Source organism: Oncorhynchus mykiss, chromosome 19 (genome assembly GCF_057628025.1).
Source record: "Oncorhynchus mykiss isolate SJ-2025 chromosome 19, ASM5762802v1, whole genome shotgun sequence".
NCBI lineage: Eukaryota > Metazoa > Chordata > Actinopteri > Salmoniformes > Salmonidae > Oncorhynchus > Oncorhynchus mykiss.
Window position 1 is genome coordinate 53,189,755 of NC_143040.1, and position 72,089 is coordinate 53,261,843.

At 41.8% G+C, this 72,089-nt stretch overlaps 3 protein-coding genes and 1 pseudogene across 6 annotated transcripts in view; 2 read left to right on the forward strand and 2 right to left on the reverse strand.

Moving 5' to 3' along the window:
* The window catches only part of acp7 (acid phosphatase 7, tartrate resistant (putative)), a 23,748-nt gene extending 16,808 nt beyond the window's left edge, over positions 1–6,940 (reverse strand). The window contains exons 1-6 of one of the 3 annotated variants that reach the window (XM_036954893.2): positions 6,809–6,940; positions 5,895–6,022; positions 4,064–4,267; positions 3,751–3,933; positions 3,540–3,565; positions 2,352–2,449 (exon numbers count right to left, since the gene is read on the reverse strand). In XM_036954893.2, coding sequence (XP_036810788.2) covers positions 2,352–2,449; positions 3,540–3,565; positions 3,751–3,933; positions 4,064–4,267; positions 5,895–6,022; positions 6,809–6,813 — 644 coding nt within the window. In that variant the 5' untranslated portion in view covers positions 6,814–6,940. Of the gene's footprint in view, positions 1–2,351; positions 2,450–3,539; positions 3,566–3,750; positions 3,934–4,063; positions 4,268–5,894; positions 6,379–6,808 lie in introns of those variants that run through there. The other 2 variants (XM_036954897.2, XM_090211361.1) reach the window with 2 other exon arrangements.
* Positions 6,941–8,184: 1,244 nt separating this feature from the next.
* LOC149975232 (KATNB1-like protein 1) lies at positions 8,185–9,607 on the forward strand (annotated as a pseudogene).
* Positions 9,608–11,446: 1,839 nt separating this feature from the next.
* zgc:194887 (fibrinogen-related domain-containing protein) lies at positions 11,447–14,838 on the forward strand. Of its 2 annotated transcripts, none has more exons than XM_021574439.3 (3): positions 11,447–11,654; positions 11,862–12,025; positions 12,689–14,838. In XM_021574439.3, exons 2-3 carry the CDS (start codon positions 11,878–11,880, stop codon positions 13,381–13,383), a joined length of 843 nt encoding a protein of 280 aa, XP_021430114.2. In that variant the 5' UTR covers positions 11,447–11,654; positions 11,862–11,877; the 3' UTR covers positions 13,384–14,838. The 2 variants fall into 2 exon arrangements, with proteins under 2 accessions (XP_021430114.2, XP_036810793.1); XM_036954898.2 differs by having other exon boundaries at positions 11,612–11,654; positions 11,875–12,025.
* Positions 12,965–33,934, reverse strand: LOC110497952 (muscarinic acetylcholine receptor M5-like). Its single transcript, XM_021574438.3, has 2 exons — positions 33,229–33,934; positions 12,965–16,653 (listed from the first exon to the last, which is right to left on the reverse strand). The coding sequence occupies exon 2, from the start codon at positions 16,561–16,563 to the stop codon at positions 14,977–14,979; it is 1,587 nt and encodes a 528-aa protein (XP_021430113.3). The 5' UTR covers positions 16,564–16,653; positions 33,229–33,934; the 3' UTR covers positions 12,965–14,976.
* Between the last annotated feature and the right edge of the window lie 38,155 nt (positions 33,935–72,089).

Consider the following 72,089-nt stretch of genomic DNA (forward strand, 5'->3'; position numbering starts at 1 on the left):
AACCATCTCAATTGGGTTGAGGTCGGGTGATTGTGGAGGCCAGGTCATCTGATGCAGCAGCTGATCCATCACTCTTATTCTTGGCCAAATAGCCCTTACAAAGCCTGGAGGTGTGTTGGGTCATTGTCCTGTTGAAAAACAAATGATAGTCCCACTAAGCGCAAACCAGATGGGATGGCGTATCGCTGCAGAATGCTGTGGTAGCCATGTTGGTTAATTGTGCCTATAATTCTAAATAAATTACAGTGTCACCAGAAAAGCACCCCCATACCATCACACCTCCTCCTCCATGCTTCATGGTTTGAACCACACATTCAGAGATCATCCGTTCACCTACTCGGCGTCTCACAAAAACACAGCAGTTGGAACCAAAAACCTAAAATTTGAACTCATCAGACCAAAGGACAGATATCCACTGGTCTAATGTCCATTACTTATGCTTCTTGGCCTAAGCAAGTCTCTTCTTATTATTGGTGTCCTTAAATAGTGGTTTCTTTGCAGCAATTCGACCCTGATTCACGCAGTCTCCTCTGAACAATTGATGTTGAGATGTGTCTGTTACATGAACTCTGTGAAGCATTTATTTGCACTGGTAACTCTAATGAACTTATCCTCTGCAGCAGAGGTAACTCTGGGTCTTCCTTTCCTGTGGCGGTCCTCATGAGAGCCAGTTTTATCATAGCGCTTGATGGTTCTTGCGACTGCACTTGAAGAAACTTTCAACTTTCCAAATTGACTGACCTTCATATCTTCAAGTAATGATGGACAGTAATTTATCTTTGCTTATTTTATCTGTTCTTGCACTAATATGAACTTGCTATTTTACTAAATAGGGCTATCTTCTGTATACCACCCCTATCTTGTCACAACACAACTGATTGACTCAAATTCTTTAAGGAAAGAAATTCCACTATTTAACAAGGCACACCTGTTAATTGAAATGCATTCCAGGTGACTACCTCATGAAGCTGGTTGAGACAATGCCAAGAGTGTGCAAAGCTCTCATCAAGGCAAAGGGTGGCTACATTGAAGAATCTCAAATATGACATATATTTAGATTTGTTTAACACTTTTGGTCACGACATGATTCAATGTGTTAATTCATAGTTTTGATGTCTTCACTATTATTCTACAATGAAGAAAAACCCTGTAATGAGTAGGTGTGTCCACACTTTTGACTGGTACTGTATTATCTTTATCTCTGCATTGTTGGGAAGGGCCTGTAAGTAAGCATTTCACAGTTAGTCTACACCTGTTGTTTACGAAGCACGTGACAACTACAATTGTATTTGAAACAGACACGCACACACGGTACAGGATATGACACTAAATGGCTGAGCCTGTAAATCCCTGGCCTTTTAGTGCAGCCCTCTCACTGAGCTGATAGCCTAGACCAAGATCCCCAGGACTAAAGCTCTGGTATTCACCCCAATAACCAGGGGGCAACAAGGTTGTCCATCAAGGACAGGGTTGTACTGAGCATGATGAGAGTGGAGTATTTAAACTAAACTTGGTCAATAATATACAGTAGCCTGTTTTTTCTGAGCTGCACAGAAATAACATTACAGACCAGTAGACTTTGTCTGAGAGTCATTGTGTAGTAAATAAACAAAAACAACATTTCAGTGAGTTTCTGTCAGTAGTTTCTGTTGGCCTAGATGCAAGATAGGAAACTGATGTCTCAGTCAGTGTTTATTTTGGACAAGGTTTACTTGTTTAGTTATCGGTGGTTCTTGAAACACCTCCAGACCTTAGAAGAAGAAATAGTTCCCATCTGTTCCAATGGCACAGCGGAGTTGACCAAAGTGTTTTCTATAGTGGAAAAGCTATGGTTGCTCCACTCTGACCAAAATGTTGTTTTTCGGAGCTTCTACCCTTGCCTCACAGTACAGTAGCACATTATGGATATCAAGTCTGGGGAGGTCTGGCAGTCTGTCTCACCAATATGAAATACAGCATGTACCGAGTATTTTTCCCAAACCCTTTAATAATAGCATTGATTAGATGTGACCTGTACAGAATGCACCAAAATATGTACCAGGAGCAGAAAACATTGGCTAATGGTGAGCAGAAAATAAGCCGACTGCTACCATGTTGACTCACTGTTTATGAAGATTAGAAACTGTTCATAACACTGTCAGTTTTAATCATCAGTTTAACACTAAATGACTGGTGCATGTGTGTGTGTGCATGTGCGTGGGTGTGAAAGAGAGAGAGAAACAGAGAGAAGTAAATAATTAAAGGGGATCATAAGGTTCTACTCATGACAGACAAGCAGAGAGCAAGAGAGAGAGAGAGAGAGAGAGGACTAAGTAAATAAGTAAAGGGGGTCATGATAAGGTCCTACTCACTATTCAGCCTCGTGGTTCCCAGGACAGGTCATATAGGGCACGTAGGCAGCTATGGACTGGATCTGACGCATGAACTCATCTCCAATCCTGCCGTTGTCCTGAAACAATTAGATTCAGTCATTTACCACAGCATAACAAACCATTTCAGTGGTAATTAAACCTGATATAATAAGGCTGACAGGATACAAGTAAAAAGCACATTAAACGATCTAAAGCCAAAGTACTGTAAATCAATTTTCCAGACAGCTTCAGGAATGTTTCATTTGCATACCAAACAAAACCCCAATGAAACTAGAACCATTGATTTCACAACTATTCTAATGGTGGCAATTGAGCTTATGAACACACTGTGGTGGATGGCATGGTAATCTTCTGATTTTCAGTTGCCATTGCCCTTAATGAGCTTTCAGAAAGAATTTCTATTTATAATATCAAGGAAGCCGCGGAACAGAGTTCGACATTCCAGCTCAAACTCAGCATGAATTGCGGCGATTAATTTTTATGGTTGTCTGCTCATAATGTCCAGCATTTTTCTCCATATTTGAGAAAAGTATGAAAGGAACAACTTAACCAACATTGCTATTTAATTTTAGGGAAACAGCAGCAGCTGATGTATGCCATTGGTGATTAATAGATGTCATAGTATTTATGAAGGGCACTGTGAGACTGGCCAGTTAGGTTTGGGGAAAACATGGCCTCTTGTCTACATTAGCTAGTTGTCTCGGCTGAAAAGAGCCCTGCTGTTGTACTTCATTGGTTACTTCAGTGTTATGCACCTAATTCCAGTCTTTCAGCACAGGATTAAGGCATTTCACAGCTATGCAGGTCATTACAGCAGCGTGTCTTAACCATGGCCCAGGCATGATCTGCTGATGAATAGTAATGGGACGCTAGGGATAAGACTGAGCAGGGTTAGAGTAGCTCTATCTCATCTGTCATCATGGATCTAGCCAGACACCCAGATGGTCTTAAGAGGTCTAGCCTCATGCTGACATAATCCACTTTCATATCTTACCCTGAGGGTACCATAAACTTTGAGTGTGCCCCTTATGCCCATAGCTTAACTTCATGAAAATCTAATGAAAAAGTCCTTAACATAATTGGTATGTGTATCATTCTACCAGCTGATCAGTGATGGACGTTGTAACGTGTGTGTGTGCAGGAAACAAAAATATGTAGATATTTTACCTCATGCATGTCATATGCAAAGTCCCCTAGAAAACACAAAACCACATATTGGTCATGCATCACCTCTCCAAAGTGTGCTCCATGTTACACCCAAAGTAAAACACAATGTTATACCACTGTGATTCAAGTTATTATGTAGTTAGGATCAACAATTGTAAACATTGATAAGGTTATTCACTTAAGACAATCAGTTGGGAGTTTAACCACTTACCAACGTGTAGGATGACATCATACATCCCGACCTGGGTCTCCTTTTGTAGTCTGGCCAGAGACTGAGGGTTCTCATTGCCCATGTCCCCATAGACAGCAAACCTGGGACTCCAGCTAGTGCTCTCATTCAGAGCAGTAAAGGAGAATACATCACTCCAGCCAGCCTCACTGCCACAGTGGTACACTGCAGTCAACACAGGGAAGAAATCACTCCCCTATAAATACTATGATGATGACAGGCCACAGACTGAATGTGACAGGCAACAGACATATCCTAAATACATCATGCTAGTTCTATTAACATGGAAACCTACCATAAGCAGAGGCAGGTCTCAGATCAGTGAGAGTGACCCTGTGGATGTACATCTTCCTCCCCTCTGATCCTCCATCCACAAACAGAGTAGCTTTGCCCTTGGCTGTCAGCTCAAACAGCCGTCCGCCCCACAGGCCGTACTCCACGGTGCTCTCCTCCGTCTCATTGAATGTGGTCCAGGTGATCTCCATAGAGCCAGCGAACCCTAGGGAGAAAAGCCCCATAGTTATCCAGCCAGATCAGGCTGCTCACCTTGCCCACCTGGAAAGAGTTACAGCCCTGGATACTTACTGATCCACTTACGTAAGCTGGGAGAAACTAGCTCAAAAGGCTGATTGTTCAATAGCTCACAGAGCTTGACATTATATTTTGTTTACCACTTGGTCAAAAGCTCAAGTCACTTGTTCCCCCCCCCCCCCCCCCCCCCTCCAAAAAAAAAAGTCTAACACCATTTTTACATCATTGTATGATGCAAGGAACCACTTTACAAAATAAAATGAATTACTATATTTTTTACCATAGAGAATCAGACAAAAATGAAGGCTACACTCTACCTATTGGCTTCTTTGCATATCCAAACCTCAAAATACAACACTGCCCCATTAAGGCTCTCATGGAGGATGGTTGGCCACCCTTGGTAGCCTATAAAATATTGCAATATTACAATTACAACCAAATAGTTTTTATATCTTTATAAAATAATTATCTCCAGTGCTCGAAATGAAGGGTGTTCCGTTGTCCCTGGGATGATCAAAGATATGTCTGCAGTTCAAAACAGACTCTAAGACAGTTCTGGGACAACAGATGCTAAATTCATACAACCACAGCAGATTACATGTTTTATTTATTTTTAAGTAATGAGGCTGATGCAGCAGATTAGACCGTTTATCTTAAAATGTTGATAAAGTTGTATTACTTCATATTATAAGCTCAACAATGCTCACATGGCTTTAAGTCACATGTGAATGTACCAAAATGCAGTTAGTGGGAAAACACTGTTCTCAGAAGTGAACCACGTGCATGAGCGCTTTCATGTGACATAGATTCAAATATCAGTACAAAATGAAAGGAGAGGGGAGATCTAAAGATGCATCAACCAGGCAGGGTTACTAACATCACTAGGAGTTATGTCTTTGGCTGCTGGACAATAAAATACAATTGATTTGAAAACCAACAGAACTTGAGAGAAATGCTGGTTTCAATGGCATATTAAGTGTTTATAAAATCATTTTCTCAACATTTCTATGGTCATATTTTGGTTAGGCTACTTTGAAACAAGGTAAGACAACCATAAAATGGCATAAAACGTCCAGGTTTTAAACAATTACGTTTATGGTTAAATAGCTTCTGCTCAGATTCAAGGTGGGTGATGTGCGGTGCGCAACAGGCTCTGCCCTTCACTCGCCGCTCTCTTGATAATTTGATCTGAATGAACCATGACTCGAGTATGTCGACAGAATCAAGCCTTTAGACCGGGAGTTAGCAACTTTGTGTGTGGGACACAAAAAAATCTGAATTCATACACCACATTCATACACCGCCCCCCCCAGGTACCACATTCATACACCGCCCCCCAGGTACCACATTCATACACCGCCCCACAGGTACCAAATTCATACACCGCCCCCCAGGTACCACATTCATACACCGCCCCCCAGGTACCACATTCATACACCGCCCCCCAGGTACCACATTCATACACCGCCCCCCAGGTACCACATTCATACACCGCCCCCCAGGTACCACATTCATACACCGCCCCCCAGGTTAAAGCCTGGACATATATATAGATTTTTATATTAAAGATGAATGGAAACAGATCAAAGACCTACCTGCATAGGAAATGTGCACCTGCTCAGGCTGGGTCCCAATGGGAGGAACACTAAGCACTAGCAGGGGTGCCAAGCTCAACGCAACGAACACAGCAACAGACACCATCTTTGCTCTGTCTGGTCGACTTCTGCACAGTCCTGAGGGGAAAGGAGAGGTGCAATTCACACAGTAGGAAGTGGATACCAGTAATATACTAATATACTGCTGTGTCTGCAGTCCCATGACTTTTGTTGCCCTCTCATACAAAGTCACATGATGTCATTAAAAACATGTAGGCTAGTTAAACTCAATAGACTCTGCTTCCCTTAAATGAAACCCAGCCTTTCAGGATACAAATAGTCTCAATTAGGCTACAGAAAACTGTGCCAGATACATGTTCTTCTACAGTTGTGCTAGTGTACTGCACAGTCAGCCAGTCAGTCAGTGTGTCTCTGATGAGGAAATCAGAATCAGTTGACCAAACTGATGAAACAGCAGCCAAACCTGTGAAGTCAGCAAATGCAGTGTGGCAAGGCATGATGAGTCAATAAAAGCAGTTGATGTTGTTTGCGATTGTTGATGTGTGCTCATTTAAAGGACAAGTCATTCGCTTTGAGTGGATCTATTCTTGCATTGGCTTTCTAACTGATGAGAACTGTATCACTTTATGATTGCCTCCCCCATAAAATTATACAAGCCTTAACATGTTATTAAAAACGTCAACTATGATTCTCTTTTAAAACAGTATGTTAGAGAGATGCAGTGAAAGATCCAATCTACTATGAGAACAAGATAAACCTAAAAGTTATCGAAAATAGATTATTCATTCTGTATTTAAAGCAATTAAGATTTCTATTTTGAAATCGAATGCACTGAGCACATTGGACACTAGGGGGTCGACAACAATAATCCAGTATGCCTATTGTACATTTACCGCATTTATGAATCCCAATAACGTCCAGCAGCCAATTTGAGCCTGGGGACGAGGTTAATGAATCCCCAACAAAGTCTCTGGTCACAGTTCAGGAAAGGAACCGGGGCTTCGTTTGGGTTAAGAAACCAAGCTGAAAAGGATAGTAAAACCAGCCTCATTAGATCAGAATATATGACTTCTTAGAAAGTACATCAACACTGACAGGTAACGTTAGGTGATTGCAGCATTAGCAAGGTAGCTAACTAGTAGAGTAGGTTAGATCGAGGAAGTGTTAGTACAAGCCACGTTATATGTACTCATCGTCTATAGCTATCCTTCGACATTATACTGCTGCCTCGAGCTCTTTGTCAGCTGTGCTGCTGCTGTTAACAGATAACGCAACTAGGAGACAGCAGCCAATGCTAACTGCAATGCTGGATTCACTGGATGATAACTGTAAAACAGATATGTATCGTGGTAATTGCAAGTGTACAGTAGCTTCCTATAAATTGAAATGCGCAAAATAACCAAACGTGGCAAAAATACATTAGCTAGACAGACAAAGTTGCCCTCACCTTTTCTGGCTACGTCATTATTCAAAATAACAACAATGTGCCCGCGAAGAATTGTGGGTAAAACCAGTTTACCCAGTTTGTGTGAAATCCTTACTTCAAATAGTTGCAAAATGTTCCGTTTTGCAACGAAAATGTGCGGTTATGTTGGACAGATTCAGGTAGTTCCCTCCCTGTTTGCTGAACCTGTCTAATAGATAACAGTTTAGAGTAATGATTACACTGCTGCTTTCCCTATATAGTGTATGTAGGGCCACAGACAAACCTAGGAATAATTTAGCTTTAAATGTATGTGTATGTTCAATGTGTGTGATTCAGGTTCCCACTCGGCCGTCAGCCCTTCAATCCGTTATTGTACAGACTGTACTTTCTCTCTCACTGTGGGTATTCCCAGAGCCATTTACAGTGCTTTGTGTGTGTGTGAGGAGTTTTGATGTACATTGATTGAAAAGAATGTGTACTTTTTGCCTCATGAGCATAGTTCAACTGTTGTACACCAACAGAACCAAATATAATATTGAATTACTCCGGTGTTTGTAAACAAAGTAAAAGTAAACAAACACTATATAGCCTCCACACATGGTTAAAACTGCAATTCTGATATCATAGATGGATCCATAGCTCTGCCTATGAATTTGAGAGTGATTACATTTCTCCAGCCCCATCCTTCAGCTTTTCTACTGATACAGAGGCTGGGAGATGGCTTTGTTATTGTTAACTGCTGATTGCCACTTTAATTAAATCTTGAACTGGAACAACCCTCATACCTTTTTTCATCGCTTCATATAACTGATGATTGAATCTAGTACGTCTGAGTATTCAACCATGTCTTTGTTTCATAGACGTCTGGCAGGTCGTTCAAGGAACAACCCTGGAAGACTGAAGGGAGTTGTGTCGTGTACTGTAAGTGGAAGACCCACCATCTCACTATCATTCGGAGGAAGCAGCGATCCACAGGGAGGACTTATGATGTGGCCAACAAGGAGAACGAAATGGCCTGTGTGCAGAGCATGTAGCATCGTCTACATGGACCCATGGGAGTTTCCACCCACTGCCCATCATACTAACAAGACTGACGAGGCTGGTTCAAAAGACAATGACTACTTCACAGAGGTGTGAAATATCAGTAGTCTGTTTGCCTGAAGGGTTGATTGTCTCATCATCGTGATATGCTTGGTGTCACAAATATTTGAATGTATTCCACCTCCGGTCTTCTGTTTTCCACAATACAAAGCTGCTCTTTGGAAGAAATCTGAGACTAAATCTAGCCTTGACCCTGTGACGAAGAAATGTTGGAGAACTGCTTACATATTTTTTAAGGTACAGTAGAACTTGTCAAGATTGAAATATCAGAGGTTTTATTGGTCCAAAGTTTTGATTCTATAATAGCATAGCTCTTTTGTCCTACAGTATCAGACACTTGTAAGTAATAACAAAAAGGTACATTTCTAATGTTTTTTTCCTGGTAAAAAACAATGATTACAATTTACGTTTAATGCCATTTATGTATTATTTATCTAATCTTTCCTAGATAGTCTTGATGATGAGTCAGAGTCATCCAGTGTTTCCATTGGCTGTTGTGTTGACCTTTTCCCTCTAGTGAAAAAGGTTCTCACTAGTCCATATGAAGAGTGAGTACCACTGTTAATGACACACTATCCATTACAAATTCTTGATAATCCAACCAAACTGATCCCATGTTGTCTTGCAGCTACCTGGTAGTTGGATAACGATGGGTACAATCAGTGTTGAAACATTGGTGGCCAGAGCTCTCAACAAGTCGAGGTACTAACGCTCAATCTATGGATGGGTAGGTTTTAACAGAAAATATATGGCAATCTATCGTAAATTTGGTAATTTATACTTGAATAACTTTTTAAAAATGTATTCATATACAGAATTAATGTATTATGTCTGTGTCCATATTCTCCATGAGTTTAGTAGATAGACCATACATAGTTCAAGAGAAAATAGCCTAATTAATGAACAAAAAGCATCTAATCAACAATGACATTTTTCAATCAACTCTGCAACTCTTCCATCATTTACTTTTTTCCAAACTGCCTCCAGTTTGATGCCAAAACAGTTCCTAGCAACTCCCTTTGCAACACTATTTAAAATACATGATCATTTGAACATAAGTACAAATAGTGTTTGTGATGTTCGTTCCTGTTTTTCAGGCTATAGACTCTTACCTGTTTCAGTTGCCATGCTTGCAATGGTGGCCCATGTCAAGCTCAAGTCCTGATGACTTTGTTTCCTAATTCCCATTGTGAAACAACGCACAAGAACCAAATGGACTTGTGACTCAATGAACTGCACTACTTGAAGTTTTATGCTTGGAAAAACATAACTTGGTTCATTTGAGGGCTGCTAAAGAGTGTCTATCTGACTCAGAGAGACACTCCAGACAATGATTGTGCCTAATTCTTTTTTAATGGCACAGTGCATTCAAACAGGATTTCCCTGTGTTTTATATACTGTATATTTCACATGCTATGAGGTTGGAATAATAATGTGAAATTGTGGAAATGATAATAATGCCCTTTTAGTGTAAGAGCTGTTTGAAAAGACTGACATTTCTGACTGTTTTAGTGGGATGGGGTTTTGGTCTTACATGGTACTATCACCATGCGGTAAATGAGTTTATAGACCAATGAGAAAGAGGGTTCCAAACATCTCTGCCAATGACAGCTAATTTCCACTCCAACCACTCCCAGAAAGTCCCAGCAAAGTTCTTGATGAAAGTAATTGCTCTTTGCTAAGAAGCTATTTTTGTTTCTTTTTGACCATTTGAATTGAAAACAATCACAGTAAAAGTACTTAGTTGTTACCCATAAGTGATTTGATATTGAGCTAAAAATGGCTGCATTGGATCTTTAAAGCATTTTCATTGAATTCGAATTTGATATGACCACAATGCTATCATGATTTCATCTCAACGGCACAACATTGATCCAAAGGATGAAAGCGCATAGAACTGTCTGGTTACAGTAGTGAACCATTTGAAGTTGTATTTAGCTCATTAAAATGGTACTTAAACTTGTTTTATTGTAAACTAATAAATTACTTAGATATAAAAATGTCAGCCATAAAATGTTACCCTGTGTGGCTCAGTTGTTAGAACATGGCACTTGCAACGCCAGGGTTGTGGGTTTGATTCCCATGTGGGACCAGTACAGAAAAAAGTATGAAAATGTATTTAAAAAATCTAATCAAATTGTAATAGTCACATGCGCCCAAATACAACAACCTTACAGTAAAAAATAACAATATATACAGGGGGGTACCAGTACAGAGTCAATGTGTGGGGGCACCGGTTAGTTGAGGTAGTATGTACATGTAGGTAGAGTTATTAAAGTGACTATGCATAGATGACAACAGAGGGGGGGGGGGTAGCCATTTGACTAGATGTTCAGGAGTCTTATGGCTTGGGGGTAGAAGCTGTTTAGAAGCCTCTTGGACCTAGACTTGGCGCTCCGGTTAATAGCAACCGCCACTGCTGAAGGTTTCATTTTTGTTTAGTCAGGCTATTGAAATATTCCAAGCCCTAGTTAGAGCCCATAACAAGGACCCAGAGTATAAATAATGCCTGGAGTTTTTCTTGGTCAGGTCACATGGTTAGAAAATATTCCTGGCCCTATTCATAAGGTACATCTACAGTATGTGTTGTGTTAGTGCACAGGTCCTCCAGACATAGTTTAAATGCTCTGTTTGAATCATCATGAAGATAAGTTGTTTAGGCCTTATCATGTATGGCGCTTTGTTTATGACTATCTTTGTATATTAAAACAAATAGCTGTAAAATACCTCTTTGCAAAATAGGGACATGGTGATACAGTATTTGTGAGGATGGGGGAACACATTTAGGGGATGCCAGTTTTAAAAGTTGTCTTGTTTGTTGTTCTACTTGATCAGCTAAAACAAACTGACATTGCAACACCAAGACAAAGGTTACAATCGCTTCTTCCCAGCAGTGGAGGAAGTGTTCAGAAGGTGAGATATTAGGCAACCATCCCACTTGACACAGATACGTTGAAGGTTGCTTTAACCCATGGTGTTTCCTATTGTGACGTGAAGCTGAGGCTGAAGTCCAGTCGTGACTGGCCTGTAGAGGCTGTGTGGAAGGGACTGCACCTCAGTGGACTGGTTGGCAGCCTGGGTGGCCTTGTTTGTTCTCTCTCCCCCCCCCCCCCCTCCCATATAGTGCTATCAAAGTACAATGTGTGTATAACGGTTTATGGTCACAGAGCACAGCACACAAACACACACACAGTGGAACAGTAACAGCGAAGGTAAGTGTTCATTCTTTACAACATTTCAGTAAGGTTCTTAAAGTACCTGTTCTATACATTGTATTAAAAAATGACAGATTTTTGTCCAAGTATGAAATTGTCAAATACATGTATCTCTTGAATGGGCATAACACAATTGTTAGAGAAATTGCATTACCACTCTGTATGTATGGTCAATTGAATCCACATGTCTGTTTACCCTGAAAGAACTTCCCGTTAGAAGATGCAGAGTTTTGGGACATGGGCAGTGGCAGTAGCAGCAACACTGGTGATCAGTCTGATGGGAGTACACACTAAACACCTGGTAGCTGAGAACACCCATCTCCTGACCTCTGAAGAGCACAAGATGGTCCTCAACCAGGGAATGAAAGGTAGGGATGACAATACTGTACTACTATTAATGGGATGTCATTACCAACATAATGTAGAAATGGATTCTACAGTAGGACTTATGGCTGTTTCTGTAGTTGTCGTGTCGTTTCAGTGGGATTTAAATTGTATTAATAGCCCTATGTGTGGTGCTTGAAGTATCATATCTTTACTGAAAGACAAACCCGTTTGTTTTGAGTCTCTGTAATTCTGGAGGTAGTTCAAATGCAAAAGCCTAGACCGAATTACTTACTGACCCTTCTATACTTCATACTGGACAACTGTGTTCCTATAAACTTCTTTCACATTTCTTACCTGCTGCTGAGAACATTAGTGTATTGTAGTGACACACTTTTGTCAGACTTAACAGCAGAGATGCTACGTTAGAGCATCAAGTTTTGACTACGCTTGTCATGGACACGGTGAAATCCCATGGATTATGAAACTGCCAACAGTCATGAAGATTAGCCCATTGATGATAAGACAGGGAGTGGCAGGTTAATCATTGTGGTCCGTCATCATACAATACCTTGAATAGGTGTACACAATGATTAGAAAAATACATCCAGATTATCTGCTTGGATTTACTCAGCTTGATCGTCAACTCTTTGTGCAATTTGCGTATTGTGGGTGTTAATTCAGTTTGTTGCTATTTCACCCTTCAGAGTACCCCAGGGATTGCTATGAGATGTTGATGGGTTCAGGGGGTCAGGCCAGAGATGGCGTGTACTTGATTCAGCCAGCTGACTACCCCATCCTGGCCTACTGTGCCATGCAAGATGGTGGTTGGACCGTAGTGCAGCACATCACGGTTAACAGCAGCGTGGACTTCGACCGCACCTGGGTCGAATACAAGCAGGGTTTCGGGGTGCTGAATGGTGACCACTGGCTGGGGAACGAACACCTCCACCATCTCACCCGAGGGCCAGGACGCTACAAGCTGGGGGTCAAGCTGGTGGACAAAGATGCCGTCGCCAAGATTGGCGAGTATGACCCTTTCATGGTGGAGGACGAGCGGTCTGGGTTCAGGCTGCGTCTTGGTCTGTTCCAGGGCTCTGCCTTAGACGCTCTCACCCAGGACACAGAGAACTACCTGCATGACAACCAGAGGTTTACCACCAAGGACCGAGACAATGACAACTACTTCCAAAACTGTGCTAAACTGGAGTTCCAGGGTGTGGCGGGAGGGGGCTGGTGGTACGACGCCTGTGCTGGGGCCAACCTCAACCGCAGGAACGTGATCTACTGGCAGAAGGACTGCAACAAAGAGCACTTGTGTAAATACGCCTGGATGATGGTAAAGCCCTCAGACACAGTAAAGGTGGTCCACACTGGGGACTGTAAGAAGGATGAACTGTGAGTCTGTTGTCTGGAGATTAGGTTGATCCATGCCATCTGTGGTTATTCTAATGCAGTGGTTCTCAAAACATTGTTTACGTAATAGAGACAATAGTTCAACACATTTAATTCAGAAATACATAGAGACATATGATCACAAAATGCTGTAAACAAAACAGTTCAGTATCAACTGATTTGTCACGCATTTTTTTAAGTAATAAAAAAAAAGCTATAGTCATTTTGGGGACTTCATACACTTAAATCTCCCCCTCTACCTTTCTCCCAGAACTGTATGTCTAAATGATCACAGACCACATTTTGTGGTCATTATATCATAGCTTATTACACATGTAAAACCACTTTTGCTGTATTTATTTACTCACCTAATATCACCGAATGAATGTGTTGGTTGTTGGCACAAAAAAACAATATATACTGGATCAAAATAAGATTCAATCCGGTAAGTTTACAGTAGGTTTTCTGATGACACATTTGATTAAATAACTAGATTTTAACGTTTTTTGATGGTTCTGGTCAATTGAAATTCTGTGAATGTAATGTCTAGCAATGGGGACATGAGAATTATACAGCACAGAATGACCAAAACAAAAGCCTGTCTCCTGAGTACAGACAGACGTTAAACACATTCTAATGAATACATGACACAGAACAGTGCATGAATCAAAGCCTACAAAGCCCACTCAGTATGGATGTAAATGTTGAGGGCTGTCACTGTACTGAGTGACTTACAGTGACCCTGGACAGATTAAATCACTCCCTGATATGATCCCATGCTTAGGCCTGAACTGAACCCACTATGATTGATTAAAGGCTAATCCTTATCTGACAAGTAATTTGTCAGGTGTATACTTTATGCGGAAGTGTCCCATAAACTATTGCATGAAATCACGTGTTTTACACAGTTTATGTGCAGATTAAAGCTGCTGAGTTGAGAGTAAGACTAATCGTTAAATAGAATTTGATATTGCAAACTCAGCATTTACTTTAATCAAATCTCTTCCCCTCTGTTTCTGTGGTGTCTGGATTCATTTGGATTGAGGGATGAATACATTTGTACTGTATATGTGTTTGTGCTTGTGTATTGGTGGAAAGATTGGCTGTTGAATGTTTGATTATTAGTATCTGACAAAAGTCAATGGTACATGTGAACAAGGCTTTGATGATCAGAGTGTACAATCATTTGTTATCCAGCTCACTCTGAAATCAAGTCAAGAGCTGTGATAGCCCTTAAAATAAACACAATGTAGTCTAACATAATGCCTAGAAAACATTCAGAACATGTTTTTCTATGAAATATCTCAAACTTTTTTGTGCATGTTGGGTTATTTTTAATATTTACATGTTCAATTATGTATTGGTGTACAGTATCAGCATTTGGGGCAAGATTATCAAACACTTCTGAATTCCTTGTGAGCAGTGATCAAGGTATTGATTAAAGAACAATACCATTGACAAACTAGAGTCTTGTCTCTAACCTTTGCACTTTTGACACACCCTACATGTAGACATAACTCAAATACTGACAGAAATATTTCCACATCTATCGAGTCATATAGTCTTCATACTCGTTCCTCTGAAGGAAGGTGTGAATGGCTCATGTTAGCTTGCTGCTCACTACAGGGTTTTGCCCGTACCAGTAAAGTTTCTCTTCCACTCTCTTCTTCTTCCACTGACAGAGCAGCAGCATGCGGAAGGTCTTCTGGAAGGTCTTGTTGCAGAGCGCGTAGCACATTGGGTTGACTGTACTGTTGACATAGCACAGCCAGTAGCCCAGGTGCCAGAGAGACACAGGGATACAGTCAGAGCAGAAGGTGGAGATGAGCACCATGATGTTGTATGGTGTCCACGTCAGGATAAAGGCCAGCAAGATAGCACTGAGAGTCTGGGCAGCCTTCCTCTCCTTAATCAGCACCATCCTCTTCCTCTTGGTCAGCTGGATCTTCAGAGTGGTGTCTATTGGCTTGGAGGAGGAGGTGGAGGGTGGGGCACTCATAGAGTCAGCTGAAGAGAAAGATGATGGGGCCATGTTAGTGTCCCCATTCTTGCTTTGCTGGGCACCGCTGCTAGTGTCTTTGGGAACTGGTTTAAACTTGTAGGACACACACTTCTTGCTCTTCTGGGAGTTGGTCTTTGGTGGCGTGTGGAAGAAGTTGTTCTCCTCATAACTGCTGAGCTGTTCTTTATCACAGCCCGCTGCACCCGTGCTCTGCCTACACTCCTGGTTCCGGCAGGTGGGCTGAAAGGCCCCCGGGGACACGGGCCGCTCCTCGTCCTCCGAGGAGGCATAGCTGTTGAAGGTGGTCAGCTGGTCACTCTTGGACCACTCGTCGTTGGTGGCTGCTGCTGATTTGGCTGCATTGCTCCTGTTGGAGGAGGACCAGGAGGCCTGGGTTCTGTCGCGGGAGGCAGAGCTGAGCTGCTTGCAGTTGAAGCAGGATCTAATGATGGTTTTCTGGGGCTTGGTGACACCAGTGTCTGTGGAACTGTTGATGCCCTGGAGCTCAGCGAGGTCCTTGGTGCGACGTTCCGTCTCCTTGTAGATCCGACAGTACAGGATGGTCATGATTGACACTGGGATGTAAAACGCAGCAATGGCTGTCCCAAATGTTATCACTGGCTCCGAGAAGAACTGGATCTGACACTGCCTTTCAGGGACTGTCCTTTTCCCCACAAAATACTGCCAACACAGTATGGGAGGGGCCCACAGGATGAGGGACACCAGCCAGGCCATGCCTATCATGACCCCAGCTCGTTTGGGGGTGCGCTTGGCTCTGTAGGTCAGGGGTCTGGTGATGGAGAAGTACCGGTCAAAACTGATTACCAGCAGGTTCATCACTGACGCATTACTGGCCACGTAGTCCAAAGCCAACCAGAGGTCACAAGCCACACTCCCCAGTGCCCAGTATCCCATCAGTATGTAGGAGGTGTAGAGGTTCATAGAGAACACACCTATAATGAGGTCAGCTACAGCCAAACTCAGCAGATAGTAGTTGTTGACTGTCTTCAGCTGGCTGTTTACCTTAAACGACAGCATCACCAGGACGTTCCCCACTATCGTAATCAGGCTCACGATGGCCGACACAGTTGCTATGGTTATGACCTCCCATAGACTGTGTGTGACAGGGTGGATGTCTGATGCATTGCCATTTATGGACAAGTTCTGTATTCCCCCACCTTCCATGTTGTTTCTCTAACGTTGTCCTTATTGTGGTATGAGTGGTATGGCTATGAGAGAGTAATCTGTTGGGTATGCCATCTTGAGTAGGCTATCCTAGAAAGAAGAACAAATAAAGTGAGTTAATAAAATAACAAATGCAGTTGTACATGTACAGTATATAAAATAAAGGGTAGTGCCATAAATAGTCACTAGATGGCAGTAATAATCAACAATCATCCCCATGTGAGTCTAGTAGTAAGTAGGGCAGCAATGCTCACACTGGCCAAATATGGGGTCCATTCACCTTGCAAAACATCTTGTCTAGACAGTTTAAGACCTCAATGTAAATAGTGTGAAAACAGCACCTAAAAAGTATGCATGTTTGTGCTGTGTGATATTAAAGTGCATGATTCTATTTTTGCTGCAAAAAAAGTTCAGGTAGAGCTGTGTCACACATGAATATCTGTATGAACATTTTAGGGCCATTAGGTCATATAAGCACTCAGGTCTCTTTTGCTATAGTTCTTGTGTGTTCATCTAGTATGTAAAGATATGTGTGTCTGTATTGAGGTCTCTCACAGACAGTTTGTTACACTACAGAGGTACATTAGCAGACAAAGAGGCTTAGCAGATTGACACATGGGTCATTGTAGGCAGTCTAGCCAAATGACACTTTTTAAATCCAGGTCATTAAAATAACTAATAATAGTCTGTTGCTCATCAATATCAGCAAGCATGTTTCTTGTCTGTATTAAATGGATATAGATGTCACAGTATTATCTCAGTGGCTCTCTGTAACCAGGGTGACGATGAAGTGATTGCTTCTGATTCTGAATGACGAACACTGATATCAGTGGAGCTAAATAAAATGTGCTTAAGCGTTGTACTGATGGAACAATCAACAAACAGACAAAAGATGACCATGACATTTCTGTCCCAGAGGTTGTTTGAATTGTCTGGCGAGGCGGTGGTTTTATCAGGGTTTTTCTCTGCCTCCTGGCTGAGTTTACCCAGCTGAAGAAGAGTAGCATCCCAGTTCTTGGGACACGTAGTGCGCCATATGTACTGACCGGGATTGATAAAACACAATTAAACCTGGGCCTTTGCAGTTTCTCCACACACCTTAATGAGATGAATCCACCTCAGATCACCATGGCGGTGCTAAATCCCAAGGTCTTGGTCTCTATTTTTCTATCTGTTTTCCTGGCTTCAGCCTCTCCACTCCGCTTCTGAATGGGCTGACTGGGATGTTTTATTTCAATGTCAAGACTGTTATGGTTTGTGATTAAGTAGATTGTAGATTAGCAACAAAATACAGGCTACCAGGCTACCAGAATTGTCCTTTACACTTAACACTTTTTCTCCAAAGTGACCTACAGATTCTGAAGTGTCATATGTCAAATGGCCTCCATGGTAATTGAACATGCAACCCTGGATTCGATTCTAACCAATTGGGTTAAAACAGAGGCTTACATCTAGCCCTGGAGACAGGAACTTCAAGTGCTCATTTCAGCGTTGCCCATTTCTTCCCGGCAGGTTATTCAGTGTAATGATCATGAACTCAGGCATTATGTCAATGGAACAGCACCCTTAGAGACTGTGGAATGAAATAATGATTGGAGTGATTGCTATCATTTATTCTTCCTGTGTTTCTCTGTCACATCTGACAGCAATCGTTTCTCCTTTCATTTCATTTTGTTCTTGACAATACTGTAGGGAGGAAAAGAAAACCACATCTCTAATAATATTGAGATGAAGAAATGGTGCTGTTAAGAGAGATGTGAGCAACATTTAGTGAGTCATATTTGATCTAAACTGAGTATACCAAAAATTAGGAACACCTTCCAGTAGAGTGTGAAAAACACACCAACGTTGCAGTTCTTGACACAAACCGGTGTGCCTGGCACCTACTACCATAGTCCGTTCAAAGGCACTTCAATCTTTTGTCTCGCCCATTCACCCTCTGAATGGCACAGATACACAATCCATGTCTCAATTGTGTCCAGGCTTAAAAATCATTGTTTAACCTGTCTCCTCCCCTTTGTCTACACTGTTTGAAGAAGGATCATAGCTTTCACCTGGATTCACCTGGTCAGTCTATGTAATGGAAAGAGCAGGTGTTCTTAGTGTTTGTATACTCAGTGTATAAGGTTGACTGTGTCTACTACCATGAAAATACATCTAATGGGAGATCAGGGTGGTAGCGTTTTTAGCATAGACAACCTGTGCCTATGTATGAAACCTGTGTCTATGTGTTACCATGAGCCTAAGTATGCAATGTCCCAGGTCATCTCATTGCTAACCCAATGTTTCTGGAGAACCTCCAACATGGGTAATGTCCATTTTGTTGAGAGGGGATGAAGGTGGCATCACAGATGCCGAGTTTAGGGCCTTGTTAAATGGATATCCACTGTACACCTTGTCCATGATACTTAGGATCAATGGGATCACTCAGTAATGGAAGAATTCCCATTATCATCTATAAAGTCGACACTTGCTTAGTCGTTCCCTTCCTCAAAACATCTGCATCATCAGTCTACTGAGAGATCTTTGTGTCATACACCAGATGCTCTTCAAATACATTTTGAGTCCTGCCGTAAGTTGTAACAATGGAAACATTGACAGTTCATTACATAAGACGCAGTATGGTGTGCGATATCTTGCTTAACTTGCTGTCTCAATTTTAGCTTTGCTGTCTCAGTATAACTATTATGATAGACTATCACATCCTCCATTTCTGATCCTGGATACCTGAATAACTCATATGTTATCCTCTCAGCCTTGGAAGATGAATCTATACTTTGTCAGTTCATCTACCAGTAGTATTTTGACCCTATCGGGACCTATGCTTCGGAGTAACTTCTCCACTCATTGGTATTCTGTTTCCACACTGTGGCAGCCTGAGGTCCACACAAATGACATTCCACTCACCACAGGGAGGCTCAGCGAGCCCTTGGATCGCCCTTCAGCTTATTACTGTGACATTTTATATCACTCACATAATCAACATCACAACACTGGAGAGCCCAGGTATCACTTGACAGCTGATTTTCTTCTTCTGTGCTGTCCCTTTAGATGATGAACTAATCTGTCTCCCTCTCTCTATTTCTCCTTCAATCTATCACTCTCTCGCTCCCTCTCTTTATTTCTCCTTCAATCTATCAGTCTCTCTCTCTCCCTCTCTTTATTTCTCCTTCAATATATCAGTCTCTCTCTTTCCCTCTCTTTATTTCTCCTTCAGTCTATCAGTCTCTCTCTCCCTCTCTTTATTTCTCCTTCAATCTGTCAGTCTCCATCTCTCCCTCTCTTTATTTCTCCTTCAATCTTTCACTCTCTCTCTCCCTCGCTTTATTTCTCCTTCAATCTGTCAGTCTCTCTCTCTCCCTCTCTTTATTTCTCCTTCAATCTATCACTCTCTCTCCCTCTCTTTATTTCTCCTTCAATCTATCAGTCTCTCTCTTTCCCTCTCTTTATTTCTCCTTCAATCTATCAGTCTCTCTCTTTCCCTCTTTATTTCTCCTTCAATCTATCAGTCTCTCTCTTTCCCTCTCTTTATTTCTCCTTCAATCTATCAGTATCTCTCTCTTTTTATTTATCCTTCAATCTATTACTCTCTCTCTCTCTCTCTTTATTTCTCCTTCAATCTATCAGTCTCTCTCCCTCTCTTTATTTCTCCTTCAATCTATCAGTATCTCTCTCCCTCTCTTTATTTCTCCTTCAATCTATCAGTCTCTCTCTCCCTCTCTTTATTTCTCCTTCAATCTATCAGTCTCTCTCTCCCTCTCTTTATTTCTCCTTCAATCTATCAGTCTCTCTCTCTCTCTTTATTTCTCCTTCAATCTATCAGTCTTTCTCTCCCTCTCTTTATTTCTCCTTCAATCTATCACTCTCTCTCCCTCTCTTTATTTCTCCTTCAATCTATCTGTCTCTCTCTCCCTCTCTTTATTTCTCCTTCAATCTGTCAGTCTCTCCATCTCTCCCTCTTTATTTCTCCTTCAATCTTTCACTCTCTCTCTCCCTCTCTTTATTTCTCCTTCAATCTGTCTGTCTCTCTCTCTCCCTCTCTTTATTTCTCCTTCAATATATCAGTTTCTCTCTCTCTCTCTCTCTCCCTCTCTTTATTTCTCCTTCAATCTATCAGTCTCTCTCTCTCTCTCTCTCTCTCTTTATTTCTCCTTCAATCTATCAGTCTCTCTCTCTCTCTCTCCCTCTCTTTATTTCTCCTTCAATCTATCAGTCTCTCCCTCTCTTTATTTCTCCTTCAATCTATCAGTCTCTCTCTTTCCCTCTCTTTATTTCTCCTTCAATCTATCAGTCTCTCTCTCTCTTTTTATTTATCCTTCAATCTATTATTCTCTCTCTCTCCCTCTCTTTATTTCTCCTTCAATCTATCAGTCTCTCTCTCTCCTTTATTTCTCCTTCAATCTATCAGTCTCTCTCTCTCCCTCTCTATTTCTCCTTCAATCTATCAGTCTTTCTCTTTCCCTCTCTTTATTTCTCCTTCAATGTATCAGTCTCTCCCTCTCCCTCTCTTTATTTCTCCTTCAATCTATCAGTCTCTCCCTCGCTTTATTTCTCCTTCAATCTATCAGTCTCTCTCTCTCTCCCTCTCTTTATTTCTCCTTCAATCTATCAGTCTCTCCCTCTCTTTATTTCTCCTTCAATCTATCAGTCTCTCTCTCCCTCTCTTTATTTCTCCTTCAATCTGTCAGTCTCTCTCTTTCCCTCTCTTTATTTCTCCTTCAATCTATCAGTCTCTCTCTCTCTTTTTATTTCTCCTTCAATCTATTATTGTCTCTCTCTCTCTCTTTATTTCTCCTTCAATCTATCAGTCTCTCTCTCACTCTCTTTATTTCTCCTTCAATCTATCAGTCTCTCTCTCTCTCCCGCTCTTTATTTCTCCTTCAATCTATCAGTATCTCTCTCCCTCTCTTTATTTCTCCTTCAATCTATCACTCTCTCTCTCCCTCTCTTTATTTCTCCTTCAATCTATCAGTATCTCTCTCTCCCTCTCTTTATTTCTCCTTCAATCTATCACTCTCTCTCTCCCTCTCTTTATTTCTCCTTCAATCTATCAGTCTCTCTCTCTCCCTCTTTATTTCTCCTTCAATCTATCAGTCTCTCTCTCTCTCCCTCTCTTTATTTCTCCTTCAATCTATCACTCTCTCTCTCTCTCTCTCTCTCTCTCTCTCTTTATTTCTCCTTCAATCTATCAGTCTCTCTCTCCCTCTCTTTATTTATCCTTCAATCTATCAGTCTCTCTCTCTCCTTCTTTATTTCTCATTCAATCTATCAGTCTCTCTCTCTCCCTCTCTTTATTTCTCCTTCAATCTATCAGTCTCTCTCTTTCCCTCTCTTTATTTCTCCTTCAATGTATCAGTCTCTCCCTCTCCCTCTCTTTATTTCTCCTTCAATCTGTCAGTCTCTCTCGCTCCCTCTCTTTATTTCTCCTTCAATCTGTCAGTCTCTCTCTCTCCCTCTCTGTATTTCTCCTTCAATCTATCAGTCTCTCTCCTTCCAACCCTCTCATTCGCCATTTACTGCTTGCTCTGGAAGAAACACACTTTTATTTGATCATAAGGCAAAATTGCAGAAATGATCAAGTTCAAAGTAGCCTAACTGGCCTCACTCAAAAATGGTGCTTCTGGTTGGCACCTGTCTCCATTTCCCACGCCTGACGAAAGGGAATATGTGTGCTTGAGGTGTAAGCCCTTGTCTAGTAGACTGAGGGTCTCCAGAAAAAGCTTGTTCTCCTCTAAGAGCTGGAGACATAGGCCAGGCCACTCTCTCAGTCAGCGAGTTCCATGCCAGGAAGTGGATTAATTAATTATGACTACTATGCATGGACACTTGAGTGACAAGGCGTTCTCGACTTCAGTCTCTGACTCATCAATGACTGTCTCTCATGCTTAAATATACACACATGCACTCAGGCAAAAATGCATGCACATACTATATTCAGGTACACACAAGCACACGGCACATGAGACTCAACGTAGTAGGGCCAAAGAAAAACATTGTTCCATTCCACAAATATTATGTAAGCAATTGAGGAGGAAGAGCAGCTTGAGAGGGGTTGAACAAGGCAAGCACACAACTTCCATTTCCCCCTAGTCTCTCGTGGACAGACTACGCAAACATAAATGGTACTGTAGATCTGTCATAATACAACAGGATGCGTGAAATAATGAGGACCATTACTTCCAGTGCTTTGGACAAATCAGGATTTCGCAGGTGTTAGCATCTTTAGAATTTCGGAACGGGAGGTGACATTTGGAGGTGACAAAATGGCGCAAAACATGAGTCATTATGGTCAGATTAACACCAGCAGTTCAAAGCTTGGGGACAGTTCACAATGTTCCAGCAAACACTAAGAATACTATGAATACTGATGATACATATGCGCATTGTTTTTATTTATTTTGTTCTAAGCCTTCCCCAAACCATAGCCTTAACCTTAAAGGGGAATTTAAAATATTTCAATTTCATATTTAATCGTCTCCAGCGCCACCCTAACATCAACATACAGTATGTGAAAATTGCACTTTTCTATGTTTTTTAGCAAAAAAAAACAAAAAGAGGGAGATGTGTTTCCATTGACATCATCGCCTTGCATCATGTGATTTTACCAATTATGAATAGGCCGTGTCTACTAATTGTCTACTAATTGCCTACTAATTGGTTTAGGGTATTATTGGAAACACTTCTTCTATATTTCTTACTGCAAAATATAGAAACGAGCCATTTTAACATATGTTGGGGTGATGAATATGAAGTTTTAAATAAGCAATGAAATGTCTAAACTGTTGACATGAGTCAAAGGGCCAGATTCAAACCCATGCCGTGTCAGCGTGCATGGCGTCCGGCCCGCCACAGGAGTCGCTAGTGCCCGATTGGACAAGAACATCCCTACCGGCCAAACCCTCCCCTAACCCGGATGACGCTGGGCCAATTGTGCGCCACCCCATGGGTCTCCCAGGTCACGGACGGCTGCGACAGAGCCTGGACTTGAACCAGGATCTCTAGCGGCGCAGCTAGCACTGTGATGCAGTGCCTTAGACCGCTGCACAACTCGGGAGGCCTGACTACATATATTTCAACTGTATACAGTATTTGGGTCTTTTTTATGGATTTGGCTGCCTTCTTTATCTTTGCATTAGTGTGTATGAGTTTTAGCTGAACTACAATCACAAGAAAACCTGAAAGTGAGATGGATTCTAAGGGCTAGATTCAATCCGAAGCGTAAATTGAAATGAAATGTTAATTTTAGATTGAGCCGACTTAAACAGTAATTACCATGAATGCAGTCGTCGCCAGTGCAAGAACATTGCCTTAAATTTCAATCATGCTGTAGTGCGGATCTTCTCTTTTTATTTGAGGTATTTTCCTATCTGCACCTCATTACATTGGTCAGGTGTGTATCAATGAACGGTATCTATGGCAGCGCTCAGAGTAGATCTCATGCTCATTACCCAAGTCCATTGGCAGTCAGCCATCAGCCTTCCACTGCCATGGCTTCTCTGTCCACTAGTCTCCACACGCACCGGCACTGACCACTCCTCAGAGTCACGTTTAACGTTTCCTTGCACAGCAGCTCTGCTCATGTTTGTGCTAAAAGTGAATGGGGATGAGTGTGTGTTTGTGTGTGTGAGAGAGAGAGAGAGAGACAGAGGGAGAGACAGGGGGAGAGAGAGTGCACGTGTATGTTGTTCTGTGTGCGTGCTCTGGAGAGCGGTAGTATTAACCTCATGCTTAAGATAAATCAGTCCTCTAAAGCCATCTACACACTGTGATGGTACATACAACTGGAGCTGCTTGACATGGATTTCATCAATCTTTTCACATTTGTTTCATACCAATCATTTAAAGCTATTATGCATTATCTATCTCCTAATGTACCATTGAATTACCTTCAGTGGGTGCTAATTTTCTCCTTCAGCACACTAAGTGTCGTTTTACAACTGTGATGACAAACTTTGTAATGGCATTTCCATTCAGACGAGAGATGCTAAGTATTATTATTACATTCATTTTATGATCAGTTTGAAGGATATGACAATAGCTGTCTGCTGATGATACTCATGACCATACTGACTGTCTGCTGATGATACTCATGACCATACTGACTGTCTGCTGAAGATACTCATGACCATACTGACTGTCTGCTGAAGATACTCATGACCATACTGACTGTCTGCTGAAGATACTCATGACCATACTGACTGTCTGCTGAAGATACTCATGACCATACTGACTGTCTGCTGATGATACTCATGACCATACTGACTGTCTGCTGAAGATACTCATGACCATACTGACTGTCTGCTGATGATACTCATGACCATACTGACTGTCTGCTGAAGATACTTATGACCATACTGACTGTCTGCTGATGATACTCATGACCATACTGACTGTCTGCTGATGATACTCATGACCATACTGACTGTCTGCTGAAGATACTCATGACCATACTGACTGTCTGCTGATGATACTCATGACCATACTGACTGTCTGCTGATGATACTCATGACCATACTGACTGTCTGCTGATGATACGCATGACCATACTGACTGTCTGCTGATGATACTCATGACCATACTGACTGTCTGCTGATGATACTCATGCCCATAACTATCTGCCTCTGAGGATCCATATTTTCTATCACCACTGGAACATTGTGTTACTGCTACGTCTCTACTTTGCATTCTTATTGTTGTCTGACTGTTGGGCTTATTTGATGGAACCTGGCTATTATAAATTATCCTCAATGTGTCATGACTCTCTCACACACAACACTACCTCTTCCAAGGCCTGCATGGAAAGGACTTTGCATCTACCGACCTTATTGTTGATGTATGAAACATGGGTAGGTATGCCCAAACACGCTTCAGTCCAGCTTAAACGAAAAAGGGGCAATCAGGTGCTCGGCTGAGGGACTTGAAAATCCCAAAAGACATTCCTTACCCCAGGATACTTCAACTGGTGACTATCATCCATTACCCCAGGATACTTCAACTGGTGACTATCATCCATTACCCCAGGATACTTCAACTGGTGACTATCATCCATTACCCCAGGATACTTCAACTGGTGACTATCCTCCATTACCCCAGGATACTTCAACTGGTGACTATCATCCATTACCCCAGGATACTTCTACTGGTGACTATCATCCATTCCCCGGGGATACTTCAACTGGTGACTATCATCCATTACCCCAGGATATTTCTACTGGTGACTATCATCCATTACCCCAGGATACTTCAACTGGTGACTATCATCCATTACCCCAGGATACTTCAACTGGTGACTATCATCCATTACCCCAGGATACTTCAACTGGTGACTATCATCCATTACCCCAGGATACTTCTACTGGTGACTATCATCCATTCCTCGGGGATACTTCAACTGGTGACTATCATCCATTACCCCAGGATATTTCTACTGGTGACTATCATCCATTACCCCAGGATACTTCAACTGGTGACTATCATCCATTACCCCAGGATACTTCTACTGGTGACTATCATCCATTACCCCAGGATACTTCTACTGGTGACTATCATCCATTCCCCGGGGATACTTCAACTGGTGACTATCATCCATTACCCCAGGATACTTCTACTGGTGACTATCATCCATTACCCCAGGATACTTCTACTGGTGACTATCATCCATTACCCCAGGATACTTCAACTGGTGACTATCATCCATTACCCCAGGATACTTCAACTGGTGACTATCATCCATTACCCCAGGATACTTCTACTGGTGACTATCATCCATTACCCCAGGATACTTCAACTGGTGATAGATTTATTGACGGGACAAACAAACAATAGGTTTATGTTTCGGCTTGAATTACCTTCATCAGAGACTTCAATGGGAAAAGGTTGGGAGGCACCTATATACCCTTACAGGGGAGTGTCCCGCTCTTCATGTCACTCAAACTTGTCAATACTGTCAGTAGTAGTAGCAACTATACCGGTCATTCAAACAAGAGTATGATCATCATTCAAGTTTCCTACACATACTTTCCACTTGAATAACAAAATACATAGAAATAAACAAAGAAGAACGTATTTACAAAAAAGATAGCTGTTCATTCAGACCATTTGGCTCGACGCAATCTAAGCAGTCGATCCAAAGTTCCTCTCTGTAACAATTTCCTCACAAAATTATTGTACCCTTATTCCCCAGAATTTCAAGGCAGAGGCAGAGTCATGATTGGCAATCACATATTCCATATTATTGTACTACAATTTATAAAGAATTTTATCTTGTATTCTTTATGAGTGTGGGTGGTAGAATACTTTTGTGTCACTTGAGTTGGAACAATGTGTGCAATGATCGCAGCAGTAGAAGTCATTAGGGGGACTTGTGGGAGACCGGTAGAGGGAGCAGGTGCAGGATTCTGGAGCATGCGCTTCTTCTTCTTCATTGCTGGAGTTTAAAACTTCTTATGGCTGCAGGGGCAGTATTGAGTAGCTTGGATGAAAGGTGCCCAGAGGTTTCCAGAGGTGCCAAAGAATAAACGGCCTGCTCCGCAGTCCCAGTTGCTAATATATGCATATTATTAGTCATATTGGATCGAAAACACTCAGAAATTTCTAAAATTGTTTGAATGATGTCTGTGAGTATAACAGAACTCATATGGCAGGCAAAAACCTGAGAAGAAATCCAAACAGGAAGTGGGAAATCTGAGGTTGGTCGATTTTCAACCCAGCCCCTATTGAATACACAGTGGGATATTGGTTATGTTGCACTTCCTAAGGCTTCCACTAGATGTCAACCGTCTTTAGAAACTTGAATGAGGCTTCTACTGTGATATGGGGCCGGATAAGACCTCTTTGAGGCAGTGGTCTGGCAGAGAGCCAGGTCCTGGTCATGCGCATTTCACATGATGGTGACCTGAGTTCCATGGCTTTTCTACAGACAATGGAATTCTCCGGTTGGAAAGTTATTGAAGATTTATGATAAAAACGTCCTAAAGATTAATTCTATACTTAGTTTGAAATGTTTCTACGACCTGTAATATAACTTTTTTAAGTTTTCGTCCGACGTTCGGCTGGACCTGCACAAGCATTTGGATTTGTGTACTAAACGCCCTAACAAAAGTAGCTACTTGGACATAAATAATGGACATTATCTAACAAATCAAACATTTATTGTGGAACTAGGATTCCTGGGAGTGCATTCTGATGAAGATCATCAAAGTTAAGAGAATATTTATAATGTTATTTCTGATTTCTGTTGACTCCAACATGGCGGATTATTGCATGGTTTGCTTTTTCCGTAAAGTTTTTTGAAATCTGACACAGCGGTTGCATTAAGGAGGGGTATATCTATATTTCCATGTCTAACAATTGTATTTTCATCAACATTTATAATGAGTATTTCTGTAAAATGATGTGCCTCTGCAATATCACCGGATGTTTTTGGAACTAGTGAACGTAACGCGCCAGTGTATACTGAGATTTTTTTAAATATAAATATGAACTTTATCAAACAAAACAAACAGGTATTGTGTAACATGAAGTGCTATGAGTGTCATCTGATGAAGATCATCAAAGGTTAGTGATTAATTTTATCTCTATTTGTGCTTTTTGTGACTCCTCTTTGGCTGGAAAATGGCTGTGTTTTTCTGTGAGTTGGTGGTGACCTAACATAATCGTTTGTGGTGCTTTCACTGTAAAGCCTATTTGAAATTGGGCACTGTGGTGGGATTAACAACAACCTTTAAAACGGTATAAAATACATGTATGTTTGAGGAATTTTAATTATGAGATTTCTGTTGTTTTGAATTTGGCGCCCTGCACTTTCCTGGCTGTTGTCATATCGACCCCGTTAACGGGATTACAGCCATAAGAAGTTGATTGGCATCCAATATGTTGCATTACCAACCCCAACTGAACTATAGTATAAATTCATTACACTGTGATAAAACATGGGAAAAGGGTCAAAATGAAATACAAATATATTAAAAACTACCCTGCCAACTAACTACACACATTAAAAACCCACCACCCTATTCCACTATTTAACCTTAATCTGATCCTACCCCAGACCAACGACCTGAGAGGACAGGACACCCCCACTCACACCCTGTAACTCTTCTGAAGTCAAATCTTAAGCACCCTAGTACTTCTCTGCAGCTGCCACCACAACATCTATTTTCTGTGACTTATGTTCCATCTCTGTGGTGCAGTTTTCAATCATTGCTATGAATGCTAAGAAGCCAAACTTACTGAAACATGTATCACTCATTGGCCTATCCCTCTTATCTGACACAGATCTACTATTCACTCTTGATCAACCCTCCTCTACCTTCTTCATTGCCTCACCATACGACATCTTCTGTTCTACTCTGACCACCTCAACCTGCCTCTCTCGAACCTGACACCTCCGAAACTCAACACTCCTCTGTCCCATGTCCTCCTGCACACTTCCCACATCTTGGAATCTCCCTCCTACACACTGCTGCGACATGCCCATAAACGTGACACCTATAACAGCACAACAGCTCTAACATCATAACTCATATATCCCAACATTACTTTGTCAGGTAAAGACTCCGAATCAAAACTCAAAAGAACAGATTGTGTCACCTCTGTTTCACCACACTCCCAACCGGATATGCATCGCACCAACGGGCGGGCGTCACAAACACCAGGAATCTTCAACTTAAATTGCTCCACCTCCACACTTAACGCTGCCCCGGAAATCCCTCCCCTAAGGTAAAAGTCTTTCCCCAAATTGCGTTGCACCGAGTGCCTGCTCCCTCTGATTACGGGTTACCTTCACCGACTCAACAGCACTCACCATCTTTTCCACCCAACCTTAAACCACCCATGGATCACCCTCTTCAAAAATCTCACTCGCACTGGACCAAACGTATCTTTATCACAACCATGTCCATCAATGCAAGGTTCGGGCTCCGAGCTCCTCACAACACCTTCTACCCCTTTCATATCACTTCCAGAACTCGAACTGGCATCCGGCTCACTCTGTTTGAACCTGACACCAATATTCCTTGACATACCCTCATACAACAAAAATCTACTCAAATCCTTTTCTGTGCCCCTCCTGACTACTAGAATATTGTCAATATAATATGTGCCACATGACAATATTAGAAAAGAATGGGTTAGATACAGCATTATTAATGATTTTTTTCTTCCCATAAAACCCATAAATAAAGGAGCATAATTTGACGCTCCCATCGCTGTTCACTGGCATTGGAGGTAAAAAGAGCCAGCATATTGAAAAAAAGTTCATAGATAATGCAATTTCAGTTCATGTCAAATCAAAACCAGAAGGGGGCAGCAGACCTTCAAGGGTGTGTATCTAAAGTGGGATAGGCCTTCTTTTTACATTCGGCATCACTCCATCAAGCGAAATATAGTATTCTTTCAAACAAATATATCTAAATATATTTCAGGATGCTATGTATCCCTGGAAATAATCCAAATTCATGTAAACATTACAATTTTGAAAACACGGTAACACTTTAGATAGTCTGTAGAGCATCTACAGATGGACTATTTACAGACTATCAGTAACATTTCAACTATCTACTAGTCCTAGCCCTAACCTTAACGTTAACCCATATCCTAAACCTAACCCTACCCCCAACCCTAACTTTAACCCTAACCCGTTATTCTAAACCTAACCCTAACCTTAACCTTAGTAAGCAGTTGGTTATCAACAGGTAGTTTATTGATAGTATGACCGTCTGTAAAGCATCTACAGATGGACTATCTGGACAATCAAAATAAAGTGTGACTGAAAACATAGCTTGTGCAAAAAAAGTTCTAAGCTAACATGTAGAAATGTTTTAAAATGGTCATACCAAGGATCATTTAGCTATTCGATTTAGAATTTTAAGACCTCCAAAGGTATCAACATTTTTTATAATTTTGGGGGGGGAATGAAACATTGAATTTGGCATTATTGCTATTAGCCAATAGAAATGCATTGAATTCACTACAGATTCACTACATGCAACAACAGATAGTTCCCCCAAAAAATCTAAAATAAGTTTGTTCTGAAGTTTCTGTCCTCTACATCTAAGAGATGTATGAAATATCAGGAAAATATATATATTGTTTTTACATGTACTGTATTCATCACCTTAATTTCCACAGAGGGGTCATATTAGTGTGTAGCCCAAACCGTTCAGACACTACAGACAGAAGTTGTCAGATGAGGCTGTACAGACTTCAGATGAGTCTTGTGGGACATCCTGGAGCAAAATGGAGAACACTATCATATTCGTGAGAGTCCCATCTCTCAATGGATTGGCCATAATAGTTTATAGGTCAAACCTTTGACGCTAGAGACGTTTTCATGAGAAGACCGATTTTCTGGATGTCTCATGGTCTGACAAACATAGCTCTAGCTCTGCCACCTTTCACTGCAAATGCGGAAAGGCGATATCGGTGGATGAGGTGGATTGAGACCATGAAAAAACACATATCTCTGGCTTAAACAGACAGTTTTTGATGGTGATGTTTTATTATGTTAATTAGATAACCTAGGGGCTGCAGAAATAGTAGGCCAAGGGTTAAGCATATTTTAAAACAGGCTTAACAAACACTTTGTATGTTTTTTTTACACCTTTAACGTAGGCCCGGCCTAGTCGTTACCTCATATCCCAGCCAAAATGCCTTGCATTGCAAATGGGAAGAAAGCACTTACCATTGGCTCAATTTACCCTCATATTTAAGCTTATAGAGACCCCAACTGATATATAGAACAATCTTAAAATGATCTTCTTTGGTTTAGATATAAGCATCATGACACCTCTAAAACAATACATTCATTTGACCTATGTTGCTTCGCACTGGGCACAGACGTCAGATCAATGTTTATTTTTGATTTACATTTGGTTGAGTTGTCAACTAATGTGAATTCAACATGAAATCAGCAAAACATTTCACCATGACATTGGATTTAGGTTAAAAGTTGGAAGAAAAAAAATACGAAATTCCACTACGTTGATGACTTTTAGCAAATCCAATCAGTTTTCCACGTTGATTCAATGTCATAGCATTGAATTTATTTGTTGAAATGTGGAAACATCATTGATTCAACCAGTTTTTCCATGTGTTTTCTTCCTTCACAGACTCAATGAAATGATGACCTCTTCCTAAATATTTGGTGAAATGATCCATTTTGTGTGTGGTTTCCTAGAAACATGGGTGGATGAACTTTCTCCTTTGGCTCAATTTAACCCACTCTCCCCTATAGCATCTCTAGTCAACTCTGGTTCTGGTGATATACAGTCTTGTAGAAAGCCTCGACTTCTCCCCAGACATGATTCCTAATTGCCTCATAATAACATTGAGGTTCTTTTTGTTCCCATATGTGAGGCTCCAAGGTCTTTACCACTACCACTGTCGCATTTTGTCATGTCTCCAAGCTTGGCAGATCCTTCCTGTTTTGTGGCAACCTATCCCTGAATATTTGATAGCCTTGTGCCTCAACACATTTCTTTAACGCTCCACCAAGTTTGAGGGCTCTGCAAGGACTCGTTAAAATCACGCTCCACTGCTTAATCCTTTTTTTGTCATTTTCATTCAGTCAAAGAGCAGAGCAGGGGGATCGAGGGCTGGAAGGGCCACATAGCCCCTTCAATGGGTCAAATAAAGATTTACTGGGTTTGAGTGGTGGAGGAGTGTAACCTTAGGATGAGAGACAGCCTACAGTCAGTTGTACAGTAGCTAGATTTCTTGGGACCATTCATTTGGAGACAATTCCACTGTGTACTAAATTCAAATGAAATGGTATCATTGTTCTGTTGAGTTACAAGATAACACGTTCTAGGGCTTTAGTGTTATTCTCTTCATTTGCTTTTTGTCTGCACATGCTCATTCTTCTGCACCTGTCCCCTGCCTCCGGGGGAAAACGAGAGATAAAGAGAAGAGACACATGGAAAGGAGAGATAGGGGGAGAGAGTTGGTTAATTAGAGGAGAATAAGAAAGCTACAAAGAGCCAGATGGATGTGAAAGGAAGCAAGACTGGAGGAGGGAGGAAGATGAAGAAAACATGATAATAAGGAAAGGGAGAATAAGATTTTGAGAAAATAAACAGAAGGATACATAGTGGGAGAGAGGTCAGGGATATATATATATATATATATATATATATGGGATGTACAGGGGATGGAGTGCACAGTCTGCTGTCAGAGGAGAATATAGTGATGGAGGAAGAGGAAGATTAAAAGTGATGAATGGGGAGGAAAATTAAGTAAATGTACAGAAATGTGATGTGAGAGCAAGGTATAGAGACATACCGTGCATGTGCACAAACGTGACCTGAGATAGAGGTATGACTTTTCCATGAGCTGCTACCTCCTCAGGAAAGCTGTCTGTATGTAATTCATCAGTGATTCACTGTAGAAACCTAAATGTGTGTGCTGCTATGTGATACAGTTACCCTACGTGACTGCCTGTTCCTTTTCCACTGTAACTCCTTCTCTCTGTTTGAGCACCACCTAACTGTTCCTTTCATGAAGGTAAAAGGATGCATTAAATATACACGCTAAGACCTCTCAGACGTGCTCGCAGCAGTTTCCGCTCGCCTTTATAGAGGTCAAACTTCTGTGCATATAAAACCCCCAGAAGAATCACTTGTGTTCCTCTAGTTAAAGCAGAGCAAGCCACAGACACATACTCACAGTTGACTTTCACTATTCAAGCCCCGTTGCCTTCAGTGTGACAGCAGGATCTTCTTGATGTGTGAAGATAGATTCTCCCAGTTAATATTTAATCCTTTTGTTTTGCTCTGAACTCTCAAGGTTAATCTCAGGGCTGAAAAGTGTAATCACAACCCTGGGAAAGAGGATGAGGATGAGGTCACAGCGGATGAGAAATCTAACTGACAGTATCCCAACATGCTACAGAAGTCCAGATATATAGATCCCAGAGTAATATTGTATGTCGGGAAGTAGAAGGCTGTAGTTGTCACCGCTCAGACGTTGACTACAGAGGAGAGGACATCTCTTTCGGAGAGAAAAAATGGAGAGAAATCAGTCAACGTAGCAGTCCAATGAAGAAGATTATCCACAAGTTGCATGGCATCCTTACTTTGTTATTTGTGAATTAACCAATGCTCTAGAGGAGTAGAGGAAGGTTTCTGATGAGGAGAGAAAGAGAGAAAGAGGAGGGGTGAACTTTCCCCTGAACTGCTGTAGACTGGCTGGTGACGCTCACTCCCTTTCAGTGAAGTTGGATCTCAGTCAGTGTCTGTGGCAGAAAGGAAAAGAGATGATGCTTGATCCCTGCTAATACTACTGTCCTCCCTGACAGACACAGATGTAGCTGACGCTAGCTGGGAGGAGAAATTCCCATAGGGCTGATTGGTTCATCATGTTTCGGGACAGTGAGCATGCAGCCCAGCCACGGAGCCAAGAAGAGAGGGAGGAGAGAGGGGTGGATCTGAGGGGAGGTTTGGAAGGTGAGAGCAGAAGGGAGCGGAGGGGTGTGACTGGGCAGGAGGGGAGGTGGAGAGGGGGGGTGATGGTTTATCTGCATTTCTGTGAGTACGCACAGCTCTAACGAGCAGAGCAGAACCGTCTCATACAGAGTGAGCCCGTTAATTAGCCTTAGGGCACAGCTATTGTCTCCTCCCCAAAGAGCAACAGGGAGACACAGCCCAGGTTATCAGCCATGATTGGTATTGATTGTATTGAAACAGCTTTGGGTGAGCAGCGCCTATCACTGACTCCAACTGTAGCTTTCTGTGCCGCTCCATAAATCCCACTGCTTTTCCCCTTTTTACAAGCAGCGTTGACCTGGACTGGCCAGATAAGGATGTTGCTGAGGCTACAGCGTTTCTCCATGGGACCTTTGTCTGTGTCTTTGTGCGCCCACATGGCTGGGTTTTTAACTAGATGGGATACAGCTTATCTCAGAAATAAAATAGAAAGCATGAATCTGTATCCCATCTAGCCATGACCCGGCTGCCGTGTGGAGAAGCATTTGTTGGCATTATTAGTAGGGAAAGGCTAGGGCTGTGGCTGTGGCAGGGCTTTATCAGAATAAACCCCTTATGTCTTATAATCCTGACGATAGGTGCTGATCTGTCCCATGTGGCCCCATTAAATCACCAGGGGAATGACACAAAGAGATATTGACAGGCACATTCAGAGATGGAAACAAAGATATCAGTACATCACATAGAAACATAATAATCATCATTATAACAACGGTTTCTTCAGAAGGTCAGTGCTGTATAAAGGCTTTCAAATAGAGCACTATTCTTTCTTTGTATGTTTTACTAGTTCCATCTGGAATAACATTGTATAGTTCCCTGGTCAGAAAATGCTTACTCTGGAATTGTACCTATTCTACATATATTGGTCAGCCAAGACGACGGTCGTTACACACAACTCCGTGGATGGAGATGTGCTCTAACTGGCTTTCAGCTCCCTGAGGGCAGAATGAGCTTACCACTGGCCCAGAGAGATAGATGACAGTCCGGGAACCCCCCACATCACTCCAAAAACATAATGAATTATGGGATGTCTCTGTCTGAGATGGGAATGAGGCCATGGAACAGTTATATAGGAATGACATGCTGGGTGTTTTTCATTAAACCCTATCACCACATCTGTCCCCCAAATCTCCCTCAATAATGCCTCTGTCAGGCGCCAGTTCAAGAGAGAGGCACACCTGGACTGGGCTTATCTGAGATGTACCGCTGACTTGTTCTTGGTTTATGGCTTGATCGTCATGAGTCTACCCTCACCCTTCACACACAAGCATATTTTCAGCCTTTTTTAAAATTATTAATGCTGAATGGTTTGTATTTTCCACAAAAATCTATTCAAATCTACATGACCTACATTATTAATGACTTTGCCAATAATACATTGGATAACACATCAATAAATCAGTGATTTCAATGGCCAAAACATGTGCTGGAGGAAGTCAAATAGAACATCTGACCTTTTACTGTGAGTAGAGCAGTAAAACATCTGTTTCATGGCACCAGATAAATTATGCCAAAACCCCAGTGTTTTTCCTTAGACCTAGTGGGGATGAGTTGTAGTATAATCTCTCGTCGACAGATCTACGTCAACATAACTGGTAGCCTACCGTAGAATCTGTCAGGAAGGAATGGGATGTGTGGGCTAATGAGCAGCAGTATTTCCGGTGTTTGGGTTTTTCATCACTGGTTATTTGGACACATCACTGGCATAGAGAGGGTGGAGCTCCTCATTCTAGCATCTCTTAATAATCCCTTCTCTTAAGATGTATGGACCCAGAAGTTAATCGAGCCGCTGACCAATTACTCAACACTTCAGTTCTGGATTAATTAGTTGTAGTATGATCATGACTGGCCCATGTTCTCTGTATCTCTGTGCTCTCTCACATCACATCTGATGACATACCTAAATTCTCTTTATCTCTGTGCTCTCTCCCATTGCCTCTGATGACAGACCAAAATTCTCTTTATCTCTGTGCTATCTCTCATCACCTCTGATGATGACGGCTGATGTGTCAAAAGCTCCTGCTGCCTTTCAGACCCCCAGGGCAGAGCTGTTTCTCCACAGGTCACCATCTGATCTGCCTGGCAGTGAGCAAAGAACGGAAATACAGCCAGAGATGGATCACATCTGTCCACAGTCCACAGGGAATTGCTTATCTCCTGACCCAATGTTGCACCCAAATGCTGACAAAAGATCAGGCTCTGTATTGTTGTTTTTTTGTGGCGCTGTAACAAAACACATTTGTCTGCCTCAGAGCGTTCATCCCTTATCTCTATCTAGGGATTAGATTCAGGTTGCTGAAACACAGATAATATACCTATTTAGGAAAAATATGCTTAAGAAATTATTGAATGGGACATTCCACAACCATATTAATGGTAGCAGGTAGTCAAAAAAGATGATCTCCCCACATCCAATGAAAAAGGGAGAGATATTTTTGATGAAATGATCAAAGATGCACTTGTTTATCCAGGATGACATCGATTTCTATAGTGACATCTCCTATTCATGGGTGCCTGGGGCAGTATACATCAGGACTTTGAAGAGAGATGAGCATCTCTCTGTTTGTCTCTGTCTTCCTACCTCCTCTCTGTGTATCTCTCTGTGTCTCTCTGTGCCACTCAGCAACAGCTCCTCGACTGACATATTGATTAATCAATAACTCTCCTTGTTTCTGTGGATTTACAAATTCCCCTCAGAGCAGCTAGCTTTTATCTTTTAACTTTCTAAGAGACTGGGCTAGTTGTAAACAACCTACCAAACCTTCAGCGCTCTTTTTATTTGCTATTACTGAATTCAATATTTATTTAATGTACTGATGTAATCATTTTATAGCATTTTATTATAATATTTTTATTGAACGGCTGAAAAGCAGCTAAAGATTTATATCTCTTCTTTGACCATTTGAACAAGGCTGATTAAGAAAGCATCCTATAGTTTCATTCATATTTAAATCATCTAAACTAGAATTGAAAACCAAAATAACAACATATGACTCATTAAACCATTGGAATTGTTCATGAATGACTACTGGCTGCACGCAAACCTTGTCAACCAGGTTTCACCGTGACACGTGAGTCCTCCTCCTTCCGATGAAACTTTGAAGAATCCTTGATAGTAGAGATTAGCTTAGCGGTGACTCTGATTGAGCTGTTATTGTGAGGTTGTGGTTTGCACTCCTTTAAGTACACCTGATACCATTCTTCCCCACCAGGCCATACGTCAGTGACCTTGTCTGGACCAGACCCAGGTTGACGTGTGTGGAGTCAGAGATACAGTTGAAGTCAGAAGTTTACATACACTTTAGCCAAATACATTTAAACTCAGTTTTTCACAATTTCTGACATTTAATCCGAGTAAAAATTCTCTGTCTTAGGTCAGTTAGGATCACCACTTTATTTTAAGAATGTGAAATGTCAGAATAATAGTAGAGAGAATGATTTATTTCAGCTTTTATTTCTTTCATCACATTCCCAGTGGGTCAGAAGTTTACATACACTCAATTAGTATTTGGTAGCATTGCCTTTAAATTGTTTAACTTGAGTCAAATGTTTTGGGTAGCCTTCCACAAGCTTCCACAATAAGTTGGGTGAATTTGGGCCCATTCCCCCTGACAGAGCTGGTGTAGCTGAGTCAGGTTTGTAGGCCTCATTGCTCGTACACAGTTTTTCAGTTCTGCCCACACATTTTCTATAGGATTGAGGTCAGGGCTTTGTGATGGCCACTTCAATACCTTGACTTTGTTGTCCTTAAGCCATTTTGCCACAACTTTGGAAGTATGCTTGGGGTCATTGTCCAATTGGAAGACCCATTTGCAACCAAGCTTTAACTTCCTGACTGATGTCTTGAGATGTTGCTTCAATATATCCACATAATTTTCCTGCCTCTATGCCATCTATTTTGTGAAGTGCACCAGTCCCTCCTGCAGCAAAGCACCTCCACAACATGATGCTGCAACCCCCGTGCTTCACTCCTGGGATGGTGTTCTTCGGCTTGCAAGCCTCCCCCTTTTTCCTCCAAACATATTGATGGTCATTATGGCCAAACAGTTCTATTTTTATTTCATCAGACCAGAGGACATTTCTCCAAAAACTATGATCTTTGTCCCCATGTGCAGTTGCAAACCGTAGTCTGGGTTTTTTATTGCGGTTTTGGAACAGTGGCTTCTTCCTTGCTGAGCGGCCTTTCAGGTTATGTCAATATAGGAATCCTTTTACTGTGGATATAGATACTTTTGTACCCGTTTCCTCCAGCATCTTCACAAGGTCCTTTGCTGTTGTTCTGGGATTGATTTGCACTTTTCACACCAAAGTATGTTAATCTCTAGGAGACAGAACAAAACTCCTTCCTGAGCGATATGATGGCTGCGTGGTCCCATGGTGTTAATACTTGCGTACTATTGTGTGTACAGGTGAACGTGGTACCTTCAGGTGTTTGGAAATTGCTCCCAAGGATGAACCAGACATGTGGAGGTCTACTCTTTTTTGGGGCGGAGGTCTTGGCAGATTTCTTTAGATTTTCCCATGATGTCAAGCAAAGAGGCACTGAGTTTGAAGGTAAGCCTTAAAATACATCCACAGGTACACCTCCAATTGACTCAAATTATGTCAATTAGCCTATCAGAAGCTTCTAAAGCCATGACATAATATTCTGGAATTGTCCAAGTCAACTTAGTGTATGTAAACTTCTGACCCACTGGAATTGTGATACAGTGAATTATAAGTGAAATAATCTGTCTGTAAACAATTGTTGGAAGAATTACTTGTGTCATGCACAAAGTTGATGTCCTAACCGACTTGCCAAAACTATAGTTTGTTAACAAGAAATTTGTGGAGTGGTTGAAAACAAGTTTTAATGACGCCAACCTAAGTGTATGTAAACTTCCGACTTCAACTGTAAGTACTACATGACTGGGAGAGCCACTTACTGGGCCTCGTGCTTCAATCAGCCAATCAGGTAAGATTCTAAGAGGATATATGTGGTTCTTACAGTTCCTGACTGATACCTTCTATCTAGCAGCATATGGGGCGGCAGGGTAGCCTAGTGGTTAGAGTGTTGGACTAGTTGCATGTTCAAATCCCTGTGCTGACAAGGTACACATCTGTCGTTCTGCCCCTGAACAGGCAGTTAAACCCACTGTTCCTAGGCCGTCATTGAAAATAAGAATTTGTTCTTAACTGACTTGCCTAGTTAAATAAAGGTAAAAAAAAATAATATGCAGTGGTACAAGTTTAATTGTAAAAATCATTTTTATAGGTTTTTAATGATGAACAGGAAGACAAAATACTTACCCTTAAATGGCCCTCCATCAAATATGCTTGGTTTGGTCATAAATGAGAGTTTGGGAAATGGGTTGCCACAACGACAAGCGTAGCTAATATCTTGTAATGATCATTATAATGGGTACCAATTCAGCCTCTTTGACACCAGGATTGTAATTTCAGACAGTGAGCGCTGGTGAGTCAGGGAATGCAGACATCTCCATGCAGGTGTGTTGGGGTTAGAGTTCTTACTGCAGCAGACACTGAGGTATGACTGGACAAACAATATGTATCTATCTGGCCACCCACTGTCTGAGTGATTTATTATCTGCAGCCACTGTGTCAAGGCTCTGGGGGGCCAATGACATGGAGAGAGCCTTATCAGCCAACCCAAAAATAAAAAATCTAACCCATTCTCTGTGACGCTATAACAACCACCTCAGTCTGAACCTAGATAGAGAGAGAGCGATGAGTAGAGAAAGAGAGATATGTAGAGAGAGAGATGTAGAGAAAGATGGCGAGAGAGAGATGGAGAGAGAAATATGAATGGATATATGAATAGAGAGAGACAGAGAGAAGAGTGAGAATACTGCAAATAATTGATCATGGCTGCTCATGCTTTGCCCTCCCGGTATGGCACTTTCCTGCCAATGTGTAGTGCTGGTGTGCCAGGACTGTCTGTGTCTGTGTCTGGGTAATTGGTCTTATACAGGGACCACCCGCTACACTCCATCTGTTTCTCTGAGGTGGGATTAATAGATAGTCCTCAGGAGATGGTGCCAAGCTCTGCTCCTACTGAGAGGTAAAAACAAACAGCAATACAAACAATTCCTAACAGAAGTAACCAAAAGGCTATATATTGCTGTTTTTAAGAACACACTAAACATTTGAAAGGAATTGAACACTATGCTGAGATGTGATGTTAAGTGTAACAGTATAACTTTAGACCGTCCCCTCGCCCATACCCGGGCGCGAACCATGGACCCTCTGCACACATCAACAACAGTCACCCTCGAAGCATCGTTCCACAAAAGCCGCAGCCCTTGCAGAGCAAGGGGAACTACTACTTCAAGGTCTCAGAGCAAGTGACGTCACCGATTGAAACGCTATTTTGCGCGTACCGCTAACTAAGCTAGCAGTTTCACATCCATTACATAAGTATTTTTGTGTTTTGTTCTGTTCAGCCACGCATTCTGATTGGCTAAACGGTGGATTCCAGACATGCATTATCCAGATTCCACTATTCTTCTTACTATGAGCTGTATCAGCTGTTTAGCCTATTAGTCTACTATCAGCTTGTGGGCTTTTACTAAACATGCTATGCCCTGCCAGGAGATCCTGAGGACATCCTAATCTGCTGTACTGTATCTGCATGCTATGTTTGACCGCATCAGAACCTCTACTCACATGCCAAATGTCAGGTAACTTTCACAGAATCACGCTAAGGAGAATTATTATTTAACTCAGACCCAGGGTATAAGCCACTAGCCTCTGTCTTTACTGAAGTCGCTTACTTGAGCTGATGTTTTTCTCCTCCGGTGCAGGCAAATCATTCTGGGGAAATGGAATACTGTTTTCAGTCACTCTTGATGAGAATAAATATCACTATGATAAATTCCACATTAAAGTCTAATATGACCCTGCTAAAAGACTGTAAATATAGAATACGTCAAAGATGCAAATATGCTCTTTGGTAACATCTACTCCCTTATTGGTCATCTTTATCAACATTATGTTTCTGTATTTCATGGAAACTCTCAAATCAAATCAAATGTTATCCGTCACGTGCCGAATACAACATGTGCCGAATACAACATGTGCCGAATACAACCTTACAGTGAAATGCTTACTTACAAGCCCTTAACCAACAATGCAGTTTTAAGAAAATACCCCCCAAAAAGTAAGAGACAAGAATAACAAATAGTTAAAGAGCAGCAGTAAATAACAATAGCGGGGCTATATACTGTACAGGGGTACTGGTACAGAGTCAATGTGCAGGGGGCACATTGTCGAGATAATTGAGGTAATTATGTACATGTAGGTAGAGTTATTAAAGTGGCTATGCATGTCTTGTGTCACTGGGCAGCTCTCGGCTGTGCTTCCCTTTGTAGTCTGTAATAGTTTGCAAGCCCTGCCACATTCGACGAGCGTCGGAGCCAGTGTAGTTCGATTTGATCTTAGTCCTGAATTGACGCTTTGCCTGTTTGATGGTTCGTCGGAGGGCATAGCGAGATTTCTTATAACCTTCCGGGTCAGAGTCCCCGCACCTTGAAAGCGGCAGCTCTACCCTTTTCTCTCAGTGCTATTGTTGCCTGTAATCCATGGTTTCTGGTTGGGGTATGTACGTACATTCACTGTGGGGATGTACTTATTATGTACTTATTGATAAAGCCAGTGACTGATGTGGTGTACTCCTCAATGCCATCGGAAGAATCCCGGAACATGTTCCAGTCTGTGATAGCAAAAGAGTCCTGTAGCTTAGCATCTGACCACTTCTTTATTGACCGAGTCACTGGTGATTCCTGCTTTAGTTTTTGCTTGTAAGCAGGAATCAGGAGGATAGAGTTCTGGACACATTAGTGTTCATGACCCCACCAAACCTGCTGAGTTAAAAGTCCATCTCTGACTACCATGGTTCTTCCCAGATATACACCTATGATGTGAAGGGTATTTTCCACTTGCACAGTCACAAGGCTGTTGTCACATTTCTTTCTGCATGACCAGCTGTGGGGACAGATTTAGCTGTCTATCACCCATGTTGTCTCTCGCTTGGTGAGCATATCCATATCCATATCCACTGTCTGCAGCTGATTCTCTGTTTCACAAATAACTATCATCCCCTTTTGTGTTAACTTTGCAAAAAAATATATACCTATACTGATTTGTCAGTAAGAAATATCTTTGTAGGAAACACCCTGGTGAGCCTGACTAGTCAGTAAAGCTTGTATTGCCTGGATATCAGTGTGCTCTTCTGATTTAGTGCCTCATCCCAAGAGACTGTGATCCAGTGCCTTCAGAAAGTATTTTTACCCCTTGACATATTCCACATGTTGTTGTGTTACAGCCTTAAATAAAAATGGATTACCTGTAAATGTTTAAAAAAACAACATGTTTTTAGAAATCTTTGCAAATGTATTTAAAATGAATTACAGAAATATCTCATTGACATAAGTATTCACACCCCTGAGTCAATACATGTTAGAATCCCCTTTGGCAGCAATTATGGCTGTGAGTCTTTCTGGGTAAGTCTCTAATAGCTTTGCACACCTGGATTGTACAATATTTGCATATTATTCTTAAAAATGTTTTTAAAGCTCTGTCAAATTGGTTGTTGATCATTGCTAGACAGCCATTTTCAAGTCTTGCCATTGATTTTCAAAACGATTTAAGTCAAACTTGTAACTAGGACACTCAGGAACATTCAATGTCATCTTGGTAAGCAACACAAATATATATTTGGCCTTGTGTTTTAGGTTATTGTCTTGCTGAAATATTAATGTGTCTCTCAGTGTCTGTAGGAAAGCAGACTGAACCAGGTTTTCCTGTAGGATTTTTCCTGTGCTTACATGTAGCTCTATTCATTTCTTTGTGTCCTAAAAACTCTCTAGTCCTTGCCAATGACAAGCATACCCATAACATGATGCAGCCACCACCATTCTTGAAAGTATGAAGAGTGGTACTCAGTGATGCTTTGTGTTGGATTTTCCCCAAACATAACGCTTGCATTCAGGAAATGAAGTTAATTTCTCTGCCACATTTTTTGCAATTTCATTTAGTTCCTTTTTGCAAACAGGATGCATGTTTTGGAGTATTTTTGTTTTGTACAAGATACAAGAATGAAAGTTGTCAAAAATATAAATAGTAAAGTACAGATACCCAAAACAACTACTTAAGTAGTACTTTCAAGAATTTGTACTACCATCTACCAATAGGTTCCCTTCTTTGCGAGGCATTGGAAAACCTCCCTGGTATTTGTGGTTGAATCTGTGTTCGAAATTCCCTGCTTGACTGAATTACAGATAAATGTATGTGTGGGGTAGTCATTCAAAATTAAACACTATTATTGCACACAGAGTGAGTCCATGAAACGTGTTATGTGTCTTGTTAAGCAGATTAATTTATTTAGGATTGCCATAACAAAGGGGTTGAATATTTATTGACTCAAGACATTTCAGCTTTTCATTGTTTATTAATGTGTAAAACAATTCTAAAAACACAATTTTACTTTGACATTATGCGGTATAGTGTTTAGGCCAGTGACACATTTTAAATTCAGGCTCTAACACAACAAAATGTGGGAAAAGTGAAGGGGTGCGAATACTTTCTGAAGGCACTGTATGTGCTTGTCCAAATCCCTCAGCCCAGTAAACATTTTTCTCATTTTTCTCTCAAGCTCTCTGCTTCTCTCTAGTAGTCCAGGCTGACTGTTCAACCTGTCATCCTGTCTATCCGCCTTTCTTTTACAGTCTGTGATGGTCAAGATCACATGGAGAAAATCTTAAATAATTCAATGTCTAGTACTTAGAGAATATCTAACATCTCTACTATGCCTCTACCCTACTATTAGGTATTCTGAAGAACTGGTTTCCTGTTGTGTGGGTTAGAGTTGTTTTGCATTTGGAACTTAGGAGTAGTTCACAGACAGGTTGTGGAAAATCTAGTTAATAATAGTGTATTTATTTAATGGTTTAATATTGGATTTTAAATAGCCTGTATGCATAATGATCGTGTTCTTTTTACAACATGTTTTGTCATTCATAAAATATTTTCATAAAGTGGTCGCTATTTAATTAAACAAAATAATGAATTGCAAAATATTTCCTGGTGACATTTTGAATGCTCTCCAACAGACTACATTCAATTCTCGTACCAAAGCATCCTGACCCATTTGACTTTTTAATTCAGCGAGACCCAATCTCCGCATTATGCCCACAAACACTTTTCCTGACCCACATTTCCACATGAAGAATCACAGGAGAATCACATTGAGGCCTCCACACAAAGTGATTCATATTTCCAAGGAATGGGAGAACTACATGTTGTTTGCGTATTACTACACACGGTGTGCTCCGGCCATTGTGTGACTAGGCAATGGTTGTGATAGCTGCCTTTGAGAAAGAAACCTGCTTTTCTGTAGGAAGGTGAGACTTGTATGGCTGATCTTCACGGATGACTGGAGTTTCTCACTTAGTCTTTTTTCAACATCACTGCTCACGTATAAAGGAGTGAAGCTGGGGGTCAAAGGCTCTTTCTCCTGCACAGGGCGATGGGGAAAAGGTTATTGTGATGGCTCCAGTCAGGCAAACGTGTCAGGTTCAGGTGCTGGGCATTAGGAGTTACATAACAGACAGATGTCTCAGTCAACACTATCCTGTAGGAGTGGGGAGGTAGCAATACATTTCAAAAGTACTCCGTTCTATTAATTCCATTCCAGCCATTATAATGAGCCCCTCCTCCTATAGCTGCTCCCAGCAGCCTCCTCTGGAATGCACCCATAGAGATCAATGTCCACCTAAGCCTCCTTCAGACCAGCTCAAATCAATCTCTGGTACAATCGTTGATACATTCGGAGTGCTGCGGATTCTGCACACATTGACTCTGTTGTATTTCATTCAGCACTAACCAGAACATCATTTCTGACCAGGGTACACCACACGTCCATAAAGATGAAGAGTGAGGCTGCTGAAAGTGTACCATGAAGTAATAAAGTCCATTTCAAACGGAATTAATATAATCTAGCAGATTATATAGTAGATCTCTGGGAAACATCTTAGACTTGGATTTCCAAAGCAGCATTTAGGTGATTCTGATCTATTAAGATCAGTCTGTCAGAGAAAATCTCACTTTGAAGTGTTTGAATTCAAATGAAAGACTTTCTCTCCATGTTAGTAGCAGGTGAGTAGCAATGTGCTCTGCTCTACAGATGAGTACTAGCAAGCCAGATGGGGAGTACGTGAGGGATGAAATATGATTATGTATACAGCACCTGCTACTATCCCAGTACAGTATACACTTCCCTTGCTTTACTTTATTAAAGCTGGATTGATTGTTGGGTGAACCCCCATTTGGCAATTAGCCCCTTTTTGGTGTCTAACTGACGTGAATGAAATAGATTTAATAGAAGGGGGATTCCTCTATATTGAAAAATATTATCTTTAGATTTTAAAATATTCCTAAATAACAATTGATATTGGAATCAAAATAGTAATCATATTACAGTGCAAGCAGTAAAGCTTCATGTTGCCATTTATTTAGCTTTGTAGTACCTACAGATGAAACACTGAGTCTTAAAGGAGGCCTGGGTAAGGCCAAAATGGCACAAATGTTCCAACTTCAATTCATTATTTCTCAGTTATGCTTTAAAATACAAATATCAAATATTTCTCAACAATCCTTCCTACACTGGACTTTTCTGTGGATTACATTTTATGAAAATCCCCCAATATCTTGCTCTTTTTATGTTCTAGTTTAGTAAGGAATCCTCCAGAAGTATGATGACACACACAGACATGCACACACACAAACACACACGCGCGCACATACACACACACATACAGCAATTTACATGCACATAGTTTTAAAGACTGCAAACTCCAAGTGCCCTTTACCCCATAAACCTTCCTGCTATTAATAATGTATTTTCTCATCTCAGTATAACTCTAAGTGCTTCTTTACATGAGGGAGAAGACAGGAGCAGCCGTACCATTGGCAACATTAGTCATGATGCTCTGATATGGCTCTGCTGTAGCGCTGCGGGACACAAAGAAGGTGACCTGACCTCTGTGGCACACACTTGTCACTGAAGTCTGCAACACACAGGCCAAGCCATATGGAGGCCTGTCAGTCAACCTTGGGCCCCATTACAGGCAAACCACACCGGCCACATTGTGCTTGCCAGTGTTGAAAAATTAATTTACACATGCATATTTTTCAATATTTTCACTCACACCGCTTGCACGCGTGAATGAGCATCTGCGTTGCCAAGCGCTAAAATAGAACGTGGTTTTCTTTGAGATGCTCTGTGCACTGCAAGTCCCCTCCTTATTGGATACCAGGAAGATACAAACCCACGTGGATGCTTGAAAGACAAACAAGGAGAGATTCATCAAAGATAACGAATTCATATTTCATGTGTTTTAACATGCCGCCAAAATGAATATAGTTGGTTCACAGTTGGTTTTAATATTTTAACCTGCATAACACGATCGTGTCTGATCGCAAGCACTTGGCCGGTGTGGTCAGCATGTTAGCCACATTACACTGAACCAGGGGCCACTTGGCTATATCTGTAGGCCTATGCACGGTGCACACTGGACCACACTGCTTTTTATTGTTTGTAGTCTTTTGAATAAGACCTTGAAAGGAAGAAAAAGAGAGATATTCACATCCCATACCAGTCCTGGTCTAATAACATACTATGATAAAAGAATGAGAGGCCCACACAGAATGTTGCTTCGCCCCAGAATTTTTAAGCAATAAGGCCCGAGGTGGTGTGGTATATGGCTAATATACCACGGCTAAGGGCTGATTTTAGGCACTACGCAACCCCCCAGTATTTTATTCCATATAGCGCTGGGGAGGAGCAATATTCCGCTGTATGTTCCTCTCATTATGTTATCAAGATCGTGAGAGGAAGTATCATCAGTTCAGTATTGAAAACATAAAGTATAATTTCTTACCTTTGTGTGGAAGAAATGAAAGAGTTTGCAAGTAATCTAAAGACAATGATGTAGTATCTTGGTAAAGGTTAGGCATGAGTCATCATTAGGAGCAGAGAATAGCAGAGCCTTGTGTAGTGACTCACTCTCTATTGCTGTGCTTTTTTCTACCAGTCTGGGTCCTCACAGAGCTTTTAAAGCCTGAGCTCTGTGAGCGTTGAGCGTTGATGTGAAAGGCAGGCTCATCCTCAATGTGAGTCTGTCTGACCTCTCAGTTCTCATCACGGGCTGGGTCTCTAGAGCTTTGACCACTCGTTGGAGCAAGTCCACGTAGAATTACCCCTGTTCTGCCTGCCGATTCACCTAGTGGAGCCCCGGGGAATGACGTGTTGATGGCTGTGTTGACTTAAACCATCCTCAGTAAGATGGTTCCCTCAGCTCAAAGTGTTGGGCTAGGGGAGGTGTTAGACAAGGTACTATGCACTGTACATTCCACGAGCATTGCCTTTATTTTAACCCTGAGGCCTGGAATATTCTCTCAGAAAACCCCCAACACACATATTCTAAACTAAACACACAGCCCACACCACACCTCTCCCTCTCTCTTTCTCCCCTGTACCTCTCCCCACATGCAGTAGTCTGGCTCCTGACATTTGCAGTGGTCCCGCAGTGCTGGAGCAGAGCTGTCAGAGTCCATCTTGTCTGCAGCGGCTTCACTCACATATCATCAAACTCTGGAGCTCTACCCAACAATGGCAAGCTAAAGGACTGTAGGGGAGGGTATAAAGGATTCCACAATGTCTAAATTGAACAAACGAGGATGTCAAACTTTCCTACAATTGGTTTGAATCAAGGTGAAGTTAAGGTGAAGTCTGTGTGTCAATTGAAGTGTTGAATAAAAGCTACAGTATAGCTACTCCTGATGTCATTATTGATGTCAGACATGCACTACAACCCCTATGTCCCCAGTGTAATGTATGGCTGAAACATATGTCCCCAGAGTAATGTATGGCTGAAACATGCCCTATGTCCCCAGAGTAATGTATGGCTGAAACATGCCCTATGTCCCCAGAGTAATGTATGGCTGAAACATGCCCTATGTCCCCAGAGTAATAAATGTCTGAAACATACCTCTTAGGGCTTGTAGGAGTGCTGTAGAATGTGTGAGTGCTGTAGAATGTGTGAGTACTGTATCACTCTAATTCGGATGTGGCCTGCATTCATTTTTTATTTATTTTTACCCCTTTTTCTCCCCAATTTGTCAGGACCCGGGTCTCCGGTGTGAGAAACAGTCACTTAGCAAACTGAGCCACGAATAGTCAGCAGAACTCAGAAGATGAGGCAGACACAGCAGTACTTGAGACGCTGTTTTAATAAAGTAAAAGGAAAGTTCTTCAGGCAAAAATATAAATCCACAACATCAAAAGTAATTCCAAGAGAACAAAGGTAATCCTCCAAGTCAAAAAGGTAAATCCACAAGCAGAAAAAAAGCCTCAAAAGACAATCAAAAATAAATAAACAATACCAGAAACAGAGTACCACAAGAGAGAGCAACAAACTGGAGCAACAAATGTTCACAGCATCACTGGGGCTGGGTGCCAACATTCAAACACATAGCAAAGAACTGAAGAAAACTAAGAGTTTAAATACAATCAAGGGAAACGAGGCACAGGTGCAAATAATAACTGGAAACAAGGGAAAACAAAAGGGTCAAAAAGCATAATGGGGGCATCTAGTGACCAAAACCTGAACAACCCTGTCCAAATCCTGACACAATTGGTAGTAGTTACAGTCTTGTTTCATCGCTGCAACTCCTGTACGGACTCGGGAGAGGCGAAGGTTGAGAGCCATGCGTCCTCCGAAACACAACCTAAACAACCGAATCCGAAACCCAACCCAACTGCTTCTTGACACAATGCCCATCAAACCCAGAAGCCAGCCGCACCAATGTGTCGGAGGAAACACCGTACATCTGGTGACCTGGTCAGCGTGCACTGCAACCGGCCCGCCACAGGAGTCACTGAGTCACTAGTGCACGATGAGACAAGGATATCCCTGCAGGCCAAACCCTCCCTAACCCGGACGACGCTGAGGCAATTGCACGCCGCCCCATGGCCTCCTGGTCACGGCCGGTGCACGATGAGACAAGGATATCCCTGCAGGCCAAACCCTCCCTAACCCGGACGACGCTGAGGCAATTGCACGCCGCCCCATGGCCTCCCGGTCACGGCCGGCTGTGAAAGAGCCTGGACTCGAACCCAGAATCTCTGGTGGCAGAGCTAGCACTGCGATGCAGTGCCTTAGACCACTGCGCCACCCGGGAGGCTCCGTGGCGTGCATTCTTTCTGCTTTTTTTTCTCTCCTTCAAACAAACGTGTACTTTTTCTTTCTTATGAAAAAGATGAGAGGCTGCTAAATGATTTCCAGAGGTAAAGACTGAATTAGACTTCAGAGACTTAGACTTGTGTTTTATTTATTTCTTCAACCTCAGACCCGCCTGGCTACAGATCGTCAGGGGTCTTTTGTATGTGTGACTTTTACATTGTGGTCGAAGGAAATGTGTGGAGCCATGGCTCCATTGAGGCTTTTGAAGTCCGGTTCTTTGTGTGCACGTCTCAGTGCCCTAATGATCCAACCTGACTCATTATCCAGGCTCTGGACCTGACGCTGCCACGGCCACACGGTGGGCCCAGCTCTCCTCACTCCACACAACTCACTCCAGCTTAGTCCCACACTGAGAAACAGGTGGCCTGCAAGTCACCCTCTTTAATGGCTCCCAAGGGAAAGATAGACCTGTACCTAACTACACATACCTCATCCAATACCACAAGTATCCCATGTTAATGTAGGGCTTTGCCCCTTCGTGTAATCAGCAATGCTCTTATATAATGTGATTAAATCGTATTAAAGTAAAAGTTTAATTGATTATGATTGATTATGAACATATTCTTGTGCTCTCTTCAGGAGTCAGTGGCCCATACAGTTCCATGGTTTGTTTTTACCTGAGCTGTCAATAAGCTTGGCTTGATTTTGCTGAAACTATACGGTTGAAGTAAAGGTCTTTCCACTCATGCTCAGACGGTGACATAATATTCATTTCATTCAGTGACTCACCAGTCACAGAACATGACAGCGTGGAGCCACTCAAAATGTCATTATCATTGAAATGTTATATTTCTCCCCTTTTGAATTCAAAAGAGATTCATTACCTGCTCCGAGGGTTCCATTCAGCCATTTTAATGGACTTTTTGAACATTTGGGTGAACATATATGTAAATATCAGAGTTTTTGTTTGTTCTATTTTGCAGTAGTGTCTGAGCTGATGGCATTCATTATACCATCTATTATTTGTTTAACCTGCACTGAATCATGTTAAAACTCTACTCTCCTCAAATTGTGTGTGTTTGGTGTGTGTAACTGTGAGCATGTGTGTGTGTGTGTGTGTGTGTGTGTGTTTGTGTGTGTGTGTGCGAGTGTGTTTGTGGCTGTGTGCATGCATGTGTGTGTGTGTGTGTGTGTGTGTGTGTGTGTGTGTGTGTGTGTGTGTGTGTGTGTGTGTGTGTGTGTACACGTGACGATAGGAGGAATAGGGAGTGGGAGGGAGGGAGAGAGTTGAGGAAGAGAACAGTGCCAAGGCCATTATAGAAAAGAGGCACATTAATTGGCACAATGGGAAACAGTTGAAGGCCTCCCTTTAATTATTCTAGTTTCATTCCTGTTAAGGTCACATTGTACCTGATGTTCACCTCCATTACATTTGACTATGTGATCAAATACAGGAGCTGGATATCTACAAAACAAGGACATTCTGTACACATGAAAGCACCTGCGATGGGCTTTGTGAAGTGTGAATAATGATATGCTGGCTTTGTTACAGCTCCATCCCCATATCTTAGTAAATGCCCTTTAAAAGGCCATGCATTAATGAGCACGAAATGGCAGGATGTTGAGCAAATAAGCTCGTAAAAAAGCCATTAGATTTGTTTGCTGCTAAAATGTCAGAAACAGTTTAGATCTTCAAAAATACCTTCACTAATGAATATCTGACAGTGGAGGCAGTGAACAACTGGAACTAGCCTTCCACCTCTCTCTCCATTAGACTACAACAGTGGACCCCAGGAAGAGTAGCTGCTGCTTTTGCGACAGCTAATGGGGATCCTAATAAAATACCAAAAAATACCAAACAGACCTGCAACTTAAGAAAGAAGAAAATATGAGAAAGATATGGATCTAACTGTAGAACTGCGATACAGTTTATCATCAATAGTGCTATCAAAAAATACCAGACACATTTTTTATCAACTATATCAAACCAAATTCCCAATCTCTATACCTCAGAATACTTTTTATGTTCAACAGTAAATCCTGGGTGCAGACAAGGACCGGTTTGAACTTGCAGACACAACAGATAGAACAAACATTTCTGCTGTTTGCCCTTCCTTCCCGTGTTTTTTTCACTAGATTCCCTAATCCATGTGATGCATTGATGCCTGGGAGTGACATCCTCTAAGCTGTGACACCATATGTGGCGCGTGAAAGGTGACAGGGCATTTTTCACAGTCATTATGGGATGTGAAGTTATGAGGAGCCAGGAGTGTTGCCAAGTCAGGCAGCTGCCTGTCAGAGGGCTGTTTCTCTGAGCCTGGCATAGACTCATCCTAGGCACTGCCACTCAGGGCCCAGATGAGTTCAGGGACAGAGTGCATGTGCTTCTCTCCCCCTGCATGGTGCATGTTGGCGCAGGCTATGTTTGTTCTTAACCCTCAACCCGTTGTAACTTAGTTGTTTCTTCACACCATTTATCAAATGTACTGATGTCAAAATGCATTTACAAAATAAAATAAATTACACATTTTGTTTTAGCAGGAATAAGCTAAATTTGTCCTGAATTTTTTGATTGCATTCTCGACCTCAAGTTTCTAAACCAATTTCCAAGCTGTGGATTCCAACATGCCTGGACATGCATGTTGGCTGTGCCACTACAATTGGACTACCTCTCCTTGTTGTTGAAGTCATGTTTATTTGAACGTATTGGCTGCCTGTAGCATTGGGATGCATGCTGAATGTTAATTGAGTGGGATGTCTGTCAGAAGGAGTCCTCAGTGGCTCCCTGGCTGCAGGGCCTCTTCTCAGCACCACCAGAGCTGTCTCCTGGGCCGTATGATGGGGACGTTTATTTTAGGAGCCTGGTGCTCATTGAAGAGTCTGTCATGCATGCTCTACCTAGAGACGAGCAACAACGTTCCTGTGAACTCTAGGAAATTACCTCTGCCACACACACACACACACACACACACACACAGACACACTGTACACCCACACAAACACACTCACAGCCGATTAAATTAACGGTTAAATGCAGAAGACACATTTCAGTTGAATGCATTCAGTTGTACAACTGACTAGGTATCCCCTGTTCCCTTCTCTAACTCTGTGCTTACTCACATACGTATTTGTGCACAACATGTTGCGTTTCGCCTCAAACAAGGCTTGCCATATTGCTCTGGTTCCAGTGACAGGCATACTAAGTAGGATGGTGCTTTGCACATGAATGGCTCCCCGGCTATCTGGCTTATCTCTATCTCTGTGTGTAATTACTGTATGGATGCTCCTTTTGAGGGTTCCAGACTTGAAACTGTACAAACGTGGTGTGGAGTGTGTCTCCTTCATCGCCGACAGCACTTTTCAGTCTCCCTGCTTTTATGATGTATTTGTCACAGTGACTGGATGCTAGGCTGAGCAGCAAGAGAGTTGCAGAATGAACGCAAAGTAAATACACACGCAGGCTGCTGAGACTTCCTAACGCAATGGCTGTCATGATTACTGCATTACTTAGCCTGGCTATTTACTAAATATTGAAATTAAGGTAGACTCAAATTCAGAGGAGGCTGGTGTGAGGAGATATACGGGCTCATTGTAATGGCTGGAATGGAATTTATGGAACGAGTCAAACCTGTGGTTTCTGTATGTTTATATCTGTTTGATACCCTTCCATTTACTCCATTCCAGCCATTACAATTAGCCCCTCCTCCGGTAGCTCATCCCACCAGCCCCCTCTGCCCGAATTGCATTGTTTGAACTGAAATTTGATTCTCCCATCGCAGCGTATGGTGGATGTATTGAGGTGGTAGCTTGCCCTTTTTTTGAGTCTGTGACATGGATGTTTAACTTTGATTATAATGTGGTAATGAATAACTGATGAGAGTCTGTATCCCAGGGTGCCACATGCTAATTGGCCAAGGCTGAACTGTGCGTAGAAGGTGTGTGATTAGAGAATTAAACAACCTTGCATAACTCACACAGGTGGGCGTCGCTGAGAGGACCCAGCCGTCTGTCTGTGTGCCCACATTTATAATAGCCTCTCGTCATCAGCTGTTTACCAAAGAGCTCTTAATCAACTGTCTGAACAAAGGCCTGGTGGAAAGGCTTGGCCACAGTCAACATGGACATCACCACTGAGTCTATAGAAACAGAATGGTTCTGGCATTATTTACACTCAAACAGATTTTTCTGTGATGGATTTAGATACATCTAGAGATGTAGGTTGATTTAGACTGGGTGTGGAACAGACAGTGGAGAGGTGCCATCTCAGAGGGCAGCTGACGTTGACACTTCTGCCTAAAATTGACCACCTCAGGAGTGGAGCCTGCTAATGAAGCCTCCAGTCAACAAGTCAGTTCTGTAGCCCCCGTGTGCCATTAATAAGGTGTGTCCCAAGCTGATACGGAGGATGAGAAGTACAAAGAACACAAACCAGAGGCAGCTCCCGTCCCAGACCACAGGAGAGAGAGTGGAGGTCAAACCCAGGAGGACCAGAAGGAGAGAGTGGAAGTCAAACCCAGGAGGACCAGAGGGAGAGAGTGGTCAAACCCAGGAGGACCAGAGGGAGAGAGTGGAAGTCAAATCCAGGAGGACCAGAGGGAGAGAGTGGTCAAACCCAGGAGGACCAGAGGGAGAGAGTGGAAGTCAAATCCAGGAGGACCAGAGGGAGAGAGTGGTCAAACCCAGGAAGACCAGAGGGAGAGAGTGGTCAAACCCAGGAAGACCAGAGGGAGAGAGTGGAAGTCAAACCCAGGAAGTCCAGAGGGAGAGAGTGGAAGTCAAACCCAGGAGGACCAGAGAGAGAGAGAATGGAATTCAGGACCAGGGGGAGAGAGTGGAAGTCAAACCCAGGAGGACCAGAGGGAGAGAGTGGTCAAACCCAGGGGGACAAGTGGAGGTCGTGTTTGTGTGTGTGTATGTAGCGAATGTGTGTGGGTTTTGTGTGGGATTGTCAATGTAGTGTGTGTGAGGCATTGTGTATGGTTTGTATTATATAGTATATTGAGTGTTAGGCCTTCCTCTGACACCACCTGATATAGAGGTCCTGGATGGCAGATAGCTCAGCCCCGGTGATGTACTAGTAGTTATTACTGAAAACCCAAACAGGCCCAATCACACACAGTGTCCTTTTATCAAATACTAATCTGTGTGGGGAGTTGGCTGGTCATCTTTCCAAAAAGACAAAGAACCTTCTTGTTGCACTCAACTATTGTATTGGCCTTTTCATGTGGGCTATACGACATGTTGGTCATACAATTTCTAAAAATGATTTTTTTACAGCAAGTTGATATAGCCATTTACCATAATAATAAGCCAATGACCATGGTAAAGCCATCTCCTTTCTTTATGACATACAGTGACGTATGTGTATTTCCCCCCTCTGAAAGCCAAACACTAAGTCTATCATCAAGCTCTGGTTCACAGTATTTGATTTAGTCTTGACAGAGAAAGAAACAGAGACAGAGACAGAAACAGAGACAGAGACAGAAACAGAGACAGAGACAGAAACAGAAGCAGAGACAGAAACAGAGATATAAATAGAAACAGAGACAGACAGAAACAGAGACAGTGATAAAGATAAAGACAGAAACAGAGACAGTGACAGAGATAAAGACAGAAACAGAGACAGAAACAGAGACAGAAACAAAGACAGAAGCAGAGACAGAAGCAGATACAGAAGCAGAGACAGAAGCAGAGACAGAAACAGAGACAGAAACAGAGACAAAGACAGAAACAGAGACAGTGACAAAGATAAAGACAGAAACAGAGACAGTGACAGAGATAGACAGAAACAGAGACAGTGACAAAGATAAAGACAGAAACAGAGACAGTGACAGAGATAAAGACAGAAACAGAGACAGAAACAGAGACAGTGACAGAGATAAAGACAGAGATAAAGACAGAAACAGAGACAGAAACAGTGACAGAGATAAAGACAGAAACAGAGACAGAAACAGAGACAGTGACAAAGATAGACAGAAACAGAAACAGTGACAGAGATAAAGACAGAAACAGAGACAGAGATAAAGACAGAAACAGAGACAGAGATAAAGACAGAAACAGAGACAGTGACAGAGAAAGACAGAAACAGAAACAGTGACAGAGAAAGACAGAAACAGAAACAGTGACAGAGATAAAGACAGAAACAGAGACAGAGATAAAGACAGAAACAGAAACAGAGACAGAAACAAAGACAGTGACAGAGATAAAGACAAACAGAAACAGAGACAGAGAAAGACAGAAACAGAGACAGGGACAGAAACAGAAACAGGGACAGAAACAGAGACAAAGATAGTGACAGAGATAAAGACAAACAGAGACAGTGACAGAAACAGAGACAGTGACAGGGACAGAAACAGAGACAGAAACAGAGACAGTGACAGGGACAGAAACAGGGACAGAAACAGTGACAGGGACAGAAACAGAGACAGTGACAGGGACAGAAACAGAGACAGTGACAGGGACAGAAACAGAGACAGAAACAGAGGCAAAGACAGGAACAGAAACAGAGACAGAAACAGTGACAGGAGATAAAGACAGAAACAGAAACAAAGAGAGAAACAGAGATAAAGACAGAAACAGAGACAAAGACAGGAACAGAGACAGAGATAAAGACAGAAACAGAGACAGGGACAGAAACAGAGACAAAGACAGTGCATCAAATATGTTAATTAGTTCACATCATGCTGCAGTCTCCTGCAATCAAACATGCTGCATATTCCTGAAAAGGTTTTGGAACTCTCTGCACTGCATAGTGTTCTGCTCAGAGCTGTTACATCATCAGTCAGCAATTAACAACCTTGGTGCCCACCATGGGAATCTTATGGTTTAACGGCACCCCGTGACCAGGATCCAGTCCGGAATCGAGATAGCGTATGGATAAATCAGATGTAGCATAATCAGAAATGCATGAAAGGACAAATTAAATGTAACTATATCACATGTGTTGTATGGTGTTCTGACGTACATACGTGTGTGTATGTTTCAGGTTCTGGGATCTTCACTGTTGCTTCACTCTCAATGTGACCTCTGTCACCATAGCTATATGTTCACACATGTAGTCACATCGCAGGTGCTCCTATCCAAAGCCATGTAGTCTGAATGACAGGGTCCACTGGGGTACAGCTATATAGATTGCTCCCATTTAATACACACCACAGGCACCATCATTCAGGACATGTCCTGGCCAGTAGGCTGTTGGCCGTAGTCCAGGGGAGGACAGAAAATGTAATAATGAAATAGAAGCCTGTAAAAGAGAGGAGGAGCAGCTCTTCCATTGTCTCACATATATTTATCTACAGTAGCTCCCTTTCTGTTTGCTTTAATGAGACGTCTGTGGTGTCAAACCGTCTATATTCTCTGTTGATTACTAGAATAATTATTCAGAGCTGGGTGCAGCACAAAAGCTTTATTGAAATCTAATCACACAAATGTCTGCTTCTGAATCTATGGAGTGTTATTGCACTTTTACTAATGAGCTTTTAAATGGCCTTAAAGAGATTGAACGGGATCTTAAGGCCTTGCAAATTCGTAACATATTGTACGAATTGGAATTCGTAACATATCGTATGAATTGTTGGGGAAAAAATGATTTATTTATTTTTATTTGTTTTTGCAGGACGTTTTTGCAGGACGTAACATATGCAAAATGGATAACGTTTTTGTTTTATTTTTAGAACTCATCTTTAAGTTATGAGAGGACCTGTCTCTTAAAGTATGGTGGAACCATTAGTTATTTATTGTGGACTTTACGGTGTGTTATCTTGTTATTTTATTACTGGTAAGATGGAGCAGGTTTTCATGACAAGTCATCTGACTGGATTTTGCTTTAATAATTGGGGTTAATCACTGTATTACATGCTCATCCCTGACCTCCCTTGCTATTATTCTGATTAAAGCAATCCAAGAGATTCCCATAAAGCCAGAGGTGTAAGCAGGTTTAGCAATGAAAAACTAAAGCAAAAAGGCAAATGTTTTGAACCAGCAAAAATGTGATGAATACAGTGAAATTCAAAATGCTGGTTGGGTCGTTCCACAAATAGAGTACATTTTGGTTAATGTAACATAATAAAAATAAACAATGAATTTCATTTAATTTTAACATGCTGTCATAAAGAGCATATGTTCAACTTCATAAAGTACATGTTATCCCATTTCAAGGGGTTGGGAAAAAAAAGACTTTAGTCAGTGCCATTAAAATAACAGGGTTGACCATATCAGGGTTTAGGTTTTTATCTTTAATCAGCCATTGTGACAAGGGGAATGAAAGTGTGTTGTGTGCAACAGGGAGGGTCTAGTATTAATTGTTAAAACATTTCTAGCCTATGGGTAACAGGGTTTACATGTTATGCGAGACGCACTCAGCTGTCCACCACAAAACACCAGAAAATGGTCAAAAGGAGGACAACCAGTTTACCTGCTGCCACACTATGACAAACTATGACACCTGGCTGTTATTATGTTCAATGTTTTTTATATATTTTGAAAAGGAACAGCTTCACCATATTAAAACAAAAGTTCAGTTCACATAACAGGGTTGACCTTAAAATGAGGGACAGACGTAAATGAATCACTAAATGAATTACGTAAATGAATCTACCACACGGAACCCCACTAATGTACCGACGGAAACGCACGAGGTGGCTAAAAACAGACCTCCATCCTCTGCCAGCTTGCTACCCATGGCCCGGCTAGCTGTCTAAATCGCCGTGACCCCAACCAACCTCACTACTCACTGGACCCTTATGATTACTCGGCTAAGCATGCCTCTCCTTAATGTCAATATGCCTGGTCCATTGCTGTTCTGGTAAGTGTTTATAGGCTTATTTCACTGTAGAGCCTCTAGCCCTGCTCATTATACCTTATCCAACCTTTCAATTCCACCACCCACACATGCGATGACATCACCTGGTTTCAATGATGTTTCTAGAGACAATATCTCTCTCATCACTCAATGCCTAGGTTTACCTCCACCTTATTCACATCCTACCATACCTTTGTCTGTACATTATACCTTGAAGCTATTTTATCGTACCCATAAACCTGCTCCTTTTACTCTCTGTTCCAGAAGTCCTAGACGACCAATTCTCAAAGCTTTTAGCCGTACCCTTATCCTACTCCTCCTCTGTTCCTCTGGTGATGTAGAGGTGAATCCAGGTCCTGCAGTGCCTAGCTCCACTCCTATTCCTTAGGCGCTCTTTTTTGATGACTTCTGTAACCATAATAGCCTTAGTTTCATGCATGTTAACATTAGAAGCCTCCTCCCTAAGTTTGTTTTATTCACTGCTTTAGCACACTCTGCCAACCCGGATGTCCTATCCGTGTCTGAATCCTGGCATAGGAAGACCCCGAAAAACTCTGAAATCTCCATCCCTAACTACAACATTTTCAGACAAGATTGAACGACCAAAGGGGGCGGTGTTGCAATCTACTGCAGAGATAGCCTGCAGAGTTCTGTCCTACTATACAGGTCTGTACCCAAACAATTTGAACTTCTACTTTTAAAAATCCACCTCTCTAAAAACAAGTCTCTCACCGTTGCCGCCTGCTATAGACCCCCCTCTGCCCCCATCTGTGCTCTGGACACCATATGTGAACTGATTGCCCATCATCAATCTTCAGAGCTCGTGTTGCTAGGTGACCTAAACCTTGACATGCTTAACACCCCAGCCATCCTACAATCTAAGCTTGATGCCTTCAATCTCACACGAATGATCAATGAACCTACCAGGTACCACCCCAAAGCCGTAAACACGGGCACCCTCATAGATATCATCCTAACCAACTTGTCCTCTAAATACACCTCTGCTGTTTTCAGCGATCACTGCCTCATTGCCTGCATCCGTAATGGGTCAGCGGTCAAACGACCTCCACTCATCACTGTCAAACGCGCCCTGAAACACACGAGCAGGCCTTTCTAATCGACCTGGCCTGGGTATCCTGGAAGGCTATTGACCTCATCCCGTCAGTAGAGGATAACTGTTTTTTTTTATAAATGCCTTCCTCACCATCTTAAATAAGCATGCCCCATTCAAGAAATTTAGAACCAGGAACAGATATAGCCCTTGGTTCTCTCCAGACCTGACTGCCCTTAACCAACACAAAAACATCCTATGGCGTTCTGTATTAGCATCGAACAGCCCCTGTGATATGCAACTTTTCAGGGAAATTAGAAACCAATATACACAGGCAGTTAGAAAAGCCAAGGCTAGCTTTTTCAAGCAGAAATTTGCTTCCTGCAACACAAACTCAAAAAAGTTATGGGACACTGTAAAGTCCATGGAGAATAAGAACACCTCCTCCCAGCTGCCCACTGCACTGAGGATACATTGGGGGGAACAAGTATTTGATACACTGCCGATTTTGCAGGTTTTCCTACTTACAAAGTATGTCTGTAATTTTTATCATAGGTACACTTCAACTATGAGAGACGAAATCTAAAACAAAATCCAGAAAATCACATTGTATGTTTTTTAATTAACTAATTTGCATTTTATTGCATGACACAAGTATTTGATACATCAGAAAAGCAGAACCTAATATTTGGTACAGAAACCTTTGTTTGCAATTACAGAGATCATACGTTTCCTGTAGTTCTTGACCAGGTTTGCACACACTGCAGCAGGGATTTTGGCCCACTCCTCCATACAGACCTTCTCCAGATCCTTCAGGTTTCGGGGCTGTCGCTGGACAATACGGACTTTCAGCTCCCTCCAAAGATTTTCTATTGGGTTCAGGTCTGGAGACTGGCTAGGCCACTCCAGGACCTTGAGATGCTTCTTACGGAGCCACTCCTTAGTTGCCCTGGCTGTGTGTTTCGGGTTGTTGTCATGCTGGAAGACCCAGCCACGACCCATCTTCAATGCTCTTACTGTGGGAAGGGGGTTGTTGGCCAAGATCTCGCGATACATGGCCCCATCTATCCTCCCCTCAATACGGTGCAGTCGTCCTGTCCCCTTTGCAGAAAAGCATCCCCAAAGAACGATGTTTCCACCTCCATGCTTCACGGTTGGGATGGTGTTCTTGGGGTTGTACTCATCCTTCTTCTTCCTCCAAACACAGCAAGTGGAGTTTAGACCAAAAAGCTCTATTTTTGTCTCATGACCACATGACCTTCTCCCATTCCTCCTCTGGATCATCCAGATGGTCATTGGCAAACTTCAGACGGGCCTGGACATGCACTGGCTTGAGCAGGGGGACCTTGCGTGCGCTGCAGGATTTTAATCCATGACGGCGTAGTGTGTTACTAATGGTTTTCTTTGAGACTGCGGTCCCAGCTCTCTTCAGGTCATTGATCAGGTCCTGCCATGTAGTTTGGGGCTGATCCCTCACCTTCCTCATGATCATTGATGCCCCACGAGGTGAGATCTTGCATGGAGCCCCAGACCGAGGGTGATTGACCGTCATCTTGCACTTCTTCCATTTTCTTATAATTGTGCCAACAGTTGTTGCCTTCTCACCAAGCTGCTTGCCTATTGTCCTGTAGCCCATCCCAGCCTTGTGCAGGTCTACAATTTTACCCCTGGTGTCCTTACACAGCTCTCTGGTCTTGGCCATTGTGGAGAGGTTGGAGTCTGTTTGATTGATTGTGTGGACAGGTGTCTTTTATACAGGTAACGAGTTCAAACAGGTGCAGTTAATACAGGTAATGAGTGGAGAACAGGAGGGCTTCTTAAAGAAAAACTAACAGGTCTGTGAGAGCCGGAATTCTTACAGGTTGGTAGGTGATCAAATACTTATGTCATGCAATACAATGCTAATTAATTACTTAATCATACAATGTGATTTTCTGGAAATCGGCAGTGTATCAAATGCTTGTTCTCCCCACTGTAGGAAACTCGGTCACCACCGATAAATACACTATAATTGAGAATTTCAATAAGCATTTCTCTACAGCTGGCCATGTTTCCACCATTCTGGACCCAAACTGCTACAGACCGATATCTATCCTACCCTGCCTTTCTAAGGTCTTCGAAAGCCAAGTCAACAAACAGATTACCAACCATTTTGAATCCCACCACACCTTCTCCGCTATGCAATCTGGTTTCAGAGCTGGTCATGGGTGCACCTCAGCCACGCTCAAGGTCCTAAACGATATCTTAACCGCCATCGATAAGAAACAATACTGTGCAGCCGTATTCATTGACCTGGCCAAGGCTTTCGACTCTGTCAATCACCACATCCTCATAGGCAGACTCGAGAGAGTTCAGAGTTCAGTGTGTCAAATCGGAGGGCCTGTTGTCCGGGCCTCTGGCAGTCTCTATGGGGGTGCCACAGGGTTCAATTATTTGGCCGACTATCTTCTCTGTATACATCAATGATGTCGCTCTTGCTGCTGGTGAATCTCTGATCCACCTCTACGCAGACGACACCATTCTGTATACTTCTGGCCCTTCTTTGGACACTGTGTTAACAACCCTCCAGACAAGCTTCAATGCCATACAACTCTCCAACTGCTCTTAAATACAAGTACAACTAAATGCATGCTTTTCAACCGATCGCTGCCTGCACCTGCCCGCCCATCCAGCATCACTACTCTGGACGGTTCTGACTTAGAATATGTGGACAACTACAAATACCTAGGTGTGTGGTTAGACTGTAAACTCTCCTTTCAGACTCACATCAAACATCTCCAATCCAAAGTTAAATCTAGAATTGGCTTCCTATTTCGCAACAAAGCATCCTTCACTCATGCTGCCAAACATACCCTCGTAAAACTGACCATCCTACCGATCCTCGACTTCAGCGATGTCATTTACAAAATAGCCTCCAATACCCTACTCAATACATTGGATGCAGTCGATCACAGTGCCATCCGTTTTGTCACCAAAGCCCCATATACTACCCACCACTGCGACCTGTACGCTCTCGTTGGGTGGCCCTTGCTTCATACTCATCGCCAAACCCACTGGCTCCATGTCATCTACAAGACCCTGCTAGGTAAAGTCCCCCTTATCTTAGCTCGCTGGTCACCATAGCAGCACCCACCTGTAGCACGCGCTCCAGCAGGTATATCTCTCTGGTCACCCTCAAAACCAGTTCCTCCTTTGGCCGCCTCTCCTTCCAGTTCTCTGCTGCCAATGACTGGAACGAACTACAAAAATCTCTGAAACTGGAAACTCTTATCTCCCTCACTAGCTTTAAGCACCAGCTGTCAGAGCAGCTCACAGATTACTGCACCTTTACATAGCCCATCTATAATTTAGCCCAAACAACTTCCCAAACTCTTCCCCTACTGTATTTATTTATTTTGCTCCTTTGCATTTCTATTTCTATTTTGCACATTCTTCCACTGCAAATCTACCATTCCAGTGTTTTACTTGCTATATTGTATTTACTTCGCCACCATGGCCTTTTTATGCCTTTTCCTCCCTTATCTCACCTCCTTTGCTCACATTGTATATAGACTTATTTTTCTATTGTATTATTGACTGTATGTTTGTTTTACTCCATGTGTAACTCTGTGTTGTTGTACGTGTCGAACTGCTTTGCTTTATCTTGGCCAGGTCGCAATTGTAAATGAGAACTTGTTCTCAACTTGCCTACCTGGTTAAATAACGGTGAAATAAATAAATAAAAAAATCACAAGAAATAAATAATAATCTTAAGAAATTACTTTGTCAAAGCAGGAACATAACTAGGGCTGGTGAAAACTTAGAGAAATAATGGGGTTAAGTGGGTTGAAATCTTCCTAGAAGTCTGAAAAACATGATGAGGGAGAATGTCAAAATGCAAATCTTGAGCAAGTCTTTATTCATATTAAAAATCTGATTTATTGAATTTCCCATGTGGTCTATATTAAAGGGGACTTAATTTATTATAACAGGCTTTTCAATTGCAATATCGGTGCACAATTTCAACTTAAAATATCTCAAGGGACACAAAATGTACTCTATTCGTCGAACGACCCAGTTACATTTCTGAGCCTCTGCTGAGACTGGCTTCAAAGAGTAATGAACTCTGCCCTCTCTATCCATCTTATCTGCCAGGTATCAGGGATGAGGGCCTCATGCTGCTACAATATGTGGTGCTGAATCTCATCACAGGATTTCTCCTCTCTCAGACAGGCCAAAGTAAGGGTCAAGATATTATTTAGTCACCTCCAAAATGTTGCCAGGTTCCAACGGTACACTGTCCCTCTCCTGACTCAGTGTGCTTGGCTTTAGGACAAGGTCTAATTTAGGCTCTCTTGAGGTCGTCTCCTGCCTTATCAGCGCAATAGAACACCGGTGGAGTACGGGTCGCCCTGCCATGCTCAGTTCAGCACAGCTCAGCAGGGCTCACCTTAGCACACCTCTACAGTAGGCGACTGTGTTTCCCCCCTGCAGCATCCTTTCACTCTGCTGGTAGGCCTTTCACTCTGACCTTGTAACTTGATCCCCCTGATGAGGATTACCTTTCACTTCCTTAAGTAAAGATTATGCTGATAACTGGTGTTGATATGCCAATGCCATTTGAGTGGACTATGTCAGATATGAGCGTAAAATGCTATTAGTGTAGGAGTACTTCAGTACAGTGAGGACTGCTAATGTAAAACATTAGCTAGGTTTGCATCCAATGGTGACAGACATTCATGCAAATATAGGAAAATCCGCATTAAGAAAACATGCAACTTTTTCCAACAGTAGTGTGCTTCCACCAAACTGACATACATTTAAAAATAATAATAATAATTCTCCCCAATTTCATGATATACAATTAAGATTTGTCTCATCGCTTCAACTCCCCAACGTGTTCGGGAGAGTTGAAGTTCGAGTCATGACATGACCTACCTCACGCTCTTCTTAACACCCGCCAGTTTAACCCGGAAACCAGCCGCACTAATGTGTTAGCGGAAACACCTTTCCAAATTAACTTTTTTGTGCATAAAACAATCAGTAATATAATTCATAGAATTACATTTTTTGCTTAAGTGTTCATGTACCGGGTGGGAATGTCAACCTCATTTCCTGCATTTTTACACACGCCAATATGCCATCTCTATTTATAACAAAAAGTAAGAAAAAATAAATATGTTTAATAGTGGCGCGGCGGTCTAAGGCTGCGCCACAACATACCCAGGTTAGATCCCGTGGTGTATCACAACCGGCAGTGATCGGGCGTCCCATAGGGCGGCGCACAATTGGCCCAGCGTCGTCCGGGTTAGGGGAGGGTTTGGTGGGTCACGACGTATCTGAGTACATTTATAATTATTTATTTTATTACTGGAATTGATTTGGACATGTGCATCTGTGCTCTCTGTTCATTGCGCTCTCTGCTTAGCAGCAGTCTCTGCTCAGTTTGGCAGCTGCGCGAGCGGGAGATGCCGGTGTGCTTCGCGGTTCACCGGATCTTTTTTTCTACCGTTTTCTTGAAGACCACTCCGCGACACACGCTGCAGCGCTGCCGTTCAGCAGCAGATGATGCCCTGTCAGCCACTGACTTGTCATTCCCACTCGCCATCATCAAATCTGACTGAGCTCAATTGCCATGAAACGCAAATACAGGGATGAGTTTCTCTCTTTTTCATACACACTTTGAGAAATAACGAGGAGCGCCCACAATGTGTTTTGTGCGGGGAAGTGCTTAACGTTAGTAATGAGTCTCTCAAAACGAACACATTAATACAACGACAGGTCCTGACCAAACATACAGCATGATGGTAAACCCAGGGAGTTATTTCAGAACAGGGCATAATGCTTCAGGAAAAAGTGCTTCGACAGTGGAAAAGTAAGTCAACTAGCAAGGCGTTGTAATTTTATAACAGGCGATGATAAGCAGAAATAAGGGAGGACTAACTCTCATAGTAGTAGATGTGAGTTTCGCTTTCAAACAATCCCGTGGCCTTGTAAATTACACAGCTAATAGCTAACATTAGCCAAAGCAAGCTAGCTAGTTACTAATGGTGCAACCCTTAGTAGCAGTACAGATGAATATGAAAAATGATCAGGCCTACTGTACATCTTACTGAAGAAATTATTGTTGAAAACTAGTCTAGGTTGGAACTGTTGCTGTTAAAATACAAGTAATAATTAATATTCTGAACTGGAATAAACTGATTGAAGCAAGATGCTTTTTGAGGCAAACACTCACACAGTTCTGGGTTGCTCATCTGCAACAGGAAGCGGCCTCCTGCCTGACTGAGAAAGCAGTAAATGTTATGATCCAGTCTGGCACCACATACCTATACAGAATAGACATGCTTGTTGAAAACTTCAACCTCTCATTAGGACTGTGTGTTTTCTGGTCTACATCTGTGTGATATGATCAATCAGTTTATTATAGTTATAAATAAAAAAATATGTATTGTTTTTTAAACAGCAACAGTTCCAAACTATATTTTTTTTAAACAATAATTTGTACAGTAAGATGTACAGTAGGCCTGAATTTTTCATATGTACTGTTACTTAGGGTTGCACTATCAAAAAGCCTGTGTGTGTGTTCTGTTACTCATCTGTGTGATGTGATCCATCAGTTTATTCCAGTTCAGAATGAAAATTATTTATTGTATTTTAACAGCAACAGTTCCAACCTAGACAGATATGTAAGAGTGTTTTTAATGGGGGAAAATAAACCTGGATATATATTTATATTAATATTTAATTTCATTGTTATTTGTTATTGTCTATATTGCATTTGTTTTAGGCATAAGGGCAATGAAATGTACCGATATTTACATATAGTTGCATATTTTACTAAGCTTGGGTCCCAAACATAGCAAGTGTCGCTGTAATCATTATTGCTATCATTCTTCAGGTGCGCCTGTGGTCTCAATTAAATAGAGTAGGCTATAGCATATGCATGGCCGGAGATGCATGGGTCAGTTATCTTTCCAAGTAAATGTACTTCCTAAATAGTTTACTACATTGCCTAGATATTGATCACCCATATTTCTCTGTCTGAAAATCTTCCCACTCCTAAAAGGTAGGCTATAAAAATAGCTCAAGAGAAAGTGCAAGTCTCTCCTACTCTGCTCTCTTCAAACTACATCTAGCATATTGGCTGATACAGCCTGATACAACATATGGTCCATGTGAGAATATCTGGTAATTGTAAATATTTCTTAAGTCATTTTTGCACATTTGATATTGCCTATAGGGCACAAACTTGCTGGAACCATGGCTGGCTAGTGAGCTGCATCTCATACGCCTAAAATAACATTGCCGGACTGCGGTTGAGTCCGGCAGGCATAGCACCCCTGTCCCCCAGTGACAGTTGCTCCCCTGGCGTCACAAAAACTGTTGTATTAATAAATAGCAAATGTCCCTACTCTGGTCTTGGCACCTGCGTTCTACTTAACAGCTTTCAGACACAGTTAAATTATTATGGATGAGAGCAAAAATATTGTTATTTGTCAAACGGCAGTCAAGCATCGATTGTCATGTCACCAGAGTAAGACCCTCGATATTTATTGGAAAGCAGCATCAAGCTCATCACCGGACACTTCACCACCTGGTGAAGTATATAATTTATTTGTAGCATAATAAACTGCATGGTTTCCCAAGTCATAGTGGGAGGACCACATGACTCCAAGTTTACTTCGATATTATGGTGATTATCAATATTTGCACATAAAAGCGGTTCATTTCTTGCATAAATAGTTTTACAGACGCAAAAAGATCCCACCATGTCGAACGAGCAAATTATCTGCCAGCGTTTATCAGATTTTACCGAAACATCATATTTCCAGCTGTTATTGATTCTTTTTTATACCGCAGGACTGTAGGCCTACTCGCATAAAAACTCTAGATGGAAACGTGGTTGTTGTATTGATTAGTGTTCTTTTTAAAGCACACACTCAACTTGAAGTGCGCACCCATGATCGAATCTTATGATGGTGTTTTTTCTGAAGTCTGTTTGAATGTAGCTTATTGAATAACTCACTAAGAGAGTATTTGCTGGAGATGTTGAAAGCTGCTCTCACTAAGGAGATGTCCCCTGTGCTGAACAGATGATTATTTTTGTCTCCTGATGCTCAAACACTTAAACTCTCAGCAGGGAGCTGCAGAGCAGCATTGAAAGCACAAAAATAAAGTTCCTCTGTTACTGCCTTCCACTGAGCACACCATGTCATTTCAACGTGGATAATTGGGTAATATTTGATTGAGACGTTGATCAATGAGACTCCAACATATAGGCATCCACTCAAAAAAGACATCCAAAAGTTAGTTACATTTCTAATGTTTTATCAGTTATTACTATGCTTTCAACCACCTAAAAGCACAACCAAATTCCAATGCAAAAACAATTTTCTATCAAATTTCTATCAGTGGGCTTTCAATCATTTAAAGCACATCAAAGTTCAAACGGGAATACGATTTATAAAACATATCAATTACTAATTTTAAGGTTGAATGCTATTAGTTTGTAAGATAGCCTTAACTTTAGGCTATTTACTGTATTTCAAAGTAATATTGAATTGTGTTTGGTTGATATGTTGGATTGTTGTCTCTATTTTAACCAAAAATCTAAGTCAAGGCATAGGACTTTAAATAGAGTTTGCACTTGATTTAGTCCTATTCTTCAACTTAGATTTTTGGTTGAGATGGAGACATGAATCCAACATATCAATTACTAATTTGTAGACAAACTAGAATTAAAGCCAGACTAACACAGAACCCAAACCGGCTGCGCGCGCGCCATCGTGCATACATTTTGTCCCCCCACACCAAACGCGATCACGACGCGCAGGTTAAAATATCAAAACAATCTGAACCAATTACATTCATTTGGGAACAGGTCGAAAAGCATTAAACATGTATGGCAATTTAGTTAGCTAGCTTGCACATGCTAGCTAATTTGTCCTATTTAGCTAGCTAGCTGTTGCTAGCTAATTTGTCCTAGGATATAAACATTGAGTTGTTATTTTACCTGAAATGCACAAGGTCCTCTACTCAGACAATTAATCCACACATAAAACGGTCAACCAAATCGTTTCTAGTCATCTCTCCTCCTTCCAGGCTTTTCATTTTTGAACTTATATGGTGATTGGCATCTAAACGTTCATAGTATTACCACGTGTTGGGGAATAATCAGAATTAGTTGGTAACATAGGTAAGATGTTTTATATTCATCATATGTTTGTAAGTTACTTCTCATCACAATGTTTATTTTTGTATAATACTGTGTCTGGGTTGCAGTCATCTGTTCTCTGTCAGGACTAAGTTACTTGGGCTGCAGAGAGGGGAGAGGTCAAGTGTGTATCTCTTGGCTCCACAATGTCTGTGTGCCAGTCAATGTGTCTCTGTGATCTTGTCAAGGAGGGGTGGATTTGATATATGCCTGTTGATATGAGGATTTGTTTTATGGTTCTGAGTTTGAGAAAATAACATAGTTTAGGAGACAAAGCTGAACGATAAATTATGGCCAATGCTGTCTGGCTATGTGTGTCTTTGCTACAAAGGATCTCAGTTGCAATGTGTAAGGGACTCTCAGATAATTAATTGATAGACACTGAATTGATCTGAGAGTCACAGGGTTGTGATGGAGCTCATAAAATTAAAGATGGACTTTATGATAACTCTGACTTGTGTGTGGTTCGCTCTCATGATTTGGTAAATACAGGAAATTTCCACCACACATGACGACCGGCAAAACAGTTTGTCTTTCAATCACCCACGTGGGTATAACCAATGAGGAGATGGCACGTGGGTACCTGCTTCTATAAACGAATGAGGAGATGGGAGAGGCAGGACTTGCAGCGCGATCTGCGTCAGAAATAGAAAGGAGTTCTATTTTAGCTCTTGGCAACGCAGACACTAGTTGGCGCGCGGGAGCAGTGTGGGTACAATAATTGAATAACATGGATTTCTACATTTATTTTGTAAAGCTTGCGCACGTGACTTGTCCGGTCTGGTCAGCATTTAAGTAATTGGCACAGATGGAACTATCCAAGCAGAAGATGCATCTCCTTCAAATGTGATATTTGGTTGCCTTGACAACAACACAATTGAACATCACTAAATATCATTGCATTTGAAATCAAATAGAGCTTGAAACCCTAGGCCTATTGTATTTTCTATTTTTTTTAATTCTGGGTTGAATTGAAACAATATGGAGCTCCCGAGTGGCACAGCGGTCTAAGGCACTGCATCTCAGTGTTAGAGGCATCACTACAGACCCCGGTTTGATTCCAGGCTGTATCACAACTAGCCGTGATTGAAAGGTCGATAGGGCGGCGCACAATTGGCCCAGCGTTGTCTGGGTTATGGTAGGCCATCATTATAAATAATAATTTTTTCTTAACTGACTTTCCTAGTGATATATGAATAATAATGTATATACACATTTAATATTCTCTGTTCAACCTACCCTTTGGAATGACTTCAATAGCAACAGTGTGTCTATTTAGGTTTTAAGTGGAGATCTCTCAACAATTATTCTCACAATAGCAAATTGGTAAAATATCATAGCTAAGCAGGGCTAGGTGAAAACCCCAGAGGGGAGACCAAAGGGTAGTTGTAGATAGATCGATTCTCGGGTAGGAGGTACTCCCCAGTCTATAGTTTTCTTTTCTGATAGTGGATATAACGTCAAAGATCTAACATTGTTTTAAAGGTACATATTCAAATTCATGTATTTTTTTATACATTGTCTCTGTTGAAATTTGGTTATCATGATGACATAATCCTGTGGTTGAAATTTCAATCTCAAAACAACAGGTGATTCCTTTTTTCAAATCCAGTGTATTTTTCATATACTTTAGAATCCACATCACAATACATTGACAAATACGTTGAAACAACATTGATACATTGAGCTGTGTTGAAGCATAATAACACTAACTTCTACTTAGAATGATGTTAGGGTGAATTATTCTCCACTAGTCAGCTTTACTGCCCCCTGCCCTCTATGTAAATGAGGAAGAAAGATCTGACATCCTACAGGAAAGAGAAGACACCATTCCGACTGTTTAATGTGTCACTGTGGAACTGTGTCTCAGATGTAATAAGGCATACTGTACAGTACATCAACTCAAGGTGTAGTCCCTGAGGCAGCAGTGTCACGACCCGAGCGGATGTGAGGATTTACCCAGTTGCGCAGAGCACTTACATAATTACTTCAATTTCTAAGACAATGCTGGGATCGAACTCACCATGAGCCCGCAATCCTGTTAAATTACATCTTAGAACGCACTGACCATATGAGAATTCACAGCAAATATGCACTCTGAAAGAAAGAAGAGATCAGAGAAGGTACATTTGGATTTAAAACAGTGTAATCCTGGGATCTCTTCAATCACCTTTCTGTCTTGCTCCTAACACACACTGCAGCATCAACTCTCTGTCTGTATCTCTATTCTACTGTATCTCTCTATTTTTACGAATGGACAGAGGGGACTCCGTCGTCTCAGAGAGTGCCCAGTGCCACACACAAACACACACCATGCACGTACGCACACTAACTAGCATCCGGACACAAAAATACTGAATACTAGGGATCATCAACTAGAATCATCCACGGGCTGATATTTTCGTGAGCGGATGGTCGGGGGGCATCAAATTGACCGCAAGAAGCCCAAAAAGATATAGGACTAAAATATAATTGTTTGAAACCTTGCTTACATTTGTATACAATTACAAACAGTTGAAGTCGGAAGTTTACATACACTTAGGTTGGAGTCATTAAAACTCGTTTTTCAACCACTTCATACATTTATTGTTAACAAACTATAGTTTTGGCAAGTCGGTTAGGATCTACTTTGTGCATGACACAAGGCATTTTTCCAACAATTGTTTACAGACAGATTATTTGACTTATAATTCACTGTATCACAATTCCAGGGGGTCAGAAGTTTACATACACTAAGTTGACTGTGCCTTTAAACAGCTTGGAATATTCCAGAAAATGATGTCATGGCTTTAGAAGCTTCTGATAGGCTAATTGACATAATTTGAGTCAATTGGAGGTCTACTTGTGGATGTATTTCAAGGCCTACCTTCAAGATCAGTGTCTCTTTGCTTGACATCATGGGAAAATCAAAAGAAATCAGCCAAGACCTCGCCTGAAGGTACCACGTTCATCTGTACAAACAATATTACGCAAGTATAAACACCATGGGACCACGCAGCTGTCATGCTGCTCAAGAAGGAGACGCGTTCTGTCTCCTAGAGTTGAACGTACTTTGGTGCAAAATCAATCTCAGAACAACAGCAAAGGACCATGTGAAAATGCTGGAGGAAACGGGTACAAAAGTATCTATATCCACAGTAAAACGAGTCCTATATTGACATAACCTAAAAGGCCACTCAGCAAGGAAGAAGCCACTGCTCCAAAAACTACGGTTTGCAAATGCACATGGGCACAAATGCACATGGGCACAAAGATCGTAGTTTTTGGAGAAATGTCCTCTGGTCTGATGAAACAAAAATAGAACTGTTAGGCCATAATGACCATCGTTATGTTTGGAGGAAAAAGGGAAAGGTTTGCAAGCCAAAGAACACCATCCCAACCGTGAAGCACGGGGGTTGCAGCATCATGTTGTGGGGGTGCTTTGCTGCACGAGGGACTGGTACACTTCACAAAATAGATGGCATCATGAGGAGGAAAATTATGTGGATATATTGAAGCAACATCTCAAGACATCAGTCAGGAAGTTAATGCTTGGTCGCAAATGTGTCTTCCAAATGGACAATGACCCCAAGCATACTTCCAAAGTTGTGACAAAATTGCTTAAGGACAACAAAGTCAAGGTATTGGAGTGGCCATCACAAAGCCCTGACCTCAGTCCCATAGAGAATTTGTGTCCAGAACAGAAAAAGCGTGTGCGAGCAATGAGGCCTTTAGAGTCCTGACTCAGTTACACCAGCTCTGTCAGGAGGAAAAT

Excerpts from the sequence above, each read along its gene's own strand:
- zgc:194887 (XM_021574439.3), top strand. The coding sequence starts at position 11,878 with ATGCAGAGTTTTGGGACATGGGCAGTGGCAGTAGCAGCAACACTGGTG. Across the intron at positions 12,026-12,688 it reads CCTCAACCAGGGAATGAAAG|AGTACCCCAGGGATTGCTAT; the intron begins GTAGGGATGACA and ends TTCACCCTTCAG.
- LOC110497952 (XM_021574438.3), bottom strand. The coding sequence starts at position 16,563 with ATGGAAGGTGGGGGAATACAGAACTTGTCCATAAATGGCAATGCATCA.